The sequence below is a fragment of the Peromyscus maniculatus genome, chromosome 23 (genome assembly GCF_049852395.1).
Source record: "Peromyscus maniculatus bairdii isolate BWxNUB_F1_BW_parent chromosome 23, HU_Pman_BW_mat_3.1, whole genome shotgun sequence".
NCBI classification, from domain to species: Eukaryota; Metazoa; Chordata; class Mammalia; order Rodentia; family Cricetidae; genus Peromyscus; species Peromyscus maniculatus.
The window spans coordinates 27768351-27835693 of NC_134874.1; the positions used below are offsets into that span (position 1 = coordinate 27768351).

General features: G+C 54.4%; 5 protein-coding genes and 1 non-coding gene across 10 annotated transcripts in view; 3 read left to right on the forward strand and 3 right to left on the reverse strand.

The window, feature by feature from the left end:
• Nucleotides 1-1187: 1187 nt before the first annotated feature.
• On the forward strand, nucleotides 1188-26926 carry Rasa4b (RAS p21 protein activator 4B). 3 transcript variants are annotated; one of them, XM_006971269.4, is made up of 21 exons: nucleotides 1188-1420; nucleotides 6497-6553; nucleotides 7920-8033; nucleotides 8448-8509; nucleotides 9744-9873; nucleotides 11355-11436; nucleotides 12287-12418; nucleotides 14814-14905; nucleotides 17225-17342; nucleotides 17578-17728; nucleotides 17980-18044; nucleotides 18318-18430; nucleotides 18585-18777; nucleotides 18891-19028; nucleotides 19732-19876; nucleotides 20374-20543; nucleotides 21063-21200; nucleotides 22372-22507; nucleotides 24295-24415; nucleotides 26277-26338; nucleotides 26460-26926. In XM_006971269.4, exons 1-21 carry the CDS (start codon nucleotides 1209-1211, stop codon nucleotides 26579-26581), a joined length of 2553 nt encoding a protein of 850 aa, XP_006971331.2. In that variant the 5' UTR covers nucleotides 1188-1208; the 3' UTR covers nucleotides 26582-26926. The 3 variants fall into 3 exon arrangements, with proteins under 3 accessions (XP_006971331.2, XP_042123794.1, XP_042123795.1); XM_042267861.2 differs by having other exon boundaries at nucleotides 1308-1437; XM_042267860.2 differs by lacking the exons at nucleotides 18318-18430; nucleotides 18585-18777 and having other exon boundaries at nucleotides 1199-1420.
• On the reverse strand, nucleotides 11869-12034 carry LOC121825539 (U12 minor spliceosomal RNA). The gene has a single exon (XR_006067868.1). It is a non-coding gene; the product is annotated as a U12 minor spliceosomal RNA (small nuclear RNA).
• Nucleotides 26927-30547: 3621 nt separating the features above from the next.
• Polr2j (RNA polymerase II subunit J) lies at nucleotides 30548-36583 on the forward strand. Its single transcript, XM_006971268.4, has 4 exons — nucleotides 30548-30701; nucleotides 34240-34329; nucleotides 35692-35866; nucleotides 36383-36583. Exons 1-4 carry the CDS (start codon nucleotides 30649-30651, stop codon nucleotides 36416-36418), a joined length of 354 nt encoding a protein of 117 aa, XP_006971330.1. The 5' UTR covers nucleotides 30548-30648; the 3' UTR covers nucleotides 36419-36583.
• Nucleotides 36584-36813: 230 nt separating this feature from the next.
• Lrwd1 (leucine rich repeats and WD repeat domain containing 1) lies at nucleotides 36814-45758 on the reverse strand. The gene is made up of 15 exons (XM_006971267.4): nucleotides 45512-45758; nucleotides 44049-44283; nucleotides 43461-43577; nucleotides 42827-42967; nucleotides 42589-42693; nucleotides 41947-42069; nucleotides 41753-41867; nucleotides 40948-41057; nucleotides 40468-40675; nucleotides 39942-40014; nucleotides 39706-39846; nucleotides 37618-37709; nucleotides 37340-37495; nucleotides 37144-37256; nucleotides 36814-37058 (listed from the first exon to the last, which is right to left on the reverse strand). The coding sequence occupies exons 1-15, from the start codon at nucleotides 45589-45591 to the stop codon at nucleotides 36918-36920; spliced, it is 1950 nt and encodes a 649-aa protein (XP_006971329.1). The 5' UTR covers nucleotides 45592-45758; the 3' UTR covers nucleotides 36814-36917.
• On the forward strand, nucleotides 45749-51507 carry Alkbh4 (alkB homolog 4, lysine demethylase). The gene is made up of 3 exons (XM_006971399.4): nucleotides 45749-45959; nucleotides 48389-48586; nucleotides 50095-51507. Exons 1-3 carry the CDS (start codon nucleotides 45825-45827, stop codon nucleotides 50662-50664), a joined length of 903 nt encoding a protein of 300 aa, XP_006971461.1. The 5' UTR covers nucleotides 45749-45824; the 3' UTR covers nucleotides 50665-51507.
• A 2985-nt stretch (nucleotides 51508-54492) lies between these two features.
• Orai2 (ORAI calcium release-activated calcium modulator 2) overlaps nucleotides 54493-67343 on the reverse strand; it is an 18208-nt gene continuing 5357 nt past the window's right edge. For all 3 annotated transcript variants that reach the window (XM_076560084.1, XM_076560085.1, XM_006971266.4), the window contains exons 2-3: nucleotides 61678-61915; nucleotides 54493-58411 (exon numbers count right to left, since the gene is read on the reverse strand). In XM_076560084.1, coding sequence (XP_076416199.1) covers nucleotides 57884-58411; nucleotides 61678-61902 — 753 coding nt within the window. In that variant the 5' untranslated portion in view covers nucleotides 61903-61915 and the 3' untranslated portion in view covers nucleotides 54493-57883. The remainder of the gene's footprint in view (nucleotides 58412-61677; nucleotides 61916-67343) is intronic.

A 67343-nucleotide genomic window follows, 5' to 3' on the forward strand; every position in this document is an offset into this window, starting at 1 on the left:
CCTAGTAGACTCAAGGACCTAGGTTCCGTCACCATTATGGGTGGCGTGGAGGGCTGGAATCCAGATCTTGGGCTAGGGAGAGGGTTCAAGTTTAGTTCCCAGAACTAATGGACCGTTGGGGATGGTGTCACACTCTTGTATCTTGGATCCACACAGGTGGATCCTTGGATCTCAATAGCCTGCCAGTCTAGACTCCTGGGCAAGTTTCAAGCCAGTGAGAGACAAGGTGAGGCAGGAAGATGGCTCAGTGGATAAAGGCTACTGCACCAAGCCTGACGACCCAAGCTTTGATCCTCTTTGATCCTCGAGACCCATAAGGTGGAAGGAGAGATCAGATTCCTGCGGGTTGTCTTCTGATCTCCACTTGGGGCCACGGCACGCAAGCCACACCACCACAATCAATCAACCAATGTAAAACAAAAAAAAAAAAAAAATTTCCCCCCGAGACAGGGTTTCTCTGTGTAGCTTTGCGCCTTTCCTGGAATTCACTTGGTAGCCCAGGCTGGCCTCGAACTCACAGAGATCCTCCTGGCTCTGCCTCCTGAGTGCTGGGATTAAAGGCGTGCGCCACCATCGCCCGGCCAAAAAAAAATTTTTTTAAAGGTGGACAGATCTTGAGGAATAATGATATCAGAGGTTGACTTCTACATTCACACACGCATGTGCACCTGCACACCTGAACATACACAAAAGCACAACATAAAAACACCCCCCAAACAGTCCTATTCTCCAGACTTAATGTCCCCAAACTTCTCGGCTGCCCAGGTCTTCGCCACATCTTTCCTGGCCTGTTCCAAACACTGCCTTTGCCAGCTAAGTTCTTCCCAGCGCGCATTCATTCATGGATTTGCAGCTACACTGCGCATCCCACGCAGACTCGGGTGGCCAGGGCGATCCCGATCTGGTGGGTATACGCCTCCTTTTTGCACGCTCCCCCAAAACTGCATGTCCCGGAACACAGGCTCAGGTCCCTCGGATAGCTTCTGGCCCTCGCTCTGGGCTCGCGCGCCCCACCGGGGATTCAGGAGGCGGAGGCGTCTCTTGGCGCCAGGGTCTCCGCCTCCTCTCAGGCCCCGCCCCTCCTCGCTCCAGGCGACCAACGAGGGACGCGGGCCGCAGGGGCCACGCCCTTTAGGTACAGCCAGCCCGCTGATTGGTGCTCCCCGGCAGTATCTTCCCGCCCTCGCGCGAGGGACGGGGAGGGGTGAATGGAGTGGAGGCGATCCCTCCGCTCCAGCTCTGCCCCCTCCCTGTCCTCGGCACCAGGCTGCCAGCCGCGCCACTCGCGCTGCCCCCGGGAGGGGACCCAGGCGTCCGGATCCCTCCCTGCCCGGCCTCCACGTCGCCGAGCCGCGATGGCCAAGCGCAGCTCGTTGTCCATCCGCATCGTAGAAGGGAAAAATCTGCCTGCCAAGGACATGTGAGCAGCGGACAGGGGTGGGTGGCTCCCCCAACTTTGCTGGGATCCCCTTCTGTACACTTTGCGGGGGTCCTTAGGGCCTCCCCCTCCAGGGGGAGCCGCGGAGAGGGTGTGGCGTGTGCAGCCCCGGAGGGGGACGGGCTGGGAAAAATGGGGACAGTGAGATGAGCTGTGCGTACCTGACTGGGATGGAGGGGCAGCAATAGATGGGCGGCTGGAGACAGGGGAGGGAGTCTCTCGATCTGGGAGAAGCAGTGAACCGAGGTTCACAGGGGCCAGGGGGTTTAAAGGGCTGAAGCTGGCGCGCTGGGGTGCCTTCGTAGTGAGAGCTGCCCAGGGTGTGGCTGGAGGGAGCGGAATGCCCCTTAAACACCAGGCAGGGCTCTTTCTCCGTAGTTCCGGAGCCCATAATAACCCCGAGTCGTCCGCTGGACTTGCTGGCTGTTCATTTGGGCAGAGAAAGCAGGCGTGAAAAGTGGGGAGGCCGTCCGTCAGGGGGCCAGGAGTGATGCAAAGAGGCAGAGTTTAGAGTCTCCCTGAACTTTGCGGGCACCCTCCCTTTTAATCGCTCGCCGCAAGGCATGTCTCTTCGGTCCATTTTACAGATTAGAAAAGCGAGGCCCACAGACACGGCGTGCTAGCTGAAGGTGTCAAAAACAAGGTCTTGAATCTAGGGCTCCTCACCTGCATTGCCATATTTGATAAGGCTTCCTCTAATCCCTGGACAGATGTGGGGAGCTTGCAGGCACCCCTTTATCGCACTGTTTTCCGTAGGTTCCCAAGATCAACTGCGGGGCTCCTAGAATGTGCTTCGTGGCTTTCTTATATGCAGCCTGGGACGGCTCCTTGTTTTTGCAAAGCCTCGGTTTCCCTTTCTGTTAGCCTAGTGTCTGACATCCTGGTATCGGGGAGAAGTGGAAATCCTAAAACCAAAGAAAGGGGCGCGGCAGAGGCCTAGGGTTCAAAGTTCGCTCCGGGTACCCGGTGGGTTCCTGGCTGCGGAGCATGGAGAAGCCAGGAGCAGCGGAGGCGGGCGGGCGCCTCTCCTCGGGCGGGCGGGCGGCTCTCCTCGGGCGGGCGGGCTCTCCCGGCCCTCTCAGCGCCAGGAGCGGTTCCAGTTCAAGGCCCCCTGGGTCTGAAGAGGCCAGCTCAGCAGTTGCCATGGCAATGGGGAGGGAGGAGGGTGGGCCGTCTCCAGGTGGGTTTCTGTGCACAGAGGGAGGAAGGGCGCCACTTGGAACTAGGTCTCCAGGGTGGGGGCCAGATGAGCTCCGACAAAGGGTTCCACCCGCCAACCCCCCAGGCCCTCCAGCCCTCCCCACTCCCAGGCCCCCCTCCCTTCCTTGGGCACTGGTAAACCAGGTCATCTTGCCTTCCTCTGGCTGGTGGCTGCTGGGAGGGGCGGCCCCTTCCGTCTGTCACCTCCTCCCCATCCCTGCCAGCCGCTGGCCCTGATGCCCGACTCCAAAGCTCTTGGGCTGTGCCTACCTGGGCCTTACCGCTCTGGGACTCCGGGACGAGGTCTCCACCCCCAGGAGAGGGGCCATCAGATCCTGGGGGTCCTGACTTTGGAGTCTCTTTCCAAGCCCTGCTTCCCAGCCTGCCTCACTCACCTCTAACACCCCGATCATCATTCCCCTGCTTGCGCCTGGCGGCTGGCTGAGCACACACAGCTCTGACCTGAAAATTGCCTTTTGAGCCATCTCATAAATGCCAACCCCCGCATTTGGGCCTTTCTCCAGTTTTTAAATATTAAGAGACCCTCTGACATTATGCCTTTTTAGAAAACCCTCTCTCCCAGAAAACTCCTATTTATCCCTCAGTGCTTTTCTCAAACTTCCTATCTGAGGCTTTCCCTGGAGCCTCTGGGAAGGGTTCTGAGGCCCCCTTCTTGCCCTTGGACATTTTGGTCACCTAGTAGAAGCCTCCAGAGGTTGCCAGTCCCTGACAAGTGTGAGGGCAGCGACCGTGACTCATTGTCTCTGACTCCCTGTACCATAGGGATACACACCTCACCGTGTATCTCAGGCTGGTCTCAAATTCAGCACCCCGCCTCTACCTCCCAAGGTATATGACATTATATGAGTGTGCGGCCACACGTGCCACCCCGTGTATTCATCCTTCAGCTGCCAATCGTGAGGAGTGTTCCGATTCTGCCGGTCTCTCTGTCCACTCCCTACAACCCTCCATTCCTGGCTACCTGGGTCAGCTGGGCACAAAGCTGAGTCCCGTGGTGAACAGTGCCCCACTGGCTCCTACACTCTGTGGCCCTGGGGACGAGCCTACGGCTATTTCGGGGTTTGCCCTCTCCTTCCTCTTCCAGTCTAGAAACTGCCAAGGCCCTAAATATAGAGGCCCACAAGTCGCCAGACTGGGCCAGTGGCCACGGACTTGAGGAAGGACTGGTAGAGAAGACGCTGCTTCCCCAGGTCTCACTAGGATGGGGAGGATTGTCAGGGCACACAGGTGCCAGGAGCTCTCCAAGGACAGCTGTTGCGCCCAGCTTTACCCTGGACCGCCATCACTCTTGACCCTGTCTCCTCCCGCCCTTCTGGTCCAGTAGCAGTAGAAAGACAGCCCAGAGGCTGGAGATGGCTCCGTGGTTTAGAACGATTACTGCCCTTGCAGAGGACCCGGGTTCAGTACCCAGCACCCATGTGGGGCGTGAAACTCCAGTACCAGGGATCCAGCATCCTCTTCTGGATTCCACTGACATTTTTACTCACATGTGCACATAACCAAACACACACACACACACACACACACACACACACACACACACACACACACACACACACACACTTACTTTAAAAAAAATCTTTTGGGGGCTGGAGAGGTGGCTCAGAGGTTAAGAGCACTGACTGCTCCTCCAGAGGTCCTGAGTTCAATTCCCAGCAACCACATGGTGGCTCACAACCATCTGTAATGAGATCTGGCGCCCTCCTCTGGCCTGCAGTCATACATGCTGTATACATAATAATAAATAAATCTTTTAAAAAAATAAAATAAAATAATCTTTTTAGATATAAAATACAACCTAAAAAGGTCCATGTCACCTTCGCTGGGCACTGATCTTTGAGGCTCTGTTCCTGGGGTGCACTTAGGGCCCGATTGCTTGAAGCCTGGAATCTTACAGCCTTGGGCTGGTGTGATGCAAATTAGGATGCAGGAGGACAGACTCGTTGGGAGAGAGAATACTTGTGTGATCATAGGGACCACCACTGAAATACCACCAATATCTGTGACCCGTGTGCACCAGCCTTATGATGTCTCAGCGACTCAGGGAAGCTACCCCATGAGCTGATGTTACACTTCCCACTTTCCAGAAGCCAAACAGCCTGGGCTGACGGTTCCTGTTTTGTTTTGGGGTTTGGGTTTTTTGGGGGGGAGGGGGGCTCTTGGCCTCAGTTACATTTCTTCCTTTAAGGGCCCCTTCAGACAGTTGGGAAGTTGTGACCGGGAATATAGCTTAGAGATAGAGGGTTGGCCTAGAATCCCCAAGTGAGGGTCTCTGGGGAGGTGGCTCATCAGTAAAGCCGTGGCCTAGAATCCCCCAATGAGGGGCGGAGGTGTGGCTAAGCAGCAAGAGTCCTTGATTAGAATCTCCCAGTGACAGCCGGGAAATGTGGCTCAGCCTTAGAGTCCTCGCCTAACATCCAGGAGGGCCTCAGTCCATCCCCAGTATCTGAATAAAGGAAGAAAGAAAGAATTGGGAAGTGGAAACTGGGATTTTCCCTAGCCTCTGTCATGTAAATGCACTTCCCTTTTATGAACGGCAAGCCTCAGGGATGGTCTGCACACACTGCCTGTTTGCCCACTACCCTCATAACCTCATGAGTGCCACAGTATAGATATGTGCAAAATCCGGGGCTTGCCTTCTCCAGCCCTCCTTTCTCAGGATCGACCATTCATTCATTCATTCATTCATTCATTCATTCAATAAACACTTGGCCCCTGTCTTGGGCCAAGTCCAATGCTGAGCAACAAGAGAAATACACACCCTAGCTCAGCCCTGTAGGGAGGCCGGTGATGGGTAGGTGCACTCCCGCCTAGCCTGGGGTGCGGAAGATCGACGTGTAGCAGAAGCCATAGCCTGCTGGATCCCAGAGGGTCCCTACTCTGTCTCCGAGGAAAGAGAGGTTTTTTGTTTTGTTTTGTTTTGTTTGCTTTGTTTTGTTTTGTCACAGGAGAAGGCTGCCTCATGCAGCAGGGACAGCCTTTGGTACAGAGGATAGAGGTGCTGGGAGATGCCTGGCCTTTGTTGCTAAGACTGTTTTGGCACTAAGCCGAGGAATGGGGAAGGAGCAGTGAGTGGCGGGCCCCATCATGGACCGGGAAGCCCACAGTGAAGGTCCCTCCTCATCGCCCCCACCCCAGGACCGCGTGTTCTGAAGCCCCTGGGCTGCAGCCTGGAGACAGTGCCTAGGTCTCCGCTATCTTCTCAGGAAGTCTTCTCGGGCAGACCAGTGTCGTAACTGGTCATCACTGTCCCCTTCCCTGAAATAAGCTCTGGGAAGGGCCAGGATTCCCGAGCTAAAGCTGCCTAAGCCCCGCCCCAAGAAAGTTTCCTGCAAGTCCCGCCCCTCGCAAGCCTCCCACCAGCCCCACCCGCGGCAAGCTTCCCTCTTTGGGCCCTGCTTTAAAGGTCTCCCAAGTCCCACCGCTTGCATCCCCATAGGCCGCGCCCAGGTCCTAGCTTTGCACAAAAGCCCCGCCCCCAGCCCCGCCCCCGTAGTCGTTCCTCTCTCATCAGGCTTGCCTCCGCGGGCCCTCCTCCAGGCCTTCCCTCAGCCTGTGCCCTAAGCCCTCCAGCAAGGGTCCATCGCAGTGCTCCGTCCCCAGCACCTTCCCTGATCGCCCCCACCAGGCCCCGCTAGAACTTGTTTGAGCCCCCCTCGTAAGTCCCGCCTCCAGCAGATTTCCCGCCCTAGGCCCCACCCCGTCAGCGTCCATAGCCCCGCCCCCAGACAAGGTCCCCGCCCTAGGCCCCGCCTCAACCCCGCCCCTCAGGCCTCACCCAGCCTGGTCCCCACCTGGCTGCCAGCCAACCCTGTCCCTTGCCCTTCTGTCTTGCAGCACGGGCAGCAGCGACCCCTACTGCATCGTGAAGGTGGACAATGAACCCATCATCAGGTACTGCTCCCTTCCTGATCCAGGGCTGGCTGACCTCCCTCATCCAGCCTCCGGCTCATCCTGGAGGACGTGGATGAAGGCTGGGAGTCCCTAATCCCTCTGGGACTCCGGTGCTGTCTCCTCTCCGAACGCTGAGAAAGACCCACCTGTAACTCAAAGGCTATCCTTATCTACCGCCCTGTGGGCAAGCAACTGTCCCCTGCCTGGTTCCATTTTTGCAAGCTTTACCACCAGAGAGACACAGTTACGACACTGTCTCCACCAGGCTCCCGACCAACCCCTTATCAGCCCTTGGGATTCATTACAATGGATAGTGTATCATTAATCCCCGTTCACAGATGGAGAAAATAAGGCTCAGACTGGGTAACTTGCCCAGGGCCGCACACCTAAGGAGCTGACAAACCCAGACCGGAAGTCAAGTCTGGCTTACCCCAGCACTTCCTTGGGCTGTCTTGGTGCCCTCTTCTTTCTGAGAGACTCTCTGACAGAGATCATTCCTAATAAATCCCTTCTTCAACCCAGAAGGGCCGCTTCCTCTGGATGCCCTTCCACAAACTCCCTGATTTCTTTTTAAAATTTATTTACACTCCTTTATTGGTTTAGGGATGAGGGAAGGGAGTGTGCCACAGCTCGTAGGCGGAGGTCAGAGAGCAATTTGCAGGAGTTAGTTCTCTCTTCCCACCGTGTGGGTCCCAGGCTGTCAGTCTGGGCAGCAGGCTCTCGCACCCAGTAAGCAATCTCGACAACTCCAGCACCATGGGCTGGTGTTTGCGGTCCTATCCTGTCCTTCACCCAGACCCCATCCTCTAAAGTTCATGACCAGAGCTACTGGGTTGTGATTCATACCTGGACAGGTGCAGCCATTACTGACCCCTAGCACCAACTGGCAAGCCAAGCCTAAGCTCTAAACCGTGGACAGCACACAGGGAGAGGGACATGGTGGCTCTGATTGTCCCATACAGACAGAGAAGCAGACAACCCGGCGTCCTCATGACCTACCTGAGAAGTAGTTGGGGTGGGGCAGCCCCCCCCCCCGAATGTCCGTCTGGGCCACTGGTGACTTCAGCACCCATGAAACCATGTGCCCTGTTGAACCCCATGAGTTGATTGACAGCTCTGGTCTTGGGGGTGGGGAGCAACTCCACGTCTGCCTTACTGCTGGAGACCAGCTACTGTCAACTGTGGGGTCAGTTTCCCCAAATGTACAATAATAGCTCATGCCCTATCCAGGGTGGGCAGAAGGTCAACAGCAAAGACTGGAAGATGGGAAGGAAACATCCTGTCCTCAACCGATGTGATTCCCGTGTACCAGACGCAAAGAAGGTGGGGGTGGCTTGGCCAGAGGTTGAGGGGTCTTCTCCTGTAGGACAGCCACTGTGTGGAAGACCCTGTGCCCCTTCTGGGGTGAGGAGTATCAAGTGCATTTGCCTCCCACATTCCACGCGGTAGCCTTCTATGTCATGGATGAGGATGCTCTCAGGTAACTTTGCCCTGCTCTGCAGCTGGACCAGGATGTGACCATTGCTGAGTGCTGGCCTCTTTACATTCTTTGTGCACTCCACTGGTGGGGGTGTCCAGAGGGCCTGGGAAGAGGCGGGGCTGAGCTTGTGCGTGGACTTGCCGCGCGCGCACACACGTATGCATGCACATTGTGACATGAACGAGGAAGCACCCTGAGGGCATGAGTTTGGTGTGTTTTAGATCTCCCATGCAGAAACATCATGTCCCCTGAGAGTATCCACGGCCTGCACAGGAGTCCTGTGCTCTGCTCTGTTGTGCAGTCCTGCAGCTGCTGGCTTCCTGGAGGGTGGGGGCTGAGCTTGGAGGGTTGAGTTTGCTGGGCTCCAGGCAAGCTGGTTCCACAGCTCAGCTCTGACTCTCTCTCCCCGCTTAGCCGGGATGATGTTATTGGAAAGGTCTGCCTCACGAGGGACACGCTAGCCTCTCACCCAAAAGGTAAGATGCCCCACTTCCCCGATGGTCTGTTTAGTACCTGACTCCTACCATTCAACGCGGCTCCTATTTCCTACCGGGTCCCTCCACCTGAGTCCAAAACCCAAGGGGATTGGCCTGATGCTGGTCCAAGGCCACTCGGATTATTGCTGGAATGCACACCATTTTTGAAGGTTTCGGCCCTGCCCAGGTCTCGCTGTGTAACCTCAGACAGGTCTTGACCTCTCTGGGCTTTTCAGATGATTGCACACTGGAGCTCCTGGGTCTGTTGGGCACTGCCAGCCGAGCCTCTGACTGGTCTCATGGTTTCCGGGGCACACCTGTTCCTGTCTGTGAGGCCAGGGGGTGGGGATGAGGGGGTGGCAGGCTCTGCTGACTCACGGAGCCTCCCGACGCGGCCGGGCCAGTGGCCTCTCGCTGCAGCCTCAGCTGACCAGGGGTTCCCGCTGCATTTCCTTGCTGGTGGGTCCCTTGTAGTTCCCACATCTGCTCTTCAGATTACCACTCCGGTAGCCTGTGGGGAGCCACTGTTCTCATGGTTTAAGATGGGAAAACTGAGGATAGGTTCCACAACCAATGAGTCAGGAGCATGGAATCAAAGCCCAGAATGACAATGAAGGCCTAGGACCTGGGCCACTGACTCAAGTCCCAGTCTCAGAACGAATGTGGTGGTACGTGCCCGTACTCCTAGCATTGAGGAGGTGGAGGCGGGAGGATCAGGAGTGTGAGGTCCTTCTCAGATACACAGTGTGAGTGAGGCCAGCCTGGGCTACACGAGACCCTGCTTTATAATGAAAACGTAGGGGAATAAGGAGTTGACTTAGTGAGGAAGAGCACTTGTGAAAGCAAGAGGACCTGAGTTCAAATCCCCAGGACCTGAGTAAAACCAGGCATGGCTGCGTGTGCCTATGACTCCAGCGTTGTCAGGGAAAGATAGACAGATCCCAAGAGTTCACTGGCCGGCCAGCCTAGCTGAAATGGAGGTTCTGTCTCAAAATATAACAGAGGAAGATGCCCAACATCCAGCTCCTGCATGCATGCTCAGAAAAGCACAGCCCCACACAATACATACAACTAAGTATTTCCACACTTCCAACTGCTGCTCAGCTCCTGGGTATCAGTTTCCCCATCTGTTACTGGGAATATCTGGAGGATTTCAAGGGGGTAATGGAGGAGCAGGTGGGGTGAAGGGAGCGGAGGCCTGGGCCCTATCCTTGGCTGACATGAAGCCCTGCAGGATTCAGTGGCTGGACCCACCTGGTGGAGGTGGACCCCAATGAGGAGGTGCAGGGCGAGATCCACCTGCGTCTGGAGGTGGTGCCGGGGACCCGTGCCAGCCGGTTACGCTGCTCAGTGCTTGAGGCCAGGTGAGATGGGCTGAGGGAGGGGGTGTGGCAGTCATGATTGTCCCAGCCTCTTCCTCCTCCCACCAAAGCCTGCTCTCAAGAGATGGCCTGATCGTCCTGTAGGGGAGCAGAGGTTGTGTGTACCCTTGAACTGTGCTTAGACGCCAGTGTCCCAATGCTAGGTCTAGGCTTCCTTATCCAGCCCCAGTATAAACTTGCCGTGTGTGTGTGTGTGTGTGTGTGTGTGTGTGTGTGTGTAAGCATGTGTGTGTTTATGGTCTCTCATGGGAACAGAAAGGAAAAACTGTTGGTATGTCCAGACGGTGTGGGGGTGGGACAAGGGCTTAATGGCTCTGTGGGCCTGAGTCACCTGTGACAGGGCTGTCCCCCAGCCCTAGGGTATTTTTAATTTCTGTCCCCACTCCCGTCTGGGCCTGGCTGTGACTCAGACACTCTATGAGAGGTGCCTTCCCTTCTGGCTCCAGCCTCCTTCCTCCCTTTCCAGTGTGTGTGTGTGTGTGTGTGTGTGTGTGTGTGTGTGTGTGTGTGTGTGTGTGTATCTGTGTGTGAGATAGCACAGTTCCTCCAGTCTACCCCTGGGGCCAGTGGGTAGCCTCTGGCCAGCCAGTTCCACAAAAGAAACTAAATATGCCCCTTGCCCCTTACCCTGAGGCAGTTAGCCCATTTGGGAGGAAGTGGTCTTGCTGGTAAACGGAGGGAATGTGCGGTGCATGACTGACACTTTGGATCTCTTGTGGCTGCCCCCAGCTTTATTTTCTGCCCTGGGGCTGGAGCCCTGAGGAATGGCTGAACCACAGCCTACCCGCCCCCGGGGCCTTCCCTCTCCAATCCATTCCCATCCACGCTCCACTCCCACCTCTCTCCATCCACCCTCCTCAGCCTTGCCTGGCACCAGGCTGCCTGGGCACAGTGTTGTAAACATGTGCACGTAGCTGCCCGTAGTACCCAACCTCAGGACCGTGGGGCCGTCACTTAAGCGCATCTCTGCTCATCAGGATGGGTAACACAGAAACATGTGCCCCTCCCTGTACGACCCACCTCTGTCCGCTTACCCCAGGAACGGCAGCCAGGCCACCACAGCCTCCTCTCAGCAAGTCTGGTAGAGGGGACACGATGGCCACCCCTACTTTTTGAGATAGTGTCTTCCTATGTATCTCAGGCTGACCGTATGTAGTTCGGGCTAGCCTCAAACTCACGATCCTCCTGCCTCAGCTTCTGTGCTGAGACAGAAGCGTTATGTCTGACAGTTCCCAGCTATTCTTGCCCTCTCTTCTCTTGGCCAGAGTCAGGCACAGTGGCGCTCCTGCAGTTACCAGTCAGGAATCTTCCCGCAGAGACTCACTGGCCCATGGGCAAAGGGGGCTGTGAGTGATCACAGTGGGGGAGGGGAGCTGCTGCCCAGGCGGCCAGCATGCAGCCCCAATGAGCCAAGCCCTCCCAATCTGCAGGAGCAGTAATCCCCTCTCCCCATCTCACGCCAGGGACCTAGCCCCAAAGGACCGGAATGGCGCATCTGACCCTTTTGTCCGAGTGCACTACAATGGCCGGACCCAGGAGACCTCGGTGAGGACGCCGGGGGAACTGACTGATGGGGTGGACTGGGGGACGTGGAAACTCTGGAGCAACTTCCCCGTTGATTTTCTTATCTCTGTGAACATCGTCGTGAAGGTGGCAGCCTGGGGGAGACTGTCCAGAGCTGGGCTCTCCATGCAGTCTCGGCCTTAGACAAGGCCATGTCCACTCTGGGCCTCAGTTTCCCCCTTGGTGGACTGTGTGATATCTTACGAAGTAGTTCTTCAATACAGAGGATTGAATCCTAGACTCACATCTTAGGCACACTCACATCTACCACTGAGCCACACCCCAGCCCCTCACTGGGAGATTCTAGGCAGGTGCTCTACCACTGAGCCACACCCCAGCCCCTCACTGGGGGATTCTAGGCAGGTGCTCTACCACTGAGCCACACCCCAGCCCCTCACTGGGGGATTCTAGGCAAGGGCTCCACCACAAAGCCACACCCCAGCCCTTTTTCTCATATTTATTTGTAGGGGGGTCACCTTAAGGGCAAACTTAACCCACTCAAAAATTAATCTCACATTAGCAGTAAGGACTCGAGTATCACCCTGAATTATTGTTTTCCTTACACATAAGTTTAAGATATTCATTTTTATTTTTGAAGCAAGAGTCTCACTGAGTTGCCCAGGCTGACTTTGAACTCCCTTTGTAGCCCAGGCAAGCCTTGAACTTTCAGCCTTCTGGCCTCCAAGCTGGAGTGACAGTCTTGTTCCACCACTCCCGGTTGGGCCTGGAAGCCTTTACCAGCACAGAGCCAGGGGAGGTGTGTGGGGCAGTACTACCCTGCTCTGGCCCTGGACAGCCCTGTGAACTGAGTCCACTATCCCTTTCGGAGCAGGTGGTGAAGAAATCCTGCTACCCACGCTGGAACGAGACATTTGAATTTGAGCTGGAGAAGGGAGCCACAGAAGCACTGTCTGTGGAGGCCTGGGACTGGGATCTTGTTAGCCGGAATGACTTTCTAGGCAAAGTAAGTACCAGCCCCACCTCCACCTTACAGGCTATACCCCCACCTGCCCAGGCTACACCCCCCCCACCTGCCCAGGCCACACCCCCCACCTGCCCAGGCTACACCCCCCCCCACCTGCCCAGACCACACCCCCCACCTGCCCAGACCACACCCCCCACCTGCCCAGGCCACACCCCCCACCTGCCCAGGCCACACCCCCCACCTGCCCAGGCTACACCCCCCACCTGCCCAGGCCACACTCCCCACCTGCCCAGGCCACACCCCCACCTGCCCAGGCCACACCCCCCACCTGCCCAGGCTACACCCCCCACCTGCCCAGGCTACACCCCCCACCTTCCCAGGCTACTCCCCCCACCTGCCCAGGCTACACCCCCCCACCTGCCCAGGCCACACCCCCCACCTGCCCAGGCCACACACCCCCACCTGCCCAGGCTACACCCCCCCCAACCTGCCCAGGCTACACCCCCCCCCAACCTGCCCAGGCTACACCCCCCACCTGCCCAGGCCACACCCCCCACCTGCCCAGGCCACACCCCCCACCTGCCCAGGCCACACCCCCCACCTGCAGCATCTGGTGTCGATTCCTGCCACATCACCTGCTTTCTCAGGCAGTAAACTTGTGATTCCTCCCAGCCAGCAGCTCTGGTGCTCTGAGACCCTTTCAAGGTGCCCCTCTACCCTAGGAGAACAACTCTTAAAGTCCGGTCCTAAGTGATGCAAGCCTGACATCCCAGATATTTGGGAGGCTGAGGCAAGCTCTCCATTTCAAGGCCCACCTGGGCTACAGAGTGAATTTAGGGCCAGCCTGGGCTACTTAGACAGACCCAGTCTCAAAATGAAAAGTAATCCAGGCATAGTGGAACTCACAGCGGTTAGGGATCTGAGGCAGGAGGATTGCTGCAAATTTGAAGCCACCTTGGGCTACATAGTGGGATGCTATCTTGAAAAATGAAATTAACAAGCCAAGCTTGGTGGCCCATATCTGCAATTCCAGCACTTGGGATGTGAGGGCAGGAGGATCAGTAGTTCCTGGAGTGCCTGAGACTCTATCTAAAAAAAAAAAAAGAGAGAGAGAGAGAGAGAGAAGGAGGAGGAGGAGGAGGAGAGGAGAGAGAGAGAGAGAGAGAGAGAGAGAGAGAGAGAGAGAGAGAGAGAGAGAGAGAGAAGAGAGAAAAGAGTCAAGAGTGATGATATACTCCTTTAATACCAGCACTTCAGAGGCAGAGGCAGGTGGATCTCTGAGTTTGAGGCCAGCCTGGTCTACAGAGTGAGTTCCAGGACAGCCAGAGTTACACAGAGAAACTCTGTCTTGAAAAACTAAAAACAGGGCCTGAGAGATGGCTCAGAGGTTAAGATCACTGGCTGTTCTTCCAGAGGTCCTGAGTTCAATTCCCAGCAACCATATGGTGGCTCACAACCATCCGTAATGAGATCCGGTGCCCTCTTCTGGCCTGCAGACATACATGCAGACAGAACGCTGTATACATTAAATATTTAAAATAAAATAAAAAAAAACACCAACAAAACGAAAAACTAAAAACAAAAATAGATCTTCCCACTTCAAATTAAGCAGAAATCAATCCCTCACAGTTGTACCCTCTATTTTTGGGTTTTAGTTAATTCCAGATGTAGTCAAGTTGACAACCAAGAACAGCCATCACAACAGTTATTGTTGGCTGATGGTGTGGCTAAGTGGTAGAGCACCTGCCTAGAATCCCCCAGTGAGGGGCTGGGGTGTGGCTCAGTGGTAGAGCACCTGCCTAGAATCCCCCAGTGAGGGGCTGGGGTGTGGCTCAGTGGTAGAGCACCTGCCTAGAATCCCCCAGTGAGGGGCTGGGGTGTGGCTCAGTGGTAGAGCCCCTGCCTGGAATCCCCCAGTGAGGGGCTGGGGTGTGGCTCAGTGGTAGAGCACCTGCCTAGAATCCCCCAGTGAGGGGCTGGGGTGTGGCTCAGTGGTAGAGCCCCTGCCTAGAATCTCCCAGTGAGGGGATGGGGTTTGGCTCAGTGGTAGAACACCTGCCTAGTATCCCCCAGTGAGGGGCTGGGATGTGACTCAGCGGTAGAGCCCCTGCCTAGAATCCCCCAGTGAGGGGCTGGAGTGTGGCTCAGTGGTAGAACCCCTGCCTAGAATCCCCCAGTGAGGGGCTGGGGTGTGGCTCAGTGGTAGAGCACCTGCCTAGAGTCCCCCAGTGAGGGGCTGGGATGTGGCTCAGTGGTGGAGCACCTGCCTAGAATCTCCCAGTGAGGGGATGGGGTTTGGCTCAGTGTTAGATCCCCTGCCTAACATATGAGGCCCTGGTTTCTAACTCCAGCTTCAGAAAAAGAAAAGAAAAAAAAGTTAGTACTTGACCAGGAGGTGATCTGAGTGTTCCAGCCCTGATCTACCTTTCTCTAGGTGGTGGTCAATGTCCAGAGACTGTGTTCAGCCCAGCAGGAAGAGGGTTGGTTCCGGCTGCAGCCTGACCAGTCCAAAAGCCGACGAGGCGAGTGAGTGCTGCTCTGGGCCCTGGGGCGTGTGCTGAGACAGGTTGGTTGGTTGGGGACCAAGAGTCCATAGCTCAAGTGTACTTTGTCCACTATTCTAGCACATTTCTCATTCAGGTGGGACCTTCCTGCTCTGCTTTTATGCATCCTTTTCTCCTGGGCTAAAAGTTATGCATGGACCTCCTGTTTTGTATGTCCTGGCACTTTCTAGAATAAGTCCTCAGACCCTTTTCCTTTAAAGGGCTTCCTTGCAGATCTCTAGTCCCTAGAGAGTGTCTCAGAGCCATGACTCTGAACCCTCCGTCCCCAAGAGTCTCCAAAATTAGAGTTGCCATATGAAAGGCAAGGCACAGTTGGGGGATATACCAGCTGTAGAGTGCCTGCCCCATAGACACAAGGCCATAGGTTTGATTGCCAGTACCACAAAGATAAAAATTCAGTTCACAACCAAAACACCTTGAGTGGTCAAGATGGCTCAGCAGCAGGTAACCTGGACTCTCTCAAGTGATCCTCTGACCCCCGCACATGTGCTGTGGCATGTGCAAGTGTGCACACAAATGGGGCGCCCGGAGACAAGCAGAATGACACACACTTGTAACCGCAGTTTTAGAAGTGGAGGCCAGTACGGTTGATAGAGCAAGGACCCTATCCCCCCCTCAAGACAGGGTTTCTCTGTGTAGCTTTGCACCTTTTCTGGAACTCACTCTGTAGCCCAGGTTGGCCTTGAACTCACAGAGATCCGCCTGGCTCTACCTCCCGAGTGCTAGGATTAAAGGCGTGCACCACCACCGCCCGGCTGGACCCTATCTTAAAACTAAATTTCAAATAAATAGTTCTTTTTGAGATAGGGTTTCATGTAGCCCAGGCTGGCCTTCACCAGTGCCACACTGGGGAGCAAACTCAAGGATTTATTGTACTAGGCAAATAAGTACTCTACTACTGAGCTCCATCTGAGCCTTGATGGATATTTTTTTAATATAAGAATGCAAACCACGGGGCTGGAGAGATGGCTCAGTGGTGAAGAGCACTGATTGCTCTTCCAGAGGTCCTGAGTTCAATTTCCCAGTAACCACATGGTGCCTCACAACCACCTGTAAGGAGATCTGGTGCCCTCTTCTAGCCTGTAAGGACACATGCAGGCAGAACACTGTATACATAATAAATAAATAAATAAATACATACATACATACATACATACATACATAAATACATAAATACATAAATAAATCTTTAAAAAAAGAATGCAAACCACTATTGAGTGTGGAGGTGCACACCTTTAATCCCAGCACTCAGGAGGCAAAGGCAAGTAGATTTCTGTGAGTTTGAGGCCATTCTGGTCTCTAAAGTGAGTGCCAGGACAGCCATGGCTACAGAGAAACCTTGTCTCGAAAAACTGAAAGAAAAAAAACTAAAAAAAAAATTGCAAGCCAGGTGAAGTGGTTCACACTTGTAATCCAAGCATTTAGGAAGCTGAGGCAGGAGGATGCTGAGTTTCAGGCTAGCTTGAATCTCAAGAAGAAAGAAGGCTAGGCAGTGTCTTCTTTCAAGCCATACTGATACTAAAAATTCACTAATTTAAGTTGGTATCTTGTATGTTTATCCTGCTCAATCTGGTGGCCTCATCTAGAAATGTCTTTGGCTTGTTTTTGTCTACCTCATACCTCTTGGCTGGTTCAGCTTTGGATCCCTGAAGAAAGTCCCATATCCCTCATCTGTACCTTTCTCAGGGCCTGGGCAGATGGCCAGGGGTGTGTCCAGCCCAAGGCATTTGCCTAGAAGCAGTCTAGGGCAGTCTTGATGGCTTCAGCAATGGGGTGTATGCTGGGCAGTGTGGCTTCCTCCATGTACTCTATGGAGAGGGTAGTGGGAGCCATAAAGAACATTAAGCCTTAGTCAGTGTCCTTTCCAAGAAGAGTCACAGTACGGAATTTTGGTGGTTAGATTTACTACAGTGTGTTACCTAACTTACCTGAGTCTGAATTTCTCTGGTAGGTTAACCACTTGCTTCCTGGGTAAAGCATGTGGGTGATGTGGTAGTGTTTAGGAATTGATAGATTTGGAATGTGAGAGCTTGGTATACCCAAGTGGACTTCCGTGGTCTTTTGGAGTTAGGAGGCATGAAAGAAGTAGGCTTTGAAGTAACCAGGGTAATAAGGCAAGAAGCGTCTTCCAGACAGGGGCACAGAAAGGCAAAGCTGCGGGGAGGGGTTTGCAGGGCAGCTGATGGATGTAAACAAAGGGAAAAAGCCTGAGCCTTCAAAAGTGGGTGTGGCCCAGGGAAACTGGGTCCCTGGTGGAGCGATCACAGACTGCCCGTTCCAGGGGCAACCTGGGCTCCTTACAGTTGGAGGTGCGGCTGCGGGATGAGACAGTGCTGCCGTCCATCTGCTACCAGCCTCTCATACAACTGCTGTGCCAGGAGGTGAAGCTGGGCACCCAGGTAAGGAGGCCCTGAGGGAACTGGGAGCTTCCATGGTTAGTGGAGCAGTTCGCCTGTCCTGAACCCATTCTGCAGAGCAACAGACTGGCTCCTGGGGCTGGGAAGGCGCTAACCAATGTCCAGAGAACCCTGCTCAACCCCAAACGACCTTCCCATGATGCTCTGAGGTCTTAACCCTGGGAAGGTTCGTGTTCCCTGGTGGGTTTGAGCCCCGCCTTTCTGCCACTTTCTGCAGGGTCCAGGGCAGCTGATTCCTGTTATCGAGGAGACAACCAATGCTGAGTGTCGACAGGAAGTGGCCACCACCCTGCTCAAGCTCTTTCTGGGGCAGGGTCTGGCCAAGGACTTTCTGGACCTGCTCTTTCAGCTGGAGCTGGGACGAACCAGTGAGGCCTGAGAGGACTTGCCCTAGGCAGGGTGGAGCGGCCCTCTTTAGCATATTGATGGGCCCCTCTAAAATGGAAATGAGGCTGCCCCCTCCCTAAAAAGAAGAAGTGGTCCAGGTGGAGGCAAGTGGGAAATGTTGAGAAGGGCATTTACTGAGGGGCCACTTCGAGCCTCCATCCCAGAGGTCCCTTTTCCTCCTGCCTCCATGGCCTCGTCCCAGCTCCCCGCCCACTAGAACTTATTCTTGCAGGTGAGGCCAACACCCTCTTCCGGAGCAATTCTCTGGCCTCAAAATCCATGGAGTCTTTCCTGAAGGTGAGGTTGGTTGCATGGCCATCTTAGAGAATGAAGACCCTCAGATCCACAGAAGGTAGTTCTGTCCGTGTCTAGGGCCCTTGAAGGCCAGACATTTCCATCATCCATGTATTAAGTCATCTATACATGCATTTATTCATGCATGCGATGCCTATAGACACACATTCAGTGGAGAAGTACTCTCTAATTGTGCATCTGGCCCAAAGTCGAGTCAATACTCCAGTCAGATGGTACCCGGGATGGTTAACTAGTGTGGTTTCTGGTGGCCCCCAGGTGGCAGGGATGCGCTATCTGCATGGCATCCTGGGCCCCATCATTGATAGAGTGTTCGAGGAGAAGAAGTACGTGGAGCTGGACCCAAGCAAAGTGGAAGTTAAGGATGTAGGGTGAGGCCAGGGTACTCGCGGAAGCTTCTGGTTCCTTCTGCCTGGGTTCACCTGTTCTTTCTCTCTGTGTCTGATGTCTGAGGGGACCCCCTGCCGCCACATTTTCACGAGTGCTGACCATGACGGCACCGTTGGTTAACTCCTGCCCATACAGGTGCTCTGGGCTGCACCGCCCACAGACGGAGGCTGAGGTGTTGGAGCAGAGCGCACAGACGCTGCGTGCCCACTTGGTGGCGCTGCTGAGCGCCATATGCCGCTCGGTTCGCGCGTGCCCCGCTGTGGTCCGCGCCACTTTCCGGCAATTGTTCCGGCGCGTGCGGGAGCGCTTCCCTAGCGCCCAGCATCAGGTGCGCCCCCTGTCGGCAGAGCCGAAGGCAGCGAGAGAGAAAGGGCATCCTGCGGGGATGTAGGTCCTGGAAGACAGCCGGGCTGCTAGACCAGTCTCTCTACTCTCTTCCAGAACGTACCCTTCATCGCTGTCACTAGCTTCCTGTGCCTGCGCTTCTTCTCCCCTGCCATCATGTCGCCCAAGCTCTTCCACCTGCGAGAGCGGCATGCAGACGCCCGCACCAGCCGCACGCTGCTTCTGCTGGCCAAGGTGTGGACCTGCAGGCTGGGGTGGGGAGGCCAGTTAGGCTGCAAAAGGACCCTGGCCTGCTCCGCAGTGTTACACCAGTTGGCACTAGGAAGGCCTTGCAGCCCGGCCACTGATACTCTATGGCACTGCACTTCAGAGTTTACAAAGCGTTCCTGTGACCACCTCTTGAGAGCCCCATCCATAGGCACGAGGAGACAGATTCCCAGAGCCTGTCTAGTGAACTGGGATCTTCCAAAGCAGGGTTATCCCCAGGCCTCCGTGTATCCGCCAGCGCTGCAGCAGTCTGATGTTAGGATGAGACTTGCAGGGCCCCCGAGGTGGCTCGGTAGGTGAGGGTGCTTGCTGCCAAGCCTGATGGCCTGAGTTCCATGCTTGGAGCCCGCATGATGGAAGGAGAGAACCAACTCCCGCAAGTCACCAGCTGACTTCCACACAAACCCAGGCACACCCCAACACACACACCATGATAATAAAATTAAGCAGACCTGCAGACCAAAGCAGAAAGGTTGGTTCCGAGTTACCAGGTGCCCAAAGTCTCAAAATGCCGCAGTCCATGCCTCCCTGATCCACCCACACACACACACAGGACCAAGGTAAGGCCTCCGCCTCCTCAGCTTCCATCTCTGCTGCCAGGTTGAGGTCGGCAGCCATGGAAGAACCCTTGACTCCCCAAAGCTCTGTCGTCCTTGGCTGTCATCCCTAGGTAGTCCAGAACGTAGGCAATATGGACGCGCCGGTCTCCAGGGCCAAAGAGGCGTGGATGGAGCCGCTACAGCCCGCTGTGCGCCAGGGCGTGGTGCACCTGAAGGACTTCATTACTAAGCTCGTGGACATAGAGGAGAAGGAAGGTAAGGACGTCCCCACGGTGTCACGCCCCAGGCCTGTGTGCAGGGTTACCACTTGACCCCGCCTACCGACACGAAGCCAGTTCGCTCTCTCTTCCCACCCCACCTTTTTCCTTGGTTTGTTTTAGACCGGGTCCCATGTAACCCAAGGCTGGCTGCAAACCCGCCGCCAAGGATAACCTTAAACCCTTACGAACCTCTTCCCTCCACCTCCCAAGGGCTGAGATTACAGGCGTGTGCCACCCAGCCCGGTTTTATCGCCTGGTGCTGGCGATAGAACCCAGGACCTTGTCCATGCTACGCAAACACTCCCTGGGCGGTGTCTCATCCCCAGCCCTTTTTACCCACGGCCCCGCCCACCGCTGGTCACAGCATCCGGATCGCCTTCGCTCCTCCCCCAGCTTGACTCTTCTGGGGTCGGTCTTAGCTCCTCCCCTAATCTCCCCGCCCCCTTTGCTCGCGAGGCTCCCTCCTTCCACTGTTTTCTTGCCCACTCTCAGAGCTGGACCTGCAGCGGGCCTTGAACTCGCAGGCACCGCCCGTGAAGGAGGGACCGCTCTTCATCCACAGGACCAAAGGCAAAGGCCCTCTTGCGTCCTCCTCGTTCAAGAAACTCTACTTCTCCCTCACCACTGAAGCCCTCAGCTTCGCCAAGACACCCAGCTCCAAGGTGGGTGAGGAGGGAGGCTGTCTAGGATGGTGCAACGTCATCATCCCAGCAACTGGGAGGTGGGAGCAGGGAGATCAGGAGTTCGAGATCAGCCCCAACTTCACAGACTGTTCAAAGCCAGCCTGGGCTGCTTGAGACCCTGTCTCAAAACAAAACAAATAGAACTAGAGCTTATTGCACAGAGTGCTTATGAGTATGGTACTTTAGCATACCGCCCTTTCTGCAGCCTTCCTGGATGCAAACCCTAAAGACACCCGGAGAAGGGGTGTCAGGATGTAAGCCTGATGCTCAGCACCCCTCCCATTCATGGACTCCCCTCCCAGGGGTTTGGGGTTTGGTCACAATCAAACCTGTGCTTGTCTCTATCTGGGGTCGCTTCACAGAGCAGGCCCCTGGGAACTTCCGGGAGCCATGAGTTATTCAGATCCCTTACCGTAAGCCTAATGCCTCTTGCCGAAGGGGATGGGGAGGCCTTGCTTTGCCGGGCCCCCTCAGCCTCCTTTTTTCTGGCTGCCCCAGAAAAGCACCTTCATCAAGCTCGCCAGCATCCGGGCTGCGGAGAAGGTGGAGGAAAAGAGCTTCGGCAGCTCCCACGTCATGCAGGTCATCTATGCAGATGACGTTGGCCGCGCCCAGACTGTCTACCTGCAGTGCAAGGTGTGGCCTGGGGAGGGCGCGCTGGGGAGGGGGCTGCAGCAGTGCCCTGGGTGTGGAACGTGGACTGAGTCCCCCTATCGGCCACAGTAGGTACTTCAGGCTGTGTGTGTATATTGCCCTGGGGTCTCATGCCCAGATGCATTGGTCCATGTTTGCCTATGGGGCTCTATATGAAAGTATGTGTTGACTAGATGAGTAGATAGTCGGGTCCCTGTGACTCAGAGCTTGCCTTTCCCTTTTCTGGTCTGGATTTATTTATTTGTTTGTTTGTTTGTTTGTTTATTAGGCTCACTGTAGGTCAGGCAAGCCTAGAACTCAATGCCTTAGTTCCCAAGAGTAAATATTAAAAATGTCAAGTGATGCCGGGCGGTGGTGGCACACGCCTTTAGTCCCAGCACTCAGGAGGCAGAGCCAGGCGGATCTCTGTGAGTTCGAGGCCAGCCTGGTCTACAGAGCGAGATCCAGGACAGGCACCAAAACCACACAGAGAAACCCTGTCTCGAAAAACAAAACAAAATGTCAAGTAGTGTTCTGGGGAGGGGGGCATGATTCAAGCAATAGAGCACCTTCCTAGAACTCCCCAGTGAGGGGCTGGGGTGTGGCTCAGTGGTAGAGCACCTGCCTAGAATCCCCCATTGAGGGGCTGGGGTGTGGCTCAGTGGTAGAGCCCCTGCCTAGAATCCCCCAGTGTGGGGCTGAAGGTTTGTGTCTTAGTTAGGTTTCTGTTGCTGTGATAAAGACTGTGACCAACAGCAGCTTGGGGAGGACAGGGTTTACTTGACTTCAGGTGACAGTCCATCATCAGGGGAAGCCAGGCAGGATTCCAGGACAGAAGCCTGGAGGCAGGAACTGAAGCAGAGCCCATGGAGAAATGCTGTTTATTGGCTTGCTTCTCCTGGTTTACTCAGCCTGCTTCCTTATACACCCTAGGTCCAGCTACACATGGTTGGCACCATCCACAGTGGGTGGGTCAGGCCCATCAATCAAAATGCCCCACAGGCTTCCCTACAGGTTAATCTGATGGAGACAGTTCCCCTTTTGACTTCCCTCTTCCCAGATTGCTCTAGTTTGAATTTATCAAGTAGGGTGCCTGTGAGGGGCTGGGGAGGGGGCTCGGAAGAGGGTGTCCACCTGTGGGGAAGGAGGTAGACTTCTGATGCTGTCCCTGCAGTGTGTGAACGAGCTGAACCAGTGGCTGTCCGCACTGCGTAAAGTGAGCATCAACAACGCTGCCCTCCTGGGATCCTACCACCCTGGCATCTTCCGCGGGGACAAGTGGAGCTGCTGTCACCAGAAGGACAGGACAGGTGGGAGTGCTGGCCGGGGTCCCTGCTCTGCATCTGTCCCAAGCGGTCGTAGGCTGGGAGAGGGCTCCTCTCCCCCCCGCAAGACAGGGTTTCTCTGTGTAGTTTTTATGCCTGTCCTGGATCTCGCTCTGTAGACCAGGCTGGCCTCGAACTCACAGAGATCCGCCTGGCTCTGCCTCCCGAGTGCTGGGATTAAAGACGTGCGCCACCGCCGCCCGGCAGGCTTCTTGACACCTGCTCTGCCAGCCTGGCTGGAAAGCCACATGCTTACCCATGGCAAAGCTGCCCAAGGAAAACCAGCCTTGCAGATGCCCTGGGGAGAGAAAGATCTGTGATCAGGTGCTTTGGTAAATGCCATGCAAAGTAAGTTTATTGGATATTCTAACAATGCCTGAAAACTTAGTATCTCTCTCCCTTTTTAAAGATTTATATTTATTTTTAATATTTACTGTATTTATGTATATACATGTGTATCTGGGTGAGTGCCATGTGTGTGTGAGGAGGAGCCTGTAGAGGTCCGAAGTTTGTTGGGTCCCCTAGAACTGGACAATTGTGAGCCGCCATGTGGGTGTTGGGAATCAAACCCTGATTCTCTGGAAGAGCAGCCAGTGGTCTGGACTGCGGCGCCATTATCTCTCCAGCCCTCCCGAGTTCTGGTATTATAGTCATGTGACACGTGTCCATCAATTCAGGAAATCCCAAGACCTTCCCCACTCACAGAGGTAACGGAAGACTTGGACCCTCTACCCTCCAGGCCTCAGCCTCCAGAGCCTGGCATAGGAAAAGCCATCCACCCCCATGCACTGACTGCACCCACTCTGCCCTGGCTTTGGACTGATGGCTTTGTGACCATCGAGGCAGTTTCCTCATTAAAGCTGATGTGGGGCTCACTGTGGCCCGTGAGATAACTGGAGATCCCATTTTACTGGGAAGAACCTGAGAGTTAGTGTGCACACGCATGTGCACGTATGTACATGTTGCTACACATGGAACGCAGGCTCACAAACATGCTAGGTGAGCACTCTACCACTGAGCCACACCCCAGCCCCTCACTGGGGGATTCTAGGCAGGTGCTCCACCACTGAGTCACACTCCAGCCCCTCACTGGGGGATCCTAGGCAGGTGCTCTACCACTGAGCCACACCCCAGCCCCTCACTGGGGGATTCTAGGCAGGGGCTCTACCACTGAGCCACACCCCAGCCCCTCACTGGGGGATTCTAGGCAGGGGCTCTGCCACTGAGCCACACCCCAGCCCCTCACTGGGGGATTCTAGGCAGGTGCTCTACCACTGAGCCACACCCCAGCCCCTCACTGGGGGATTCTAGGCAGGGGCTCTACCACTGAGCCACACCCCAGCCCCTCACTGGGGGATTCTAGGCAGGGGCTCTACTGCTAAGTCATGCCCACAGTGGACAACTGAGGCTTACAGTGGGCAGGTGAGTGGTCAAAGGAGGCTGAGCTGGCAGGGAGCAGGAAGCTCGGGCCCGCCCTAACGTGATCATGCAGTTCAGGGCGGCCTCCAGACAGACCTTCCAGAAAGCTACCAGCTCCCCTGATCTGAATGCCACAGGACACTCACACTTCAGAGTGAACACCAAGTTGAAGCCAAGATGATCTGCAGTAACCGAAAGTGTGGGCAGTGACAGGCAGAACCAGGGCGTCTCACCACCCCAGGGGCCCTTCATCAATCCTTCTCTCCCTCCCAGCCTCAATGTCCCCCTTCCTATACTAGCAGGAAGGTGGGCATGGTATTTCTATTGTAACTCTGCCCTGTTTCTGCCTCCAGATCGGGGCTGTGACAAGACCCACTCTCGGGTGACCCTGCAGGAATGGAATGACCCACTGGACCATGACCTTGAGGCACAGCTCATCTACAGACACCTGTTAGGCGTGGAGGATGCACTTCGGTGAGGAGGCTCATGGAGAGGCAGCTGCATGGTCCGGGGAGTGTGTCAGCCCGAGGGCTGCCACCCTGACTGGACCTGAGGGTTGCTAAGCAACGGCCGCTCCTGCCTTTTGTTTCGGTTTTCCGTGTTAGCCTTTGATTCCGTGTTTGTGTTTCTGCCTGGGTGGGTGTGCACGTGTGTGTAGAGGCCAAATGACAGCCTTGGGTGTTATTCCTCGAGTGCTGACCACTTTCTCCGGTTTCAGGTGTTTTTTTTCCTTTTTCTTTTCTTTCTTTCTTTCTTTCTTTCTTTCTTTCTTTCTTTCTTTCTTTCTTTCTTTCTTTCTTTCTTTCTTTCTTTCTTTCCTCCCTCCCTCCCTCCCTCCCTCCCTCCCTCCCTCCCTCCCTCCCTCCCTCCTTCCTTCCTTCCTTTCTTTTTTGTTTTTTTTTCGAGATAGGATTTCTCTGTATAGTTTTGGTGTCTGTCCTGGATCTCGCTCTGTAGACCAGGCTGGCCTCCAACTCACAGAGATCCACCTGGCTCTGCCTCCTGAGTGCTGGGATTAAAGGTGTGTACCACTGCCGCCCGGCCTAATTTCTTTAATTAAAAAAAAATTTACTTTTATACAAGTATGGTGTGCATGCCTTTAATCCCAGCATTTGGGAGGCAGAGGTAGGTGGATCTCTGTAAATTCGAGGCCAGCCTGGTCTACTGAGAGAGTTCCAGGATAGATTCCAAAGCTACACAGAGAAACCCTGTCTTGAAAAAACAAAAAACAAGGGGGAAAAAAAACCCCAAAAACCCTAGGCAGGAGAGATGGCTGAGCAGTTAAGAGCATTGACCCGATAGCTCATAACCGCCTGTGACTCCAGTTCCAGGAGGGTCTGACACCCTCTCCTGGCCTCTGTGGCTCTGTGGGTACCCGGCATGCATGTGGTGACAGACATGCACATTCATACAAACACTTATATGTATAAAATAATAAGTTTTTGAATTTTTTTAAAAAGCTGGGCATGATGGTGCATGCCTTTAACTTGGGAGGCAAAGGCATGTGGATCTTGGAGTTCAAGGCTAATCTGGTTCTACAGAGCCAGTTCCAGGACAGCCCTGTCTCAAAAACAAAAACCAGACAAGCTGAGCTGGGCACAGTGCTCTGCCTATAATCCCAGCCTTCCGGAGCCGGAAGCAGGAGGATGAGCAGTTCAAGGTTTTTCTCTGCTACATAGTGAGTTTAAGACCAGCCTGGGCCCCATAAGACCCCATCTCAGAAACGGAAACAGCTAAGTGTGGTGGCACATGCTTTTAATCCCAGCCCTGGAAAGGTAGAGGGATTTCACGCATGGTCTACTTAGTGAGACCCCCTTTCAAAAACAAAATCCACAAAAAACAAGGACAATTAAAAAAATACATCAAAATGATAAGGGAGTGTCCAGCTCAAATAAGATTGGGTTCTGTCTTTCCAGCCCCACCCCTAAATTCCTCCTATAACCTGCTGGCAGGTCGGAACTTCGGGGCCCAATTGGCTGATTTCCCATAGGCCCTGCAGAACCAGAGGGACAGTTAGGCTTGGCTTGCCATTGGCCTTCTGGCCAGGCATGGTTCTCACACCTGTACCCCTAGATAGGAGCGTTGCAATTGCAAGGTCAGGCTTGGTGGTATGGTGAGAACAGTTCTGAAGGGGGGGGGTATTGGGGGGCTTCCGGCTTCTCCATATTTGAAGGGTGGGGTGGGGGAAAAGTGAAAGCCGGGCCCATGTTTATTCCTTGTGGCCTGAAGGCATCCGCCTGTACCCCACTTCCAGTTCAGGGAGCCCACGTGACATCTCTAGCCTTCCCAGCAAGGTAGGTGTGGCTGCTGGTCCTCACTGGGCCTTCCTCTGCAGGGAGAAGCACCAGCTGCTGTGTGGAAAAGCAGAAGCAAAGTCACCCACAGGCCGTGGTGGAGGTAGGCCCCTCCTATCTGGGACTCAGGTTTGGTGGCCTCAGCTGCCTCCAGGGACACATGGGTGGGGGCTGTGTGACCTCTGAAGCCCTCCCCGCCCTCCCCACAATGTTTCTGCATCTAGCTCCCCAGGAGCCGCTGGCCCAGCTGCTTCGTGTGCTCCAAGACCTCCGAGAAGCCCACAGCTCCAGCCTGGCAGGCCCACCACCCAGAGAACCCCATCACCTGCTAGAGCTACAGACGTGAGGTCTACACCGAGGCCCCGAAAGGCGTTTGGAGACCCCTGACACGCTCAGGATCCTTGTCGCAGCCATCTCTTCTGGGGAGGGCTGTAGCCCAACGCGGTCTTCTCCCTGTCTGTGGGGGACCATGGTGGCACCTGCTTCTTTGGGAGACCCGACTGCTCTGTAGTCCTCGTGGCCCAGATTCTTCACCCAGGCCAGACCCAACCCTTGGAAGCTTGGAACCCAGGAGGCCAGGTTGTCCGCTTTCACTTGCCAGCCATCAGTCACATCACCCCTGCCTCCTTCTGTCCCGCTAGGTCGGCTGTCACGGCGCTCTGTCATTAATAAACCTGCCGTGACTGCTGAGGCTCTGAGGTGTTGGAATGAGGTCCAGAGAAAGCAAATCCAGGGGACCCCTGATGGGACTCGGGGTTTGACCGAGGTCTGGGGTCACCAGCATGGCCTCTCTGCGGTTCCTTCTCTTGTTTTCTGTTCCCTATTACCTAGGGCCATGCCTGTCTAAACTCCTAACTGCCGTTCCAATACTCCACACCCCTCCATTCTGGGAGCCTGATGGCTCTTTCCACCCCCCCCCCACAAAGCTCCTTTGTTGGGGCGTCCTCCCAGACCATACTGCAGAACTGGGCTGCCATGTCCCGTTCTGTCTGCTTTGGGATACCAGGCCGAATTGCCAGTGACTCTGCTCAGGGCTGGGGAGCGGTGTGGGGCTCTGGTGATGGGCGCCTGGGATTGGGAATGGGGTGACTAGGATGTAAGCGGGTATCACTGATGCCACTTTCTTTCCTCATGAGACCCAGGCCACGTGTTGTGTTTCGGTGGCTGGAGCTCTCAGGTGGGCAGGGCCTTCATGCCACGGAAGAAAGAGAATCGAGGAGGTGGTCATCTAAACTAGCTGTCTCAGCCTACGGGTCGCAACCCCTTCAGGGGTTAAGTGGCTTTCACAGGGGCCGCCTAAGACCATCGGAAATATCCGATATTTACATTACAATTCATAACAGTAGCAAAATTACAGTTATGAAATAGCAATGGAAATGATTCTGTGGTTGGGGGTCACCACGACACGAGGAACTGTTAAAGGGTCGCAGCGTCCGGAAGGCTGAGAACCACTGTTCTAGCCACTCTCAGTCTTCCCTCCGAGATGTCCCTAAATGAAAAGCCTCTCCACAGCAGCGCCCCCTGGCTGCAGTTCCGCTCCTACCACAGAGGGAAGACGTGTGTGTGTGTGTGTGTGTGTGTGTGTGTGTGTGTGTGTGTGTGATATCTATATAATTTTTTTTTTCTGGGAGAGTTAAGACAGGGATTTTCATATAGCCAGGAGAGCCTCAAACTCATTACGTAGCCAAGGATGACTTTGAACTCCTGATCCTCCTGCCTCCACCCCCCCTAAGTGCTAGGGTTACAGGTGTGAGCCATGCAGAGTTTATGCAGAGCTGGGCATTAAATCTAGGGCTCAGCAAGCACACTACCAGCGGATCCACATCTCTGGCCCCTTTATTTTGAGGCAATGTCTCATGTCATCCAGGCTGGCCTCAAACCCAACTGTCCAGCTGAGGATGAACTCCTGATCCTCCTGACGCCATCCCCAAAGTACTGGCAGTTACAAGCCTGAGCCACCATGCCTGAATTCAAAGGGTACGCTCAAAATCACACTCTGGCTGGTGGTGCAGTTCTGTGGTGGGACACTTGTCTGGCATACATAAGGCCCCGGGTTCTAGCCCCAGGGTCATAAACAGATCAGCCAACACAAACAATAATCAAGCGGTACTGGTCATGGCGTGGTCTGGTTTCTCATTTTCTCAGCTGTCTTGTGGGACAGTCTGAAGAAATCCTTATTGCTTGAAAGGTCAAGCTCCTTCCCATGAGATGATTCCTCTTCCTCATGGGGTGATCTGTCTTCAAGGCTCTGCTGTTCCTAGAATCGAAGGTGACTACAAGCTTTGGGCTGTGACTGGAGAACCTTGGATGGCCTCCTCTTTCTACCTCCTCCTCCTCTTCTGAGTTTGAAAGGAGACATACAAGCCGAGCCAGACGCCTGCATTATCTTCTGACCTTCAGCCTTGAAGGTGGATGAGCTGGGCTAGGGATCACCGGTTCTTAGACGCTCCGGAAATAACATGCCAATGTGCAGAGGCAAGGGGGAGCGTGGCTCAGTGTGTGAAGGGCCCCAAAGCCCCCTGGCACCTGACATCGTCTTCCCGTGTTTCCCGAGACATGGAGACATCCATGTGATACAGTGATACTTTAGTGTTCACAGACCAGTGGATAGGCTGGCTCCCGCCTGTGATCCCAACCACTGGGAGACTGTATCAGTTACTGTTCTTATTGCTGTGTCTACAAACCTCACAGAAGCATCTTAGGGAAGGGTACAGTTCATCATGGTGGGGATGTCATAACAACAGGATTGCCAGGCAGCTGATCACATTGCCATCTGCAGCCAGGAAGCAGAATGAGATGGTTTACTTTATTCTTTTATTCAGTCTGAGACCCTAGCCTCTAGGATGGAGCCACACACATTAATAGTAAGTCTTTCTTCTTCGGCTAACCTGTCTAGAATCTCACAGACACACCCAGCAGTATTTTTTTTTTTTTTTAATTATACGTTGTGTGCGCCCAGATGTGCAGATCCATCACACAGGGACGTGGGAGAGGTTGGTTCCCAACTTCCACCACATGGTCCTGGGGATTGAACTCGGGTAGTCCGGCTTGGCGACACTACCTTTACTCACTGGGCCGTCGTGCTGGCCTGACCTAGAGATTTGTTTCCACAATGATGTTGACACGATGAACCATCACGGAGGCTGGAGAAATGGCTGAGCAGTTAAGAGAGCCTTACTGCTCTTTCAGGGTGACAGGTTTTCTGTGCCCCATAATAGGTTTCTCTGCCAACACAGTAAGCCAGCTCAAACCGAATTGAAAAAGTTAAAGAACAGGTTTATTTGAGCAAAACAACTCCCTGGTGAGCCCCCGCCCCAGATATCAAGGCCAGAGAGGTCACAGGGCCAAAGCTAAGCAGGCAGCTTATATACCCTGAAGGATGATGACTGTCCTCCACAAGCTGGGTTTGTGCCCAAGTACAGTCAAAAACTGAACGCTATAGGTCGGATCTTGGACTACTGGCAACTTTAGGGGAGGAGATACCACAGCCACCAAGAATCGGAACTGGGCTTTTTGGCGCCTTTTTGTTGTTGAAGATTCTCTGAGAGGGTGGGGTTTGGAGAGAGAGGAATGGGGCTTTCCGGATCAAGCAGGAGTGTGTGTGTGTGTGTGTGTGTGTGTGTGTGTGTGTGTGTGTGTGTGTGTGTGTGTGTGTGTGTGTGTGTGTGTGTGGCGGTTCCCAGCCGAACACAGGGGACTAGAGTTAGGTTCCCAGCACCCACTTTGGATGGTTCACACCCACCTGTAACTCCAGCTCCAAGGGACCCAACCCTCTTCTGGTCTCCAAGGGCACCCGCATACACGTGCTACACGGACAGGCAAACAGAAATCTTTAAAAATAGGAAAAACCAGGAAACACTCACTGCCACCACAGAGATCGCTGAGAAAACGGGAGAGGCGCCAGGCTTTCATCATGCTTTTAGTGACCTGTGCGCTCGAGAGAGGATCCACTGCACCCCAAGCCCTCCCCGCACCCCTACACCCCCGCCCCCGCTCCCCATCCAGCACACTCCACAAGGACGCTAGTGTCGACCCAGCCGGGGGTCCTGCAGCAGCAGCGCACACAGACAGTCGACCGTGCGCGCACAGCTCTGATTCCGGCTCCGTGCGGCCCAGCGAGCCAGTTCCAGGCGGCCCAGCCTTCCCGGGGCTGGAACAGGCGCGGAAACGCGGCCGGGTGAAAGCGGCGCCCGGGACTCCGAGGCGGACGCGTGCGCCCAGCTCGCGGGCTCCCTCGGCCTTGCCGGCGCGCGCCCGCGGAAGGTCATCCGGTCCACCAGGGGGCGCGCAGCCAGCCGCCTACCCCGGTGAGCAACCGCGGCTGCGTGACCCGGAAGTGGTCGCGCTCCGGGGGCTCCGGGGAGGTGACGGCGGCTGCGGGTTGGCGTCTGGGAGGCAGAGCGCGTCGCTAGGATGAACGCTCCTCCGGCCTTCGAGTCGTTCTTGCTCTTCGAGGGCGAGAAGAAGTAAGTGGAGGCCGACCGGGGGAGCCGGAGCGGGCTTGGCTTTGAGCATCTGCTCCGTCCGTGCGCGGCTGCCGAATTTCGGGCGGCGGTGCGAAGCGTGGGCGAGTGCACCCATTTTGCAGTGGGAAAACTGAGGCTCGGGGACATTGAGTCCCTTGCTCCAGACACTTAGGAAGTGGCTGGGACTGTATTCGAACCCAGAGTGCCAGGTGCCAAAGCCCCTTCCCCCTGGGCATTCTTTTCCCTGGTCTGCAACACCGTCGTCCATGCACATCCATGCGTCCCTGGTGGCTTTAGAGCTCACGTCCTACTGGATAGGTTGCGAACGCCTGTGATACCAGCACTTGGCGACCGAGGCAGGGGGATCATGATGTGCAGCGGTGAAGGGACGGAGACACAGCTACCTCCTCACACTCCTCAGCAGACTGAGGATTGCCCCTAGATTTTTAGGGATCCGGGCCAAACTCTCAGGTTCGTGGCTTCCACGCTAAAAAGAATTTCAGGACTCGACAGTTTCGTGAAGCAGAGTTGGTGATTTTTATTAAAGATATATTTTTTTTTCGAGACAGAGTTTCTATGTGTTACCTTGCCCTGGAAGTCTCTCTGTAGCCCAGGCTGGCCTCGAACTCACAGAGATCTGCCTGCCTCTGCCTCCCCAGTGCTAGGATTCTGGTTTGTGCCACCACCGCCAGCAAAGATATTTTAATATGGGCTTATGCAGGAGGGTTCAGAGAAAGGCGCTAAGAAGTAAGACACACCCAAGTTGGGGATGTGTGCATTCTGAGATTGGGGAAGTCAAACGTACTGGTCGGGCTTCGCCAGGAGAAATTAAACATCCAATTGCCTTTGTTTTTGTTTTTTCGAGAAAGGGTTTTTCTGTGTAATAGCCCTGCTGTCCTGGAACTTGCTGTGTAGGCTGACCTCAAACTCAAGAGATCCGCCTGCCTCTGCCTCCCAAGTACTGGAGTTGAAGGTGTGCGCTCCTGTGCCGGCTGCATGTAATTGTCCTAATGGTAGCCGGGCACACCCTTTTGATGACAACTCAGAAGTTCTATCTCAAAAGGTGGCTAAGAGCTGGGTGGTGGTGGCACACGCCTTTAATCCCAGCACTCGGGAGGCAGAGGCAGGAGGATCTCTGTGAGTTCGAGGCCAGCCTGGGCTACCAAGTGAGTTCCAGGAAAGGCGCAAAGCTACACAAGAGAAACCCTGTCTCGAAAAACCAAAAAAAAAAAAAGGTTAAGAACCCTTCTTTCCTGAGTGCTCCCCTTTATATTTCATGTGCGTTAGTGTTTTGCCTGCCTGTAAGTCTGTGTGAGGGTGTCACGTCCCCTGGAACTGGAGTTACAGACAGTTGTGAGCTGCCATGTGGGTGCTGAGAATTGAACCCGGGTCCTTTGGAAGAGCAGTCATGCTCTTAACCACTGAGCCATCTCTCCAGCCCTGGGTGCCTGCCCCCCTTCTTGGGGGTCATCTTGGGCTAAAATGAGTCCCTATCTCAAAGAAAAAAATTAAAAATGTATAGCGGTACACCACAGTAGTAGATTGCTTACCTAGCATGCACAGGGCTCATTTCATCCCCAAATCAGTCAGCCAGGCAATTAATAATGAAGTTCTTCAAGGAGATTCTCTGAGTTTGTCTGTGCAGTGCAGTGTGTGTGTGTGTGTATATTGCAGGCCTGTAACTGACACCTCCCACTCCTGAGAGGTTTCTATGCAGGGTGTTCGACCTTTGCTAGCTACTTCAGCCTCCCTTGAGGGCACATTCTCAACCGAGGGCCCTGTTGGTCCCCATCAGCACGAGCATCTGGCCATGTCTGGAAATATTTCTGGTCATCCCAACGGGGTTGCTATTGGCATCTGGTGGGTAGAGGCCAAGGATGCTGTTAAGGACCTTGGTGTACTAGACAGCCTCTCAGAAAAGAACAATTAGGTCTGAGATGTCTGTGTATCCAGCTGGCAAGATGGCTCAGGTACAGGTACCCACAGACTAGCCTGATGACGAGTTCAATCCCCGGGACCGGTATGGTAGAAAGAACTGACAGTTTGCAGGTCGTCCACTGATTGGACGCAGGTGTGGACAAAGGAAATACATATTTGTGTATCATGTTTGAGAAATTCTGCTTTAGAAGAAAGCAGTTCTCAGCCAGGCGGTGGTGGCGCACGCCTTTTAATCCCAGCACTCAGGAGGCAGAGGCAGAGGGATCTCTGGGTTCGGGGCCAGCCTGGTCTGCAGAGCGAGATCCAGGAGGAACTTTATACAGGGTAATCCTGTCTTGAAAAAACAGGAAAAGAAAAAAGGAGCAATCCTGGGGGGGAGGGGGGGGCCAGGTCCCTGGTGTATAGATAAGGGGCTGTCATGGGGTAGAGAAGGTTCCTTTTGGTTTTTTGGTCATGCTGAGGATTGAACCCAGGGTCTGGCCCGTACTGTGTTACTGCTCTATCACTAAGCTACACTCCAGCTTTTGTTTTTCAAAACTTGGTTCCTCTCTGTTGCCTTGGCTGTCCTGGAACTTGCTCTGTAGTCCAGGCTAGCTTCAAAGTCACAGATATCCTCCTGCCTCTGTCTCCAGAGTGCTGGGATTAAAGGTGTGCTCCACCATTGCCGGGCTCACTCCAGCTTTCCCCACCCCCCACCCCCACTTTCTTTAAATTTCTGATAGGCCGGGGAGATGGCTCTGTGGGTAATAGCTCAAAGCATGTGCTGAGGACTTGCGGGTGGGTCCATCTCAGAACTGTGCTGAGTGTCTACTTCTCGGGCTCCTCCAGGGACATGGGAGTGGAGACAGGAGGGCCAGCCAGCATGGTGTGTCCAGGGGCAAACGAGACCCGACCTTAAGCAAAGAGGAAGGCAAGGTGACAGTGAGGCTTGTCCCTGGGACTGGTCTGAGCTCTCAGGCCAGCCTGGCCGGCTTGTTTGGTTTGCATGGGCAGTGGTAGGGATGAAACCCAGAGCCTTACCCATTCCAGGTAAAGGGTGGACGGCTGAGCCATGCCAGAGCTCTCCCGGGGTCCTTTAGGGTGAGGAAACTGATTGAAAAGGTGTCCAGGGGCTAGGCCTTAGCTCAGTGGTAGAGGCCTTGCTTAGTGTGCTAAAGCCCTGGGTTCAATCCCTAGTACTGCTGGGGTTAGCTGGGCTTGCAGAATGATGGACTTGGGTCTGCCTTATATTGTTAGGGGGTTTGGAGGCTAGGGATCTGGTTTTTTGTTTTTGTTTGAGGCAGGGTTTCTCTGTGTAGACCAGGCTGTCCTGGAACTAGAGATCTGCCTCTGCTCCCAGAGTGCTGGGATTAAAGGTGTGTGCTGCCCCTCCCCAGGTGTTTTTGTCTTCCAGGAATTTAGTCAGGAGCCAGTTGAAGGCAACAAATGCGTGTGGGAAGTCAGGTGGTTTCTGGGGGGGTGGGGGTGGGAAGAGCTGAACTGCAGTTTCAAGGATGTCTAACCCCAGGGGACATTGATTCCAGGATCAGCGCCAGCATCACAAAGGCTGGCTGTGGGCTGGGAAAGCAGTGACCCTCAGTGTTTGCCTGTCTGCTTCTAGAATCACCATTAACAAGGACACGAAGGTGCCCAATGCTTGCTTGTTCACCATCAACAAAGAAGACCACACTCTGGGGAACATCATTAAATCGTAAGTCCCAGGCCAGAGGCCCTGGGGGCGGGACTATAACTGGGCTCTGTCGGCTGAGTACACATCCTGGGACGGTGCCTTCCGGCTCTCCTCAGCTTGTGCTGACACATCAGACTAGGTACTTCTCCCAACCTGGCACTGACAGGTCTGTTGAGATGCGGCGGGCTTCTGTTGGCTTTTTGACAGTCTTGTGTAGGCTGGCCTCAGACTGACTCCTAAGAGAGGATGACCCGGTCAGGGACTCCTGATCCTCGTCAGTACCCTCCAGTTGCTGGGATCCTGGCCACATAAGACCCCATTCCATCAGTTTTGTGCTGGCTTATTTATGTAGGCAGGGAGTCCCAGCAGGTGCCTCTTGGTCTTTTGGCTAAGATCAAGTTCAGGGCACTCCAGCAAAGCAGGCTTTCATTTTAAAGGGCATCAAGAGGCCAACAGGTGATGGGTATTGTGGCACACACCTAGGATTCCAGCACTCAGAAGGCAGAGCTCTTGTGAGGGCCAGTCTGGTCTACAGAGTGAGTTCCAGGACAGACAGAACTACACAGCGAAACCTAGTCTCAAAACAAAAAATAAATGTATATAGAGTATAGTGACTTCAGTAGGCCAGAAGAGGTTGTCCTGGAGTTACAGGCAGTTGTGAGCCACCCAGCAAGGGTCCTGGGAACCAGACTCAGATTCTCTACAAGAGCAACATGTTCCACCATCGTGCTGTTGTATGGGTCGTTTGGGTTTTTTTTTCCCTGTACATACATCTGTGTACCATATGGTGCCCTTGCATGGCATAAGAGGGTGTTGGATCCCCCTGGGACTCGAGTTAGTTGAAAGCCAACCATGTGGGTGCTGGGAATTGAGCCAGGGTCCTCTGGAAGAGCAGCCAACGCTCTTAACTCCATCCTACAACTCTTCAGATATGTATGGCAGGGGCCAGTTAGAGCCCATGACCTTAGGTTCTCCATTTCCCTCAGCTGTGTGGAAAAGGACCCTGTTTTGTATATGGACAGCTGCCTGGGGACCCTCAGAGCCTGGCCCTTCTCTTCCCACTGCAACCTGCTTGCTCTACCCAGGAGCGGGGCTTGGTATTGTGGCCGCTTCAACGCTGGCCATGTTTTGGTCTAGGTGTGGTTCTCAGCTTCTATGATGAAGGTCCTTCCTTGATCTTGTAGATAACAGGGTTCCCTTTCACTTGATTTCCCCTGCCCTTATTTTAAGTTGGCTAGGCTGGTCTCGAACTTGCAGTCCTGGGCAGCTGAGCTGGCAGGCCTATACCTCCATACTCACTCATCCATGGTTGGGGGCAGGGAGCCCCGCCGCTTTGGTTAGAAAGCCTGCCGGGTTGCCTCACAGTGTCCCTGTGTTTCTCAGCCAGCTGCTGAAGGACCCACAGGTGCTGTTTGCCGGCTACAAAGTCCCTCACCCCCTGGAGCACAAGATCATCATCCGCGTGCAGACCACCCCGGACTACAGTCCCCAGGAGGCCTTCACCAACGCCATCACAGACCTCATCAGCGAGCTCTCCCTTCTGGAGGAACGCTTCCGGGTGAGGAGCTGGGCAGGGAGGGGCCTGTGAGTTGTGATGTGTGACTCCACAGCAGAGCTGTCCCCTCACCCCCACTGGTCCCCCCGTGAGGGGCTGGGGTGGGACTCAGTGGTCCAATATTTGCCTGGCACCATCAAGGCCTGGGGTGTCATCCCCAGCATCAAAACCCATCAACAAAAATCTCTTTCCCCTTTCCCCTACACTGGCTACTCTGGTTCATAAGGCCTGAGACAGCTGTTCATCAGAGGGGAGGAGTCCCAGGTCCTTGTCAGAGTCCTCAGTGTAAGGTGAGGCCCACCTTTGGAGGCTTTCAGCCTGCTGGGCACATCCCATTTGGCTAGCCCTCAGCAGCAGGTGTCTCAGGGCAGGGTAGGAGGGACCTGCCGAGGCACTCTGGAGCCTTCTCTGCCCCAAGTTGTAGTCTCTGGAGGACGGCAGGGCCAGGTTCCTGGTGCCACACAACAGGGACACTGGGGACATTCCAGTGAAGTCACCGTCTTTGTCCTTCCTCTCCAGGTGGCCATCAAGGACAAGCAGGAAGGAATCGAGTAACGGCTAAAGGAGCCTTGCTTAATGGCTGGAAGGCTGGTGCACACATCCTCAGGGCCCTTCTCTGTAACCCACGACGACAGCCACTCAGCTCTCCGGGGCTGGACGTGGCCCTGTTCTGTACATAGATAGACTGGTATTTTCCTAATAAAGTACAGCAGGAAAAGACCCACGGGCACAGAGGACTGCGGTATGTGGGCCATCAGACTGGACGACAGCAGGTGACCTGTCCCACAGACCCTAACCACAGGCTGAGGCAGAACCTGGGGCTGCTGGGGAGGCAGAGTGAAGGGGATCCTTGGGTCTCTGTCGGCAGCCTCAGCTGCTGGGCCTGCCTGAGCTAATCAAGGTAGGAACCCCAGTAAGGCCCGGGGGGCTGCACTCAGTTTCCACCGGCCTCCAGTCCACAACAGAGAATTTAATAAAATACTCACTGGTACAAACACCTCTACCACTAGCCCCAAGCTAAGCAGCCGCATCCCTGGCCACTGCCCTGCGCCAGCTAGCGACTCCTCCAGATGGACACGATGTTGGAGTCCGTCAGAGCGGTGAGGTAGGTGAAGGCTTCGTTGGCCACCACCGTGTTGACCATGGTCTTGGTCACTGGGTGACCCAGTGCTACTGGCTGAGGCCACTTCAGGATCTGAGGGGAAAGAAGGCACTAGGTTCCTGCCTACCGAGCCGCAGCCCAGGACACCGGGAAGGACCCCCAGGGTGCCCAGCGGTACCTGTGCCGGGCCCTGCAGAGCTGTGGCCGGCGGAGGTGGCTGCTTCAGTAGGTGTTCAACATCATAGATCCACACGCTGCCTTCCTCATCCCCACACAGCACGAGGTGTTTGTCTGCCAGGACAGGATGGGGCCTAAGATGGGGTGGGGCTGGGCTGGGCAGAGGGGGTACCCACCGATGGGGTGGCCGGGCTCACCTGGACAGGTGCTGAGTGAGAAGTACGCCAAATTGGTGGGTGACCACTGCAGCCGGGCCAGGGCGACCACAGGCAGCACAGACCGGCTGCTCCGGCTGGCCCACGTCTGGCTCCAGCTCCACAGGTAGATGATGCCCTCTCCACTCCCTTTGGAGGCTGTGGGGAGAGGAGATGGGAGCCCAGGCTGCGGTTACCACAACCTCCCTGCTCCCCGATGAGTGCCCCAGCACCCTCACAGCGAAGTCCCCGCCCAGGCTGTCCCAGCTGGGCTCACTCACCCACAACATCGTCATTCACAAATGCCAGCCCATCCACTCTCTGTCCTGACATCTCCGAGTCCTCAGAGAAGACGAAGTCCACTTCGCACACCCTGCAGAACACATTACCCTTACCCATGCAGACGGCCACGGGCTCACCCAGGAGCTGCCTGGTCCCTGGTCCAGAGAGCCTGGGCTGTCCTGAAGGGGAGCCACTGCTGGGGGTGTGAGTCAGGGATGGAAGCGCGGGGTACAGGGGTACAGGGCCTTGTCTTCCCGACTACAGGCCACAAGGTGCTTTCGGTGGCCCGTGGCCCCTCCCCCACTTAAGGACGGAACAGCTGTGTAGAGGGAGGGGTCACTGGTGAGATGGCTCAGTAAGTGAATGATGGCTGTGCAAGCTTGGTGCCTGGATTTAACCTCCAGAATCCAGGTAAAGGTGGAAAGAAAACCAACTCCAGGAAGTCCTCTAACCTCCACAAGTACCCCGCCCATACACACACAATGGCAAAAACCAAAACCTGATCTGCAGAGTGAGTTCCAGGCCATCCAGGGCTATACAGTGAGACCTTGTCTCAAAAATCTGGGTCTGGTACCATCTGGTAAGACATGGGCCTGCCATTACAGAGGCATCCTGGCATCTGCCCAGAGGGCAGACTCAGGCTAGGACACATCTGGATGGAGCAGGAGACCATAGACATCGGGGTGGGCAGAATCCGGAGTGGGGAGGGAGCCAAGATAACTCCCAAGGGTGACAGATGAGCAGGGGATCCTGTGTCCACAAGCAGCTGGCTGCTGCCACATCTGCCACATGTCTGCTGCCCCTCTGAAAGCAGGTGTCCTGTCAGCACCCTGGGGCTGTTCCTTACGCTGAGACTGGCACTTATAAAGGTAGGCAAGTGTACTTAAGAGCTCAGGGCACGGCGAGGTGGCTCAGTGGGTAATGGTGCTTGCTGCCAAGCCTGGCGATGACATGAGTTCAATCCTGGGAACCACAGTGGAAGGAGAGCACCAGCTCCTGCATGCTGTCCTCAGCGCCACACACATGCTGTGACGTGTGCACTGTTACACAAGTCAGTCAGTGCAACAACCTTCACTGCACAGAAAGGAAAGAACGCTAACAGGGATGGACCTGGGGGACAGGGAGTGGCCCTGAATTTCTTTGTTCTTCGTTTTTTGAAGGGCGCACACCTTTGATCCCAGCAGTGGAGACAGAGGCAAGCAGATCTTAGTTTGAGGCTAGGTTGGTCTACAGAGCAAGTGCCAGGACTACACAGGGAAACCCTGTCACTATCCCCCTGCCCCCCCCCCAAAAAAAAAGCTAAATAAGGACAAGATAGCTTGGGTTAGCGACACTGCACAACCCTGTGACCAGCTGGGACACCTGGAACCCACATGAAGATGGAGATGATGCTAACTAGAGATCGCTGAGGTGAGGGGAGGCAGACCCCCCTTCAGGCTTCCCAGGCTGCTGGCTCTGAATAAAGGGCCACTTTTAATATTCAAATCCCATCTTTACTCAGGGGCTTCTGAGACCAGTGGGACAAACCGGATTCTGCTGGTACCACAGCCCACAAAACTCGGTGTCCTCTGCTTGGGAGCCTCGCTCCTCAGTGACATTTTCAGCTGCTGGGCCAAGGTGGTCCAGAGCCCTCCTCACTTCCGGCTGCACCCTGCTGTCCTCCAGCAAGTTCAGGCTCTGCGGAGCAGCTCTGAGAACTCCTCCATCAGTCACCAGGCTGCACCGTCAGGACCCGCCCCTTAGAAGTTACCCCTGGGGCCTCACTTGGTTTTCAGACAAGAGCTCATGGAGCCCAGACTGGACTCCTACTCTCAGAGCTGAAGATGACCTTGAACTTCTGATGTTCTGATCCTCTCAAGAGCTAACAGGCATGCACCACTGATGTGCTGGGAACTTCATGCATGCTCAGCACTCGACAGACTGAGCTACAGCCAGGGGCACTTGTTTGCAATGTGGTGATTAAAGGTGAAGAAGAGGCCCCTGAACAGAGCCTCCGAGGCAGCCCAAGCAGCGGTGTGGTGTGCCCAGGGCCCACGCGAACCCAACACACCCAAGCTTTGGGGCCCCGGCATCCCAGGCATCCTCACCTTTGCTTCTGGGGCTGGTCCAGCCGAATATCCCAACAGCTGCAGCCTCCCTCGCAGCCCCCCAGCAGGAGGTCATCCGGGCAGGAGGCGACGGGGCAGAGCCGCAAGGGGGTGGAGCTGCAGCTGAGTATGAGGAGCTGGCTGCCAACGTGGGTGTGGAAAACCGTGAGCCGTGGGCCACGGACGAACATCGCCCTCAGCAGTCCGCCCCTCTCCGGGCCAGTCCACAGCCTCACCTAGCCTGGAACTTGTATTCTTGGTCGGGCACCCCAATGTCCCAGAGGATGATCCGTTTGTCGTAAGAGGCAGCTGAGGAGGGATGGGGAAAGACAGCCCTGAGAAGATTCCCACCCCCTTGCAGGATGAGTCTGTGGGTTGGGTCCCTCAACTAGCGTACCAGAGGCGGGAAGGGCAGACTGTGGCTAGGACAAGGACTCATGGACCACCATGCCCTCAGTCCTGCCCGAACCCAGTGTGCACAGCATCATCCACCTTTGTAGCCTATCTGTCACCTTACCCAAGGGGCAGGATGATCTCCCCTGGTCCCAGGCAGACAAACACAAGAGCCCAAGTTGCTATAGGAAACTTCAAAGCCACATAGCATGCTGAAATGGATTTCCTCATTGGCCAAGAAGCTAATTCACTTCTGACCAAGGTCATCTGTGCCCAGCATCCTGTGAGTCCTGTCGCCCCCCAAAAAGAGACGCAGGCCACCAGGCCAGAAAGACTGAGGATGAGAAAGCTCAGAGGCGAGGGTCTTACTGAAGAGGTGGGTCTCGTGGGTTGGGCTGAAGCAGAGGGTGGCAATGGCCTTCTTATGGGCCCGGATGACGCTGCAGCAGAAGCCTGCTCGCACGTGGAGCAGCCGGACCATACCCCGCAGGCCCGCAGCTGCCAGCATGTTCCAGCGCTTCTTGTGGCCTGCCTGGGTGACCACCGTCAGGGCTGTCCAGGCCACTGAGAAGAACTCCTGCCCAGGGTGGAAGGAATGGTCGTGAGCAGGGAACGAGTGCAGCCTGCTCGCGAGGCAGAGTGAGAGAAAAGCTCCCAGAGGACTGTGGGGGCTGAGGAGCTGGGGGAAGGGCGCAGAGGCAGAGCGCTCTCAGTGGGCCTGAGACCCTGGGTTCCATCCCCACCAAAGTCATTAAGTCACAGGAAACGGAGAGCTTATCCTGGGCCTCCAAGCTCAGGGCTCTTGTCCCAGGACCCAACAGTCTTCAGGAAGAGGGCCCTGACACTCACCTCGCCTGGTACCTTGTATTTATGGAGTACGATGCCCGTCTGGCAGTCTATCACACAAACAGCCTCTCCACCACATGTGGCCACAGTCTGGGACGTGGCCCCTGAGTGCCCTGTTTTATGGTATCAACCACATAAACATCTTTTCTGTAACGTTTTCCCCTATAGTCCCTCTCCCTAGTCTCCATGACACTTTATTATTATTATTATAATTATTTTCGTTACAGGGGAGAGAACCAGGACCTCACGTGATAGGCAAGCACTGTACCACTATACTACATGCATGGTCTTTTCATCTTAAAAAAAAGAAAAAAGGAGCGGTTATGTACCTGTGTCATATGGGGGGGTGTGCACCTAAGTGCGGGTGCCCACAAAGGCCGGAAGAGGGCACCAAATTCCCTGGAGCTGGTGTTACTGGCAGCGTGAGCAGCCCATGGTAGATGCTAGGAATCAAACTTCAGTCCTCTACAAGAGCAGCAAGCAATCTTAGCCAGGGAGCGTCTCTCCTGCCCTTTTTTTTTTTTTTGTTTTTGAGACAGGGTTTCTCTGCATAGCCTTGGCTGTCCTGGATCTCGCTCTGTACACTAAGCTGGCCTCGAACTCACAAAGACCCTCCTGCCTCTGTCTCCAGGATGCTGGGATTAAAGGCGTGCGCCTACCGCCCACTTTCAGCCCTTTCTTCCTACCCTGAGACCAATCTCATTGAATTTCCCAGGGATCTTTTCATCTCAGGCTGCCACTGAGCACTGAGCACTGAGCACCCCTGTGTGACCCGAGCCTCCCACCGCCCATCGGCCCCAGCACGCACCCTCCTCCCGGGCCGGCTCGAAGGCGCAGCACCACAGCTGGGTCTCCAGGTCCTTAGGGCTGTTGTTTCTGCTGTGACATTGCAGGAAATGCAGGGGCTCCAGGCAGAGGGCAGCCTGTGGAGGAGAGGGGGTCACAGCTGCCCCTTGGCCTGCTCCCTCTGGCACTCTCCCCCCCGCCATGTGGGGAGCTTACCTGGCCTCCATCCAAGTCCACAGGTCTGGCCTCCGTCTGAGGCGGTGGGGAGGAACACACTCGCTTGGTGGAAGGGAGATCTAGTGGGAAATTATCTGGCCGTTTTGAGGCCACCTTTCTGGCCTGTGGAAAGTTAGGGACTTGTGTCCATGCCCCAGGGGCTGCCTCCCTTGGCTACAGGCTGAACTACACCCTCAAAAATATGGAAAGCAAGAACTGAGCCACTGTCATTGGGGGGACTTGGCCTGTGTTAGGGCTGGACACTTGAAATGGTCTCCAAGGGCCCAAAGGTTAAAAAGCTGCGTCACCAGCCTATGGGGCTACTCAGGAGTACGGCGTAGGTGAAGGGACGTAGGTCACTGGGAGGCACCCCTTTCAAAGGGACATTTGCTGTCATGAGATTCAGACATCCTTGCTATGTGAACTCACAATATGGACAGTCTTGGAGCCAAGCAACTATGGACTGAGCCCATAAACAAAACTACCCCTTCCTTCCTGTAAGCTGACTACTTCCAGTATGTTGCCACAGCTAGGGAAGGCTGACGCACACACTTGGACATCACCTGAGTTCATGGAGAAGAGCCTCTGTGTTCTAGCTCACAAAGGCCCGGGGCCCTCACAGCCGGGTGCAAACACACTCACCCTGAGCTTGGAGACAGCTGCAGCCTGTGGAGGCGCCTTTGGTTCATCTGCTTCCTGGACCTCGGCCCCACCTGAGGCCACCAGTTTCTCGGCGATCATCCGCACCTGGGTGGGGCCAGGCCTTCAGCTGAGCGGTCTCAGTGCCCTTCGCCTCTCCCCTGACACCACTGTCCCCCAATCCATCAGAGCCAGGGAAGCCACCAACCCCCAGCACAGCGTCCCCTCGCCAGTGGCATACCCGCCACTGGGTGAACTCGCTGAGAGACTCGGGGCCATAATGCACATCCCTGACGGCAGACCTCACGAAGTCAGCTTGGGATTTGTCAGCTTCCTCTTCAGGGCGCACGGTGGCCATGAACTTCTCCCAGAGAGCTGTGACCTGGCATAAGAGGGACCAGATCCAGACCGGCCCAGCCTGGGTCTCCTGGCCATACACAGCAGCACCTCCACCCCATCTCCTTCGGAGCACAGCGAGTGTTGGCTATCCTAGCTTCTGGAAGCTTCTGCAGGCACAGTCTCTTACTCTCTACTAGCATAACCTAAGTCACATGAATTGAAACCAGCCTGGTTCAGCTGGGCAGAGTGGGAACCCCAACACTTGGGAGGCGGAGGCAGAAGAGTCCTAGGCCATCTGGGCTATGCAGCAAGACCCCGTCTTAAAAAACCAGCTCACTGCAAAGTTCTAGCCTCCCTGGTGTGCACCTCAGAGACAGGGCCTCCAAACACAGGAAGCAACAGATCCAAACTCACCACACCAGACTCGAGGCTGTCAGGGTAAGAGCTCTGTTACACACCCCCGAAAATCCACTTCTCAATACCCTGCTGACGTGACCAAGGACCCCCCCCTTCCATCCACTTCCCATCATGCTCACCCTGTTGGTCAGCTCCCGATTTAGGTTCTCCACCTGTGAGCAGGTGGAGGCCGCATCCTTGCCGTTGACCTTGCGTAGCTTGGGCAGGAGAAAGGAGACTTTCAGGTTGTCGTTGACCTAAAGGACGGAGGAATAAGTGAAAGCCAGGAGTAGTGGCCCATGCCTGTAATCCCAATATTCAGGGTGAGTATGGTAGGGATGTTTCAGGTTTGATGCCAGCCTGGGATACACAGAGGTGGAGACTGGTCTGGGTACAAAGCAAAACTTTGTCTCAGACTAGCAACAAAAACCCAGACAGAGTGGGTACATAGCCCAGACGAGAGACTGCTTTCATAGCATGCACAAAGCCGTGAGTTTGAACCCCAGCACTGCATAAACCAGGCCTGGCGGAGCATGGCCAAAACTGAGGAACTCAGAGGCAGGAGAATCAGAAGCTCAAGGCCATCCTTGGCTACACAGTTAGTTTGAAACCAGCCTGGGCTACATGAGACCCCACCTCAAACAAAACAAAACCCAAAAGAAACAGCGAAGCCTGAGTCTGCCCCAGTCCTGGTCCTTAGCATGGAGCTGCTTGGACCTCCCTCTCACCGTCAGGAAGGGGTTGCCTTCCAGGCTGAGCTCCTCGAGGTCCGGAAACTGGTGCAGGGCAGTGACGTCCCCCAGCTGGTTGTTGGCGCAGCGAAGGATGCGCAGATGGGACAGGCCCAGGTTGGCAGGCAGCGTCTCCAGCAGGTTGTTGGAGAGGTCAAGTTCCTTCAGCTGCTTCAGGCGCCCCAGGAGATTGGGGTCCAAGTGCTCTGACTGCAGCTCCAGCCCCGAGAGACTGTGGTGAGGGCAGAGATCAGGAAAGCTCAGAAGGCTGGGCAGACCCTTTCACTAACCCCCATCTGCCCCAGAGGGGTTTGCTTGCACCCAGCAATTTCTTATGGTGTAGAGTAAGCATGGGCTTACCTTTAGACTTGGCTAGCCTGGAACTCGCTACGTAGACTAGGCAGGCCTCAAAACTCAAAAGAGATCCAACCCACAACTCACTGTGTAGTCCAGGAAAGCCTTGAACTTACTCTCCTGCCTCTTATCTCCAAGTGTTGGGATGACAGGTGTGTGCCACCCACCACTCGGGAGCAGTTCAGGTGGTGACAGGGATGGAACCCTGTGGAGACTCCAGCTTTGTGCATGTCGGACAAGCATCCTACGAATTGCAGCTCTAGCCCCCATTTTTAAAATTACATTTTTATTTATTATAACGTGTCTGTGCATGTGTGTATGGATGGGCACAGTCCAAGGTGTGGGTAAGAAGGTCAGAATTAGGGAACTGGTTCTCTCCTTCTCAACTGTCTGGGCCCAAGGGATTGAACTCAGGCATGGTGACAGGCACCATTACCCGAGGGGCCATTTCTCTGGCCCGACTTCCCTCCTTTGAAGAATCTTTTGTTACTGGGCATGGTAGTGCACACCTTTAATCCCAGTACTTTGGGAGGCAGAGGCAGAGGCTGTGAGTTTGAGGCCAGCCTGGTTTACAAAGCGAGTTCCAGGACAACCAGGACTGTTACACAGAGGGACCCTGTCTCGAAAAACCAAAAAAAAGTTTTTTTAGAGACAGGGTCCTGTAGCTCAGGCTAGCTTCCAACGTCCGACGTTTGTCTTGCGACGGGTCCTCGAGTGCTAGATCTCCTAACGACTTTAGAACCTAAGGCCTCCAAGTTCCCTCTTGAATGCTTTTCCTCGTTCCTGTCGGCTCCTTCCGTGCTCCCCGGGCTTGCTCAACACCCCAGCGAGTGCTCTACAGTCTTTCCACCCTCCGCGGGGCTAAGGGAGCCCGATCCAGGTCCCCCTGACTCCTGCCCGTATCTCCCGCATCTCCGTTAGGCGCGAGACACTCAGGCTCGACCGGGGCCCGAATCCCCGCTATGGGAATAACCTGGACAGGCGGGGATGAGGCGGGGATGGGGAGGGGTCTGAGCCACGGACCCCGCCCACCAGCCGACCCGGGAAGGGAAGGGACCCCGCAGGACCCCGCGCCCGGGACCCGCTTCAACCCCGCCAGCGCTTACTCCAGACTCCGGATCTTCCCCAGACTGTTGGTCTTGGGTCGCCCGCGTTGAAAGAGCAGCCGCTGAGTGAGGGGAGCCATGGGTGTCCGAGGGCTCAGCCGAACCCGCGCCTCCACCAAGTCCGGTCACTAACGCCCGCCCGCAGCCGCGGAGCCCAGGAGATGGCGCACAGCAAAGCCTTTTAGAGCCCGTGGCGACCGGAAGGAAGCACAACGCCTGCCGCGCGCCCGGCCTCCTGCCTCTGCGTGCGAGGACTACAACTCCCAGCGGCCCCCGTGCCTCGCGCCTGCGCCCTGACTACTTGGAAGGTGCTATGGCGGCTGCCGCGGCCGCGGCTGCAGCGGCTGAAGCCACTCATTTGCAGGTTTGCGGCTGCAAGGGCATCCGGACCTGTCTTATTTGCGAGAGACAGCGCCACGGGTCCCCGCCCTGGCAGCTCTCCCCTCAGGTAAGAGATGGAAAAAGAGTCAAACCCAGAAAATCTATCCCTCTTAATGGGAAACTGAGGCCCAAGCTTGCCTGTGAAACGGGCGGGGATCAGAGCCTCGCGGTAGGGGAGTTGCATGGAGCGCTCATAGCTTTCTTGGTCACAGTAATCAAAAGGCGGACGGTCCCTAAAGTGCCACCTGAAAATGAATGGCTGAGCGAGGAGTGCTATTGCAGGTCGGGATTCCTGCGTTTGAAATGCAAAGAGCCAATCTCGCCACACAGCAAGTTTGAGGAGTTGGTCTTGGAAGTAGGGAAGCGGCTGTGACACATCACCTCTGTGACTCTAAGTGGGGAGTGGTGACAAACTTGGACGTAATACTTGAACAGGTTTTTTCTGTGTACCTTTGGCTGTCCTGGATCTCACTCTGTAGACCAGGCTGGAGATCCGCCTGCCTCTGCCTCCCAAGTGCTGGGATTAAAGGCGTGCGCCACCACTGCCCGGCCCTGAAGGGTTTTAAAAGAACTGCCTTAAATTCAAGTTTTAAAAGGATCTTTGAGCAAGGAAGCTGTAAAGCCAATGGAGGAGTCTCTCTGTTGGTGCTAACATGCCCAACATCTTGTGGAAAATGGTGTGGAATGCCTCACGAATAGATTGATCACATGATCCAGCATGTACCTGGGTTTATAAGCAAAAGATAGGGTTTTTGTTTTAGTTTCTTTCTTTGGTTAGAGGTCCAGGTGCCCTCCACCCCCCTTCCAAATGCTTAGATTACCAGCAAGTGTCATCATGTCTGGCTCATAGCAGTATTCACAGCATCCAAAGGGTGAATGCTACCTAAGTATTTGTTTGTTTCTTTTTTGTTTTTTTGTTTTCTAAACAGGGTTTCTCTGTGTAGTTTTGGTGCCTGTCCTAGAACTCACTCTGTAGACCAGGCTGACCTTGAACTCACAGAGATCCGCTTGCCTCTGCCTCCCGAGTGCTGGATTAAAGGTGTGCGCCACCACTGCCCAGACCAAGTATTTATTAACTGGTGACTTGAAGAGTAGACCGTGTGGTGCTGGCCTGTGATCTCAGAACTGGGGATCTGGGAGCCAGAAGCAGGAGACTTGGGAGTTCAAAGATAGCCACAGCTACTTAGCAAGTTTAAAACCAGACTAAGCTAAATAAGACCATGTCTCCAAAGAACAAAGGAAAGACAGAGACACACAATTGTAGTGAGTAGCCATTCCAGCTTGGCTACCCACTACACACAATAAGCTGATGAATGAATAAAAAAAAAAAATCTGGGATATCTATACAGTAGGTTATTTTATAACCTTAGAAAGGAAGAAAGTTCTGACAAAGTTACACATGGATTAACCTTGAGGATATGATACTAAATGAAAGAAGCTAATCACTGGCTGGGGGTGTGGATCAGTGGAGAGTGCTTACCTAGAATCCCCGAGTGAGGGGCTGGGGTGTGGCTCAGTGGTAGAGCACCTGCCTAGAATCCCCCAGTGAGGGGCTGGGGTGTGGCTCAGTGGTAGAGCACCTGCCTAGGATCCCCCATTGAGGAACAGGAGAGATGGCTCAACAGTTAAGAACACATTCTGCTCTTGCAGAGGACCTAAGTTTGGCTCCCAGCACCCAAATCAGGTAGATCACAACCACCTTTATAACTCTAGCTCCAAAGGGATCTGGAGCTCTCTTCTGGCCTCTAAGGGCACCTGCATTCACATGTACATCGCCACACACAAATGCATGCATAAAAACGTAATTTGGAAAAAAAGATGAACTTGAAGGATGCCCCAGTGAAGGAGCTTGGGATGTGGCTAGTGGTACGATTCCAGACACCTCTTGTGGCTTCAGTCCCAACAAAAGGCACCCGAGGTCAGAAGATCCTGGTGGCCTAAGGCACATGTGGGTATTGTGGCTCTTTGGTGGTTCCAGATGCTTCTGTTTGGGGTATGTGTGTACAGGTACATGTGTACACATGGAGACCAGAGAACCACCTCAACACCCAACTTGTTTTTTTCTTTAATAATTTATGTGCATCAGTGTTTTGTCTGAACGCATGCCTGTGTAAAGGTGTCGAATCCCCTGGAACTGGAGTTACAGACAGTTGTGAGCTGCCATGTGGGTGCTGGGAATTGAACCTGGGTCCTCTGGAAGAGCAGCCAGGGCTCTTAATCGCTGAACCATCTCTCCAGCCGCCCACCCCCCCCAACTTGTTTTTTGAGACAGGGTCTCTGACTAGCCTAGAACTTGCCAAGTAGGCCAGGCCAGCTTGTCCTTGATCTCATCTCTGCTTCTCGCCGCCCCCCCCCTTCTGGGATTGCAAGCATGCGTGACTGCACCTAGCTTTTTTCACGTGGGTTTTGGGGGGAATCAAACTCGGATCCTTGTGCTTGCCAAGTGAGCACTTCACCCCCTGACCCATCACACCATCCCGTCTCTGTCTTTTACAGAAAAAATACTGTTTCCGTTACTGCCCGGACACAGGCTGGGCTATGGGGCCCAAGGACTCTGACTTGGAAGGTTGGGCCTTCCCCTTCCCGGGGGTGACATTGATAACGGACTTTGTGACCCCGGAGGAAGAGGCTGAGATGGTGCGTCTGATGGACAGTGACCCTTGGAAGCTCTCTCAATCCGGACGAAGGAAACAGGTATGGTGGCCCTAGCCGGGCCCAGGGGGCAGTCCCTTTGCCAGGGGCCCCTGGCTGTCTCGTGGCCACACCCTAGGGATCTTTTGTTGTTCAAATGTTGAATGTTAAATGTTCTTTTAATAAAAAACCCAGAGCCAGATGTTGGGGTGAAAGCTGAAAGATCAGGGAAGCAGAGCAGGCCACAGCCGCCACCTATTACATCACCAACTCCACAAATCCTCAGACTGAAAGCCTCTGAGTCCTCACCCGAAAGGGTCTCAGCTGAACTGCTTTAGTTCCTGTTTCCTTCTGTACCTTTCTCTGCCCTGCCGTCACTTCCTGGGATTAAAGGCATGTGCCACCACTGCCTGGCTGTTTGCAGTGTGGTCTTGAACTCACAGAGATCCAGAGGGATCTCTGCCTCCAGAGTGATAGGATTAAGGATGTGTGCACCACTCTCTGGCCTCTATGTCCAATGTAGTGGCTGGCTCTGTCCTCTGATCCTCCGGCAAGCTTTATTGGAGTACACAGCATGTCACCACACTCTTTGGTAGGGAATGGGTGGCCAGTCACAGGGGTCGTGGGCTTCCTCATCCAGCAGGGCCGCCACGTCTGCTTGGTGTTCCTCGTCCGCTGCTGTCTCCATGCCTGGGAGATGATGGTAAGTTCTAGATGAGATCGCCATCCTGCAGGGCTACCACCAGCCACCACCTGTCTCCTGTGTCAGGGCTCCTGATAGGCCCTTAGGGGCCGTGTACCTCTCCTCCTCTTCCTCCCCTTCCTCACTAGCTCCCCCTCACCCACCTTCCACAATTTCGTCAGTTCCTCCAGGGGCTGCAAAGGCACCTTCACCCTGTGTTCCTGGCATCCGCGTTTGGTTAGAGCCCTGGCGATGGCAGCCAGCTGGAGGTCCCTTCAAGTTTCTCCCCATGCTGGGTCCACCCCAGGCGCTCACTCTGCCCCCGACCCACAGGACAGACACTACGGCTTCTGTGGGGACCTTGAACCCACCTGTCCCTTCTCCCTCCAAGAGGCCCCTCCCCCAACACTGTCTCCTAGAACCCAGGCTGTTCCTAAACTTGCTGTGTAGGTGAACTTCTGATCCCCCTGCCTCCACTCACAATGCTGGGATTGTAGGCCCTGCTACACTGGCTTTTTTTTTTTTTTTCCTCTCTCTCTTTTCCTTCAAGACAAGGTCTCACTCTGTAGCCCAGCTGGCCTTGAACTCTAGACAGTTTTCCTACCTGAGCTTCTGAGGTGCTGGAATTACATGCAGGCACCAGCCACACCCTGGTTGTGGTTGGCATTTCTTTTCTCTTTTCCAGTTTTTCAAGACAGGGTTTCTCTGTGTAACTTTGGAACCTCTCCTGGAACTCCCTCTAGAGAGGAGGCTGGCCTCGAACTCACAAAGATCCGCCTGCCTCTGCCTCCCGAGTGCTGGGATTAAAGGCGTGCGCCACCACCGTCCAGCAGCAGTTGGCATTTCTTAAACTGAGCCCCTTCTCCGTTCCTTCCTGTCTCCACTCCAGGACTATGGCCCAAAAGTCAATTTTCGGAAGCAGAAGCTGAAGATTGCGGGCTTCCAGGGTCTCCCCAGCTTCAGCCAGATGGTGGTCCAGAGAATGGGCCTCTACCCGGGGCTGGAGGACTTCCGGCCTGTGGAACAGTGTAACCTGGACTACAGCCCAGAGCGGGGCTCGGCCATCGACCCCCACCTGGATGACGCCTGGCTGTGGGGCGAGCGGCTGGTGAGCCTCAACCTCCTGTCGGCCACTGTGGTGTCCATGTCCCGGGACGCCCCCGGCAGCCTCCTGCTCAGCTCGGCCCCCTCCATCGGACCGGATGCTTTGGAAGGCAGGTCTGTCCCCAGCCAGGAGGTGGAAGTGGCCATCTCGGTACCCTGCCGCTCCCTGCTGGTGCTCACAGGAGCCGCTCGGCACCAGTGGACACACGCCATCCACCGCAGACACATCCAGGCCCGGCGTGTCTGCGCCACCTTCAGAGAGCTGTCCAGCGAGTTCCTGCCTGGAGGGAAGCGGCAGGACCTGGGACAGGAGCTGCTGCAGGCCGCGCTCTCCTTCCAGGGGAGGCCCGTGTGAGCACCATTCCTGGGCACAAGAGCTGGCCTGGCCGGCTGCAAACATGGCTCCAGCACGACCATGGGGAGCGAGCCCTGAGGTCTCTCCACAGCTCAATAGATTCATTGGTTTGCTGTCCTGGATCTCGCTCTGCAGACCAGGCTGGCCTCGAACTCACAGAGATCCGCCTGCCTCTGCCTCCCGGGTGCTGGGATTAAAGGCGTGCGCCACCACTGCCGGGCCTAGACTGGCCTTGAGCTCCCTATATTGCCGAGGATGACTTTGAACTCCTGATCCTCCTGCCTCTACCTCCTGAATGCTGGGATTTGGCTCAGGTTTCTTTTTTAGGTACTGGGATGGAACCCAGGGCTTCCTGCTTGCTAAGCAAGTCTTCTGCCAACTACCGACTCTGTTGGGGTCTTTGAGACAAGGTCTCATGTGGACCGGATGGGCCTGGAACTCAGGATGCAGCCTGGCTTTGAACTCGCCATCCTGCTTCCTCGGCCTCCCAAGTGCTGGGATGACAGCCCAGTGGCCAGGTGTTCTGAGGAGCCGTGTGACCCCTGATGCCCTGAGCATCACATAGCCTGCCCGGAGCTGGTTCTGATGGGCCTGGATCTTGGCTGCTCGTTGGGTTATTTAATTTGTCATAGTTTGGAGGGATTCAATCTTTTTAAAACTGTAGTTTTGGGAGAAGCAAGATGTCTGAGTGGGTAAAAGGCACTTGCCACCAAACCTGACCGCCTGCCTCAGTCTTTGGAATCTACGTGGTGGAGGGAGGGCCAATTCCTGCAAGTTGTCCTTTGGCCTCCACATACACATTACCTCTCCGATAAAATTTATAATAAAGGAGAAAAAGGAAAACCCTGTTCTCATGTGAGACGGTTTTCTCCTTTCCCCAGCTCTGTGTGAAGGGGTTGCAGTTACATGCTTTGTTTTAAGGCAGGGTCTCACTGTGTAGTCTTGGCTGGCTTGGAACTTTCTAGACCAGGCTGGCCATGAACTCAGAGGTTCTTCTGCCTCTGTGTAAGTGCTGGGATTAAAGATAGGCACCATTCCACCATGCCCAACCCTTTTTCCTTTTTTTTTTTTTTTTTTGAGATAAGCTCTCCATTTGTAGCCCAGGCTAGTCTCAAACTCTCAAATTTGACCATGCAGGTCCCAGGGATCAAACTTAATCCTTTTAATTACATTTATTTATTTGTTTATTTATTTATACGAGTAGGACACATTGGGTGGTGGTGGTGCACACTTTAATCCCACTACTTGGGAGGCAGAGACAGGCAGATCTCGGAGTTCTAAACCAGCCTGGTCTGCAGAGTGAAATACAGGACAGCCAGGGCTGCACAGAGAAACCAAAAAACTAAAAACCAAAAAAGAAAGAAAGAAAAAAGAAGAAATTTCTGAGCAGGGCACACTCTGCTCAGCCATAGACCTTCTGTGGAGGAGAGAAGACAGACGGGCCAAGGTGGATGATGGAGGTGTGTGGCTGGCCGACATGACAACCCTCTATCCTGAGGCTCTGGAGGCAGAACACACCATCCCACACCCCCAGGAAAGGGTCACAGTCAGCCCTGGGTTGGTTTGTTTTTATGATACCAACTTTTGAGGCATTGTACAGGTTGCCACATGTGTGTGGGTACACCTGCATTAGCTGTGTGTGTTACTTGGAGGCTAGAGGTCAACAATTCTGGTTCCTTATTACATTATTATTATTATTATTATTATTATTATTATTATTATTATTATTTTGGTTTTTTGAGACAGGGTTTATCTGTGTAGCCCAGGCTGTCCTGGAGCTCACTCTGTAGCAGGCTGACCTTGAACTTGGAGATCCACCTGCCTCTGCCTCCCGAGCACTGGGATTAGAGGTGTGCGCCACCACCATCCTGCTACATTCATTTATTTATCGTGGTGTGTGTGTGTGGTGTGCACAGGTCAGAGGACTGTTGGAGGACGTCAGTTTTCTCCTTTCTCTGTGTTGGTTCTGGGGCTTGAACCCGGGTCATTAACCTTGGCAGCAAAGACCTCCGCCATCTGAGCCATGCCAATAGCCCTACCATTGTTCAGGTACCACACATTTTGTTTGTAAAACAGGGTCTCTCATTTGTCTGGAACTCTCCAGGTAGGCTGAGCTGGCTGGCATGAGCACGGGGACCCGCCTGTCTCCTCATCCCCAGCTCTGGAGTTCCACCTCCCCCCATATCCAGCTCTGGGCTCTGGCAATTGAATGCAGGTCTTCATGCTTGTAGGCCAAGTTCTCTACTGACTGAGCTCAACTCCCAGCCTCTGTTTTAATTCTTATTTTAGAAATTATATTTTATGTGTGTTTTTGCATGCATATATTGTCTCTGTACCATATGTGTGCACGACCCACAGGCCCAGAAGAGGCATTGGATTCCCTGGACCTGGAGTTACAGACTTGTGAGCGTCCTTGTGGGTGCTGGGAATCAAACCCTGGCTCCTCTGGAGGGGCAGCCAGTTCTCTTAACCATGGAGCCATCTCTTCAGTCCCAATAGCTCTGTTCTTTCTGATACCTCTGAGAACTAGCTGAGAGCTGGGGACTATCTAGGAAGTCTGTACCAGGGGCTTAGTCGCCAGCCAAGCCTGAAGAGAGCTCTGGAAAGGCCCTGGGAGAAGCAGCTTGGTTCCCTACCGATTAGGTGAGCCTAGGGCCCAACGGAGTGAACAGACTTCCAGACCTATCATGACTGCAGCCCTGAATCCTCTGATACAGAGGATGATGAGGGCTGGGGTGTGGTCAGTGGTGGAGCCCCTGCCTAGAATCCCCCAGTGAGGGGCTGGGGTGTGGCTCAGTGGTGGAGCACCTACCTAGAGTCCCCCACTGAGGGGCTGGGGTATGGCCAAACTATAAAAGATTGTCTTGTATGTGGTGGGGCCCTGAGGATGGAGGCTTGAATGAGTTATTACCTGTGTGGCCCCTCCATGCATATGTAATAAAACGGTTCTCCCCAGCCCGGCCTGGTGCCTAGTGGCTGGCTCTGTCCTCTGATCCTCAGGCAAGTTTATTAGCATACACAATGTATCACCACAGCTAACTGCCAAGTTCCCAGTCAAGTCGGACACTGTGTCTCAACCAAAGAAAATGTCCAAGGAGGCACCAGAAGTTGACCTCCAGCTTCCACAGCAGGTATACTTGCATGCACACACACACACCCCGAAAAGAAAAAAAAATCTTTCCTAGGAAGGACCTCTGTGTAACTTCTCCAGACAGAGTGTCCTGTTGGATGGTGACCCCAATGGGTGACCTGGGTAGTGGCTCCAGAGCCATAGGGACCCAAGGACCACCTCAGGGGCTCCTCTTCTAGAAGCCTGTGAAATCTAGCTGACCTTGTCCAGATGGGTTCTGGTGAGCTCAGCCCCCCACATGGGGCCTGTCTCCCCTCCCCCTTCAGAAAGGAAGCGAGGAAGAGGTACCACTGCCAAGTGTGAGGCTCTCTCAGGGGTCCAGTTGACAGGGACCTCACTCAATGTATGCCTGGGTCCCAGCAGCCTGCCTGCCCATCCTAGAAGGCCCCATGCTCACCCTGCCCCTGAGCATGCCCAGCAATAAAAGACGATGCATAGGCCGGGCGGTGGTGGCGCACACCTTTAATCATCCCAGCTCTCGGGAGGCAGAGGCAGGCGGATCTCTGTGAGTTCAAAACCAGCCTGGTCTACAGAGCGATTTCCATGAAAGTCTCCAAAGCTACACAGAGAAACCCTGTCTTGGGGGGGGGGGCGATGCACAGACTCCAGGTAAAGGGCTCTCATGCCAGGACTGAGGGTCAGCGGTGTAGCAAGGCACTGGGATGGACCCCCTGAACATACTTCTCAAAAGCACAGGGTTTTGAAAAGCTTTATCCATTTATTCAGTTCAATCCAGAGCAACTGCCCCACACAGGACAGGCGTTAGCTACAGTGTCTTGCAGATAGAGTGACACAGAGTGAGTCTTGAGCCCTCTGGGCTCCTGTAGTTTGTTCTCAGTAGACCTTCCTGGAAGACACGAATCACGTTCTGCCTTTGAAGTTTCTTAACTAGAAACGCCTGAACTTGGAGACTTTGCGGTCAAGGGTACGGGGAGACCGTATGCCGAGTTGGGAAGGGTCATGGTGTGTCTGAGGACTCTGGTCCCTTGAGCACCAGAAAGGACTGCATCTTGGACAGATGAAATTAGGGCAAGCCTGTGCAGGCCCCAGGGGCCCCACTGTGGTTCTAGCCACGTGACTGGTTAGAACGAGATTTGAAATCAGGTTATGCCTCCAGAAAGCCAACTTCCAGCCCTCAGCCTGCCCTGCTGGCTTCTGACCCCATGCACAGTGAGGGCTCATCCCCCAACTCCTGACAAAGCTCCGAGACGGCCCTGCGACTCCTGCCCGCTGGGGACCCCATGGGCAGTCACCTCTGTTCACACACCAATGCCTGTCCCATGCCGTCACCTCTGTTTACACACCGATGGCTGTCCCATGCTTTGGCACTGGGAAGACTAAATGCGAGAGCCTGAGGAACTACAGGACTTATACAGAGCATTAAGTGCCGGGCATTCCAAGAGCTGAGGCACCAAATGGTCTCAGAAAATGGGCGGAAAGAACAGGCCCAATGTCCAACAGGAACCCCCTCTTTTTATTTTGTATGTGTGAATATGTACCCATGTGGGTGCCTGCAGAGGCCAGAAGAGGGCACTGGATCCTCTGGAACTTGAGTTACAGACAGTTGTGAGCTGCCCTATGTGCATGCTGGGAACTGAACTCTGGTCCTCTGCAAGAGCAGTAGGTGTTCCTAACCACTGAGCCATCTGCAGGCTCCCCTTTCTCCCCCCTCCCAACTTTTTGATATGGAGTCTGACCCGTCTAGGCTGGTCTTGAACGCCTGACCCTCCAGCCTTCACCTCCTGAATGCTGGGATTACAGATGTATCCCGCCATGTTTGGTTTATGTGGTTTGAGATCAAACCAGGGCTTCACGTATGCCAGGCAAACACTACAAACTGCGCTACATCCTCAGCCTTCAACACGGTGTTTCAAATGGTGCCCAGCAGCGGGAGATGCTCATTCCAAAAGACCATCTTGTCTTTTCTGTGCTGGGACACATGTCCTGTCTTAGAGTGATTCTAATATTCAATTATTTTTCTTACTAGGCTTTTCTGTGTGTAGGTCAGAGGATGGGGACTGAACTCACATCTCCAGGCTTGGTGGCAAGCGCCTTTACCCACTGCGCCATCTTGCCCACCCATGATTCTAGCGTTCTTCAGCAAAACAAACAAATCAAACTAAGCTGGCCTTCCCAAAGACGCCAGGAAAGCACAGAGGTCTGAGACCTCAAGGGGTCTCAAGACAGCTGTCTTGAGGAAGGGTGTTGAAGGACACACCTTTGAAAGACAGAGGGCACGTTCTTGGTTCACAGGACACCATGTCCTACTTCCCCAAAGATGTCACAGTTCACAAGGAAGATTCTCCACAAGGCTCCCTGGGGCTCCGTGTGTTGAAGTTTACGCTCCACAGTGTGACCCATTTCCAGAAACTGCAGACGGGCCCTCCCGGATCCCACAGCACCAAATCGAGGCTCCAGAGACGAGCTCTGGTAGGAAACGGAAGTGGTACTTGCAGGAGCCCAGTGGCCATTTACATCCAGAGGAAGAGATGGACGCCTTCTCTGGGTAACGCTGCAGAAATGGGTAAACATGGTGTCCCCGCAGTTCCCACGCAGGCTGCTGCTGTACTGCAGGGTATGGATGAAAACACCAGCTGGTCGGCCAGATGCCCGTCGGGACAATGCCAAACCCATGCACAGCTGTGCAAACGCGTGGGCCGCAGGGACCTGCACTGAGCGTCCCTGCGGGACCAGCGGCAGGGTGGTGAGGTCCCCTCTTCTCTGCAGTGGACGGGGCTTAGCATGAGGAATATCGGCCTAGGTTAGGCCCCTGCCCCAGCCACAGGCCAGGCCGGGCTCACCACCACGCTAAAACAGGAAGTCCCTTCCGGTTATCCTCTCAACAACATCTAGGGGCCACAGGCAGCAGGGAGCTGAGCTGGCTGGTCTCTGAGATGGTGCCCCAGATGGTGTTGACACAGTCCACAGGGGTGGCTGGCTCAGGCCAATTTTGTGGCTAAGAGGTGGACACCTCTGAATGGGAGAGCCTGCTGCATGGTGTGTGTGTGTGTGTGTGTGTGTGTGTGTGTGTGTGTGTGTGTGTCCATCTCTGACCTCAGTGAGCTGGTGGTGGTGGGCTCTAGGACATTTCTCCTCAACCCTGCCAGGCCTCCCACACTGGGTCATCTCTCTAGGACCAGATTCCAATAACAGTATGATACCTTTGTTGAGCTGCTGTGTGCCCCAGGATCCTGAACATCCCCATGATACTCTCCAGAGCTGGAGGAGAGGGCCAAGCTGAACTGTACAACTGTACATCAGTCACCACATCTCTGTGTGTCATTACGAGCCATGGTACCCTTCTGCCAGCCCTGGGTCCACCTCTGCCCTCTCTGGAAGCCTATTCTTGTGTGCGCGTGCGCGCGCATGTGTGTGTGTGTGTGTGAGTGTGTGTGTGCGCACGCGTGCGTGCGTGCGTGCGTGTGTGTGTGTGTGTGTGTGTGTGTGTGTGTGTTTTCACAGGCATGCACGCACGCGCGTGTGTTTGACAGTGTCTCATGTAGCCTCAAACTCACTATGTAGCGGAGGACGACTTCGAACTCCTGATCCTCCTTCCTCCGCCTCCCTAGAACTGGGTTGATCACACCTGGTTTATGCAGTGCTAGGATCAAACCCAGGGCTTCCTGCACACTAGGCAAGCGACTAACGGAGGGAGCCCCAGCCCTCCAGCCAGCCTTGGGAATTCAGTCCTGCCCTGCCAATCACAAGGTCCAGATGTCTGAGCTCTACCGTGACCTCTGGTGTGCTGGGACCCCTTCCCAGGACAAGGTGTTTCCAGCTTGTCCCTGATCCAGCAAGTCCCCAGGGCCATGGGATCATGTTTCTTCCTCTGGCCTCTGGGATACAATGGTTGGTGTTCCCTCTCCTTTAGACTCTTTTCCTCTGAGGAGTGTGGAAGCATCAGGCGGGGCAGCTTCTGTGATGTCTGCTTAGCAATCCACACCGTGGCTCTGGGGACGCCGGAGTGGTGGTTCTCATGAAGCCAGGGTTGGTCTGGCGGCCCCTTGGCTACTCCTACCAGCAGCGCGGTGGCTAACACCGCCTGAGGGTCACTGTCCTGTAGGCTGTGCCAAACAGCGCCGGCCTCGCTCACACCACCTGTAGGCTTCTCTCGTGCCCATCCAGCTGCACTTTGAGCTTGTGCAACTCCTCGATCTCACGGTTGTGGCGCTCGGTCTTATGCCGCACCAGGGAACGGTAGAAGTGAATAGTGAAGACCACGAAGATGAGGCCCACGGGTACCATGATGATGGTGGACACCAGCGCGGCCTGCCAGCCCGTGTACCGACCGGAGCCCGGCTGGGCCCAGGCATCCACTGGGAGGAACTTGATCCAGCAGAGCAGTACCACCTCAGCCAGGAAGAGCAGGATGCCCAGGACGGTTGAGAAGCCCCAGGCCAGCTCAATGTAAGGGTGCATGCGCTCGTGTGGGGACTCGCTGATGGAGTTGAGGTTGTGGATGTTGCTCACGGCTTCCACGTTGGGCAGGATGCACGTGCTGATGAGCAGAGCGAACAGGTGCACAGCCACCAGCACCGTGGTGCAGGCGCTGAAGGCGATGAGCAGGGGCTGCGGGTACTGGTACTGCGTCTCCAGCTGCACCTCCACCATGGCTACCTGTGGGCACAAGAGCGGCTGGGTCAGGTGGCCTGCCAGATGCACCCACCATGGCCATCAGTGGGGGGCAGCAGCGAGGGCTGGGCATTCTAGGCAGTGTTCTACCACTGAGCCACGCCCCAGCCCCTCACTGGGGGATTCTAGGCAGGTGCTCTACCACTGAGCCACACCCCAGTCCCTCACTGGGGGATTCTAGGCAGGTGCTCTACCACTGAGCCACACCCCAGCCCCTCACTGGGGGATTCTAGGCAGGGGCTCTACCACTGAGCTACACCCCAGCCCCTCATTGGGGGATTCTATTTGTTTTGTTGGTTTTGTTTGTTTGTTTTTCTATACATAGTTTCTCTGTGTAGCCCTGGCTGTCCTGGAACTCACTCTGTAGACCAGGCTGGCCAGGTGCCAATCCCCCTGCTTCTACTTCCTTACTGCTGATATCACAGGCATGTGCCATCAGGCTTGGCTTTTTAAAAATGATTTCTACCAGCCTGGGCTACAGAGTGAGTTCCAGGACAGGCTCCAAAGCTACACAGAGAACCCCTGCCTCAAAAAACCAAACAAAACCAAACAAAAAGATCTCTAAATGAATCCGGCACACAGAACACACAGGGGACCTGGAGCCTCAGCTCTTCGGGTGGCAGATATCTGCAGTCATCCGGGGACACTCCTCCATATATCTCAGGGGGATCTTAAAGCACGTCCCTCTCACACATCCCCCACATCCAGAACAGATCCAGTCAGCAGCACCATCCCTGGGCTGCTCTCGGGAGGGTGGAGTTCAGGCTGGCCAGGGATCCAGGACTCAGAGGAGCCTGTCCCAGGGAGCAAAGGGTTAAAAGCAGACTTGTCAAAGAAGCAGCCTGGGAGGGAGGAAGCGGGGAAGACGCTCAAGGGGGGTCCTCTGCCTGTGCCTCCTAGGTCTAAGCTATCCTCCGTGACGATGACGTCGACGATTGTGTGTGTGTGTGTGTGTGTGTGTGTGTGTGTGTGTGTGTGTGTGTGTGCCTGCCTGTGTGCATGAGGTCAGAGGAGAACTTGCACAGGTCGCTTCTCATCTTCTACAATGTGGGTTCCAAGGATCGAACTCAGGCCCATCGATCGGACTTGGCAGCACACGTCTCTGCCTGCTCTTGCAGCGTCTGAACATTCAAGTTGCTTTCCACCTCCCCGCAGGCATTTCGTGGTGAGCTGTAACAGCCCACTAGAGGAAACTTCCAGAAGAGAAGAGAAGAACACTGGGAAGCTTCTTAAATGTTACCTCCAAGTTGCTTCTAGAAGTATCTACCAGTCCCGGAGGGACCGCACCAACACAGTAGATGTGAGTTATTACTATGAAGAACAGTGGCCATAGCCACGCTGAGGCCACGCGCTATCTGGGCCATCGGGATGCCCCAGGCTTCCCCTCCAGGCCCCGTCAATGTACTCAAGACTGCCCCGAAGTCTAGACCGCCCTCCCCGTCTCCAGAATGCACACTCCCTGTCCGATCATTCTCGGAACCTGTCTGGAAATCTCACAAGTGGCGTAAGCTTTCGTTTGGGTGAGCGTTTTTGTTGGGTGAGATGCTATAAATTCTTCCAAAGTTTGGGAAGCCAAATGGTCTCAAGGCCTGGATCCAAACACGACAGCTGCTGATGGGAGTGAGCGCCAAGCCTGTGCCACACAGAGAAAGGGAACCATCTGTCTGGGGGAGGCGTGGCTCAGGGGTACAGTGCTTGTCTGGCAGACATACACAAGGCCCTGGGCTCCATCCTCAGCACCACACACACACACACACACACACACACACACACACACACACACACACACACACGGGGTGGGAGGAGAGAGAAGGAGCTGAGTGGTGTGTACCTTTAATCCAAACACTAGGGAGGCAGAGGGGGGAGGATCTGAGCTGGAGGCCAGCTTGGTCTACATAGTGAGTTCAAGGACAGCCTGTCTACACAGTGAGGCCCTGCCTGAAAATAAAAAATAAAAATAAAGAAAAAAAAATGCCCTAGACAATAAAAGGTCCAGAATCGGTTTCCAGTAACAAACAAACAACACAGAAAGAAAAACAAACAAAACAACAACAAAAAAAACCACACTCCAAGTATTGCTCAGAGGTGGGAGGTCTCTGCCCCAGCCTGTGTGGTCTGGTGTCGGGCTAGCAGGGTTCTCACTCTCCCAAATGTGGCCCACTCACAGCCAAGCAAGTTCTTCCCCTGCAGGGGCTTCCCACGTGGGATGCTGTTTATGGTAACAGAGGCTGTGGAAACAATTATTATTTGACTTAAAGAAACAAATCACTTCCTACCCAGTGGGACCCCAGCACAGAGAGCGAGGGAGGGCTTAATCCTTACGGCATGTCCTCCATGCCGATTCCACGCCCATTCCCGGTGGAACGTGGGGCAGGGACTTGTGAGTCCCTTGGGGCAGATTCAACTGACTTTTGTCCTGGGATGACTCAGAGATGGCGGCAGCCAGGAGCCAGGGCAGAAGCACGGCCACATTGTCACCAGGGGGAGGCCACATTTGGCCCGTGTCTACAACTCCAGCTGGGCTGGCTACCTGCCAGAGTTCCCTGAGTCCCCGCTCAAGTGCCTGGATTCCCAAGCCCATGGGTGAGGCCTGAGACAGGGCAAACAAAACACAAAATTTTCCAGTAAACCCTACTCATGAAGCTATTCTGTTTGTTTGTTTGTTTGTTTGTTTGTTTATTCCAGACAGGGTTTCTCTGTATAACAGCCATGGCTGTCCTGGAACTCACTCTGTAGCCCAGGCTGGCCTTGAACTCACAGGGATCCGCCTGCCTCTGCCTCTTGAGTGCTGGGATTAAAGATGTGCACCTCCACTGACGGGCTCTGTGTAGTTATTTTATTTATTTGTTTGGGTTTTGTTTGTTTGTATGTGTGTGTGTGTGTGTGTGTGTGTGTGTGTGTGTGCCCTGTGTGAGTGCCCACAAGCATGCTCATATGTGTGTTCATGTGGAGGCCACAGAGGACCCTCAGGATTTATTCCTCAAGTGACTATCCACCCCCTCCCCATTTTTTTTTTTTTTGGTGTGGTATATGTGAGTATATGCAAGTGTGTGTGTGTGTGTGTGTGTGTGTGTGTGTGTGTGTGTGTCCAATGTGTATGTCTGAGTGCAGGTCCACACGCACCGTGGAGGTCAGAGGATGACTTTCCATACTCAGATCTCTCCTTCCACTGTGGGCCCGTCCGCCCCCCACATCCGTCCGTCCGTCCGTCCATCCATCCCCCACCACCTCCCTCGGCTCCCTGCACTCACCATGGCAAAGCCGGAGAGGAGGGCGGAGGTCCGGCTGGAGGCTTTCAGCTTGGCCCTGCTCAGGTACAGCTTTCTCCAGGACAGCGCCTGCACCGAGTGGTGGTTGGAAGTGACCAGTTCCAGGTAGCTGCGTCGGACCCAGTCTCGGTAATCCATGCCCTTGTGGCCGGGCTCGGGGCAGGCAGGGTTGGAGGGGTCCATGGGCACATTGAGCTCTGCACTCATGGTGGGAACCAGGCTGGGGGAGGGAGAGACAGGACAGGTTGGAACATCTTTGGTCGTTCTTGTGCCCAAACCGGAAGAGGGCATGGGGCGTCCTTCTCTGTCACTCTGTCTATTCCTTGCAGGGTCTCTTTTTGAATTAAGGGTTCGCCTTCTCTCTGCTAAGCTGGAATCCAGCAAGCCCCAGTGTTCCTTCTGGCTCTGCCTTTCACAAAGATTGCGGCTACAGACACAACTTGTTAGGTGGGAGCTGAGATCTGAACTCTATTCCTCATGATTGAACAGCAAGCATTTTTTTTCACTCAATAACTACATTTATGCACAGAGAAACCCTGTCTCAAAAAACAAAAAACAAAACACAAAACAAAAATAATAACATTAATTGTATTGATTTATTACATTCGTGATATTATGTCCTGATACTACTGTCCGTTTGTGGGGCTTTTCCATCACACAAAACAGAGACTCTATACTTAGGAAATCATTGCTCTATATTCCTTTCTTCTCCATCTTGAGATAACGTCTAATCTTTCTGTCTCTATGAAGTGAACCAAGCATTCTTGATGCTGGGACCACTTACCAGCCCTGTGTTCTGTTTTTAATTTTGTCTACCGTTTTAAGAAAAAAAAAGATTTATTTGTTAGCTGGGCGGCAGTGGTGTACACCTTTAATTCCAGCACTTGGGAGGCAGGAGGATCTCCGAGTTCCAGGCCAGCCTGGTCTACAGAGTGAGTTCCAGGAAAGCCAGGGCTGCACAGAGAAATCCTGTCTCAAAAAACCAAAACCAGGCCGGGCGTTGGTGGCGCACGCCTTTAATCCCAGCACTCGGGAGGCAGAGCCAGGCGGATCTCTGTGAGTTCGAGGCCAGCCTGGGCTACCAAGTGAGCTCCAGGAAAGGCGCAAAGCTACACAGAGAAACCTTGTCTCGAAAAACCAAAAAAAAAAAAAAAACCAAAACAAAAACAAAACAAAACAAACAAACAAAAAAAAAAAAACCCGCCCAACCTAAAGCGTGTGCATATGTGTCCCTGTGCATTTGTTAGTGTGTGTACAAGTGAATGAGTGTGGTACATGCATACAAAAGCCAGAGGTTGACACTGGGTGTCTTCAATCACTCTTCACCTTTTTTTTTTTTTGAGAAAGGGCCACTCATTGTATCTGGAGTTCACCAATTTGGCTAAACTGGCTGTCTGTCCAGCCCCAGAGATCCCCCTGCCTCCACCTCCCCAGCACAGGATCACAGGCGCATGCTGTCTCGCATAGCTTTCCGTGGGTGCTGGGAACCGGACTTAGGCCTTCGCTCACATGGCGAGCACTTTGTGACTGAGCCTTTCCCCAGCCTGTGTTGTTTTCAGATAATGACTCGCCACGCAGGCTAGGCTGGCCTCAGACTCATGACCCTGTCTCGGCATCTCGAGTGCTGGAATTCCAGGCCTACACCACTATGCACGTGTAGAGGCATGGGTTCTAAAGGCAGCTTGTGGGGGGGGGGGCCTGGTCTCTAAGGCAGTCTGCAAGAAAGAACACAGGGCCGTCTGCAGAAGAGCAGGGTCAGACATGCAGCACCGGGCCCCACCATGGCCAAGCTGTTCTCTGAAAAGTTGGATCTCCCTCCCTCCCGATACTCAGGACAGAGCCTATTGGTGTGACTAGAATGTAAAGGTTGACAGAACGTACCCATGACCCCTGTGACTGGCATTGTCTTCAGGGAACAGGGAACTGTCACGTTTAGGAAGAGCTAGGGGTTGGCGGTGGGGAAGGGACTGCGGTAGAGCGCTGCCTGGAATCCACATCGATTACTGCCAGAGTCTAAACAAGTGCTCTGCCCCTAAGTTATGCCTTAGCCCTCACTGGGGACTCTAGGTATATGTATATGGCTGTCACACCCCAGCCCTCACTGGGGGAGTCTAAGCAAGCATGAGTTACACTTTCTGCTCAAACTCTCCTCTCTCTCTCTCTCTCTCTCTCTCTCTCTCTCTCTCTCTCTCTCTCTCTCTCTCTCTCTCTCTCTCCTCTCTCTCCCCCTTCCTCACGAGTGTTTGCTAGCACATGCATCTGTGCATCATGTGCATACATGGCGCCCGCGGAGGCCAGAAGAGGCCAGATGGCTGTGAGCTGCCATGTGGGTGCTGAGAATCAAACCAGACCCTCTGGAAGAGCAGCCAGGGTCTTCACCGAACCGTCTCTCCGGCCCCTCTGCTCCCTTTTTTACTTAAAAAAAAAAAAAAAAAAAAAAAAAAAAAAAAGAAAAAAAAAAAAAAACATTTTTATTTTGAGACAGTTTTGATAAATTACTCAGGTTGATCCTCCTGCCTCAGCTTCTGGAGTACACGGGATTGCAGGCCTGCCCACCAGACCCAGCTACTTCCTGGACGCTTGAACACATTTCCCCTTAGACCTAAAACTACTTGCACTGTGAGGGCGGGGCCGGCACTACTAGCTTCTCAAATCTAATCTTAAACGTGGTAAACCACCTCCCAAACCCACAGTTACTTTCTAAGTTGAGCCACACCCAGGCTGCAGTGGAAACCTTTAGCCAAAGGAAAAACGAGAGTGGGTTGAGGCAGGAGGATGTCAAGTTGACGGCCATGCTGTGCCATGAGGTATGGTTGTGTGTGTATGTGTGTGTGCACACGTGTGTATGTGCACATGTGCATGTTTGTGTGTGTGTATGCACGTGTGTGTTTGTGCATGCACGTGTGGGGGGGCAGGGGGACATCAGGTGACTTCCTCTATTGTTTTTCACCTTAATTTTTGAGACAGACTCTCAAGTTCCCAGGGCGCTCCCTCCCTCTGCCCCGCCATGCTGGGATCACAGGCAGGTGCTCATGGCCAGCTTTTAGATAGGCCCTGGGGATTTGAACTGGGGTCCTCTTGCTTTCCTAGCAAGTGCTCTTCTTAACTGAGCCATCTCTTTAGCACCTGAACTGGACTGCGCGGGAGACCCCGGATCAGGGGCAGAGGGAGGGCCGGCCGGACGGCTCTGCAGTCTTGACACTAAGCCTGATGCCCTGAGTTTGATCCTGGAATCTACATTGTGGGAGGAGAGAACACATTCCCACCAGTTCCCTCTGACTCCGCACATGCCCTATGGGATGTGCATTTTTACATGTACACAAAACAAAGAAATGTACAAGAACTGTGTTTTAAGAGGAGCCCGGCCAGGGTTACATAGCGAGACCCTGTCTCAAAAATCCAAAGTGTGTGGGGGGAGTGTGGGAAGAAGGAGGGAGTGGGGAAAAGAGAGAGAATCCATCAACTGAACTGAGCATGCGTGATTTTGACAGTGTCTTTATGTTCCCAGCTGTCCGGGAACTCACTCTGTAGACCATGCTGGCTTCAATCAAACTCAGAGATCCGCCTGCCTCTGTCTCCTGAGTGCTGGGATTAAAGGTGTGCTCCACCATACCCTGCATGCTTTAAAGAGACACACAGATCAAAGGTCTCTAGGCTCATTCCTAGCCGACTTTGGGGCCGGCAATAGCGTGGAATGAAGCTCGGGTGTGATCTGTTAAGATGTATGACATGGGCTGGAGAGATGATGCCGCGGTTAAGAGCACACACTGCTCCTCCTGAGGACCCGGGTTCAACTCCTAGCACCCACAACAGGCGGCTTACAACTGCCTGTAACCCCGGGGGAGTCTGACCTCTGTGGGCACTTGCATTCATGTGCATACACCGTCCCCATACACATAATTAAAATAATAAAAATAAATCTTAAAAAAAAAAAAGATGTATGACTCTAACCAAATCCCCGCTAATTCTGAGGCAGTCCAGTCCCTTTCAGTCAGGGTAGCCTGTGGCAGCACTCCAGGGGGGATCCAGCTGGGTAATCTCCTGAGGACAAGCCTGAAGGGCAGAGGCACCATGGGGCTGGCTGGGCATCAGACAATAACTCTTGTGTTCAGAGCCAGCGGCCCACGGAAAGCCTAAGGGTGTTAGAGCACAGCCGGGCGGGCTGTGGTACAGCCTTGTCATCCCAGCATGGGGGCTGAGTCAGGAAGAGCGAGAGCTTCAGACCAGTGTGGGCTGCAGGGTGAGAGTGTGTGTGTGTGTGTGTGTGTGTGTGTGTGTGTGTGTGTGTGTGTGTGTCTGTGTGTGTCTGTGTGTCTATGTGTGTGTGTGTGTGTGTGTGTCTGTGTGTGTGTGTGTCTGTGTGTCTGTGTGTGTGTGTCTGTGTGTGTGTCTGTGTGTGTCTGTCTGTCTGTGTGTGTCTGTGTGTGTGTGTCTGTGTGTGTTTGTGTGTGCGCGTGTGTGTGTGTGTGTCTGTGTGTGTGTGTGTCTGTGTGTATGTGTCTGTGTGTGTGTGTGTGTGTGTGTGTGTGTGTGTGAAGACAGGGAGGGCGGGAAGGAGGGAGGGGGAAAGAACATGCGCCAGTGAGATGGCTCTGTGGGGAAAGGTGCTTGCCACCAACCCAGGGACCAGAGTTCGATCCCCTGGGGCCCACACACTGACTCCTGCAAGTCGTCCTCTGAGCCTGACAGGAGCGCTGTGGCATAAACCAAAATAAATAAAATACAATTTAAAAGAGAGAAAGCAGAGAAAGAAAGACAGCGAGACAGACAGAGAGAGAATAAGAAACAAACCATTAGGACAGGAGTCCAGGGTCCCATGAGATGCTGGGGTGTCTGTGAGGGTCAGCAGTGATGGAAGTGCCCCCCCCCCAGTCAATACCGAAAAGGACCGCAGAGGAAGAGAGGAGTTGGGAAGGGTCCCTCTGTCTTCCTCCTTGTTCTTAGGCAAGCCAAAGAGCCTCGGCTATTCCCGGCCAACCAAAAGGGTCCTCGGGGACAGTTCTGTGTTCTTGTCTCCCTAGGGAGCAGCAAGTGACTCCATTTACTTCTTGTTGTTTTTGTACATGTATGGAAGAGACTGATTCTGGCTAGCCTAGCCTCCTTTGCTATGTAGACCACGAAGATCTGCCATCTCTGGCCCTGAGTGCTGGGATGACGGCCGGTGCCACCACACCTGCCTTCTGGGCCTGTTTATAGGAATGACAACTTGAGGACTAGGGTCACATGTCACCCACACCTGCAGCTAGTGTGGGAGCCCATTTTCAGGTTTCTGTACCCAGCAGGTCTGCCTAGAGAGGACGATTGGACCATGGGCCTGAGTGTGGGTGTTTTGTACCTAGCCAGGGGGAGGCCTTTGCTCCACCCCTTGGCATTGTTATAAATAGACCTTTGGGATAAAGTTCTGGGCCGGTGGGTAAGGATCCAGGCCCACCCGAGTCTATCCTGTGTTTTCTCTCTGTTTCTCTAACTGAGTCTCTTATCCCCATTCCTCAAGAGTCCTGGGGTAAATAAATAAATGTGGGGGCTGGTCCCCCACAAGCTGGCAGCACTGTGGCCAATTACCTCCTCAAGTATGTCTCCTCCCTTGGAGGAGATTCAGACAAACACTTCTCACCACTCCATGGGTCAGCTCCAAATGACTGAATATG

Excerpts from the sequence above, each read along its gene's own strand:
- Lrwd1 (XM_006971267.4), bottom strand. The coding sequence starts at position 45,591 with ATGGCTCCCCTCACTCAGCGGCTGCTCTTTCAACGCGGGCGACCCAAG. Across the intron at positions 43,578-44,048 it reads AAGGCAACCCCTTCCTGACG|GTCAACGACAACCTGAAAGT; the intron begins GTGAGAGGGAGG and ends TCCGTCCTTTAG. Across the intron at positions 37,710-39,705 it reads GACCAGCCCCAGAAGCAAAG|GGTGTGCGAAGTGGACTTCG; the intron begins GTGAGGATGCCT and ends TGTGTTCTGCAG.
- Polr2j (XM_006971268.4), top strand. The coding sequence starts at position 30,649 with ATGAACGCTCCTCCGGCCTTCGAGTCGTTCTTGCTCTTCGAGGGCGAG. Across the intron at positions 30,702-34,239 it reads CTCTTCGAGGGCGAGAAGAA|AATCACCATTAACAAGGACA; the intron begins GTAAGTGGAGGC and ends GTCTGCTTCTAG. Across the intron at positions 35,867-36,382 it reads TTCTGGAGGAACGCTTCCGG|GTGGCCATCAAGGACAAGCA; the intron begins GTGAGGAGCTGG and ends CTTCCTCTCCAG.
- Alkbh4 (XM_006971399.4), top strand. The coding sequence starts at position 45,825 with ATGGCGGCTGCCGCGGCCGCGGCTGCAGCGGCTGAAGCCACTCATTTG. Across the intron at positions 45,960-48,388 it reads CCTGGCAGCTCTCCCCTCAG|AAAAAATACTGTTTCCGTTA; the intron begins GTAAGAGATGGA and ends TGTCTTTTACAG. Across the intron at positions 48,587-50,094 it reads AATCCGGACGAAGGAAACAG|GACTATGGCCCAAAAGTCAA; the intron begins GTATGGTGGCCC and ends TCTCCACTCCAG.
- Rasa4b (XM_006971269.4), top strand. The coding sequence starts at position 1,209 with ATGGAGTGGAGGCGATCCCTCCGCTCCAGCTCTGCCCCCTCCCTGTCC. Across the intron at positions 18,045-18,317 it reads CCATGGAGTCTTTCCTGAAG|GTGGCAGGGATGCGCTATCT; the intron begins GTGAGGTTGGTT and ends GGTGGCCCCCAG. Across the intron at positions 22,508-24,294 it reads TCACCAGAAGGACAGGACAG|ATCGGGGCTGTGACAAGACC; the intron begins GTGGGAGTGCTG and ends TTCTGCCTCCAG.